The sequence below is a fragment of the Urocitellus parryii genome, chromosome 7 (genome assembly GCF_045843805.1).
Source record: "Urocitellus parryii isolate mUroPar1 chromosome 7, mUroPar1.hap1, whole genome shotgun sequence".
NCBI classification, from domain to species: domain Eukaryota; kingdom Metazoa; phylum Chordata; class Mammalia; order Rodentia; family Sciuridae; genus Urocitellus; species Urocitellus parryii.
Genome location: NC_135537.1, coordinates 42019294 through 42091382, shown reverse-complemented (window position 1 = coordinate 42091382; position 72089 = coordinate 42019294).

The window sequence follows — 72089 nt, the reverse complement described above, 5'->3', positions numbered from 1 at the left end:
AATGTTGAATCAAGCCTCATTGGCATTGTATTTAAATAGGTTTTTGAGAGTACCTACACTACATACACACACACACACACACACACACACACACACACACACACAAGTACATATGCAGGGTTTGCTCATTCTTACTTTTCTCAAACCCCACACCTCAAAATGAACCTAGCATTGACTTTAGCAACAGTCAGATTTTCTTCAGGAATTTATGGAACAAAAGAATTCCATGGTACTAAGACCCAGATGAGACAAAGTTATTGACATTTTTTTTAAGTGATATTTTCAGAAAAGTTAGTGGATACTTGGGCAATAGCAAAGATGGAAGGAAAATACTTTGCATGCTGTAAGGTGTATATATGTGTTTAGAGTATATAATAAGGAAAATTCGTATTGGTAGATCGACTAATCTTCCTACAAATCTGTCTGCAAGTTTAACTTCCCTAAGTGTTTCTGGCTTTTTATTAGCTTCTTTTATTCTGCCTGAACTTTTGGTCATCTAGATATTGATGAAAATTTTATTTTCTCAGGAGGAACACTCAGATAAAGATTTCTCAGAGCTAGTATGGTACAGTGATAAAGACAATGAGCTCTGTGAGGTGACTTCCTCCAAATAATTTAACCTGATTTAGTTTCCTCATCTATAAGTGGGGCTAATTAATAGGCATTAACTCATTGGTTTGGGACATTCAAAAAGTTAATGCATAAAAATATTAAATGGGAATATGCTGTCAAGTAAATTACTGACTGATAAATTTCAACCCTGTCAACAATAAAAGTGTCTTACATGTGCAAAAAAAAAAAATAGAGTACGTAACATATGGTAAGCAGTCAGTAAATGTTATCAAATAGTTTATTGATATTTTAAATTATTAATAATAATTTATATGACTGCAAATTTATGGCATGTCTATTCTTAGTGATAGGTTTGTAATACCAACACACATAGGTAATAAAGAAAGCACCAAAAAACAAACTGATGTCAGTACATGGTTCTTGATGTTCTCTTTTAGTTTAATTCAGTAAAGTGAGTAATTATTGTTTTATTCTATGTTGATATAGCTTCACTTGGTAAATTCCTAGAGTCTCAAGTTCTATTTTTATTTCATCCACTTTGTATAACATCAAATATTGACTAATATTTTTAAAAAACTTTGGGCTGGGTGCAAATGTTAATGCACTTACTTTAAGTTTTAATTTTATCTGTAAAACTAAGGCATCTTAAATATAATCCACCATTTTATGGGATGAAGGGTGCTCATACAAATGATGAAGATGTCATATCATAAAGTGGAAGTAATGTTAGAAGTAAATATTAGTATTTTAGTAAATTTCCTGTAAAGAGGACCCCAGGCAGTAGCCTTGTCATGGATAGTGGCATTCTCTACCACTTGACCCTGCCATCTTGACCACAACAATTTAATTGGGGTGATGACCTAACTTCAGGGCTTATGATATGGCATCACATGAGAGTCTCACCTCCCAATGATGCTGACATCTAAACTAATCAGATTTTCCACCTGGGACCTGTACAGAGGTAGCTCAAGGTGGTGAAAACATGCAAAAGGAAGCCAGGCAGAGATAGGAGGCTGACTGAGTAGGGATGGGCCTTGGGCAGCTGAGGAAGCAATGAGATAACTTGATAGTTGTATGAGCTTTCAAAGACTACATTTCATTTGTCACCATGTCTGACTGTTCATTGGTTCTTATTCTTGCTTAAAACATTTTTTCCAGCTTTCCTTCAAGTTTAAGATTCTTGTTTGCCTTATTTTTATAGGATCGCTTATGTGAGGTGAAGTGAATGAATTTTTGTTCCTTGCAAAGGAAAGAACCTATAGAAACACCAAAATAACACAAATGCTATTTCATTTTTTTGGACTTAAAATATGCCTTACATTGATCTAGTTTATTAGTGTACCTATGGTCAGTAATGAAAAAAAAATTACATATATAGTATCTTAGTACTGAGAAATCTTTACCTTATACAGTGAAGTATTTTTTGTTTGCCTTCTGTGCCTAATCTGTGGAGAAATTCAAGTGTATTTTCATAAATAGTCTACATTTTAAACACCTATTTGGCTACAACCCATTAGTCATTTTATTCTAATTTCATATGTTGATGTTACAATTATTATGATAGCATTATTTTAAAATTGTATTTTTATTTGCATTGTTTACAGAATTTTAAGGATATGTTCCTAAAAACAGCCTTGTGCTTAAATGAATGAATCAAAAAAGTGATTAGTCTTCCCAGCTATTCAAAAATATATATATATATTCAACAAATTGTATAAGGAAGTTTAAGTAAGCCTTTATTCATTTTCTGTAATTTTTTCTCTAAATATTATTCTATTTGAATAGCTCATGTTTTGTTTTGCTACATGTGGTATATGTAAACATTTTATTTTTAAACAAAAAAATTTAATTAGGAAAACAAAACAAAACAAAAAAGACTAGGCTGTTCTCCCAAGTGCTCCCATAGCATTCTGTGAATTTCTATTTATTCATTTAAATTATTTGCCTGCATGTCAGTATCCTTCACTAACTTGAAAATTCTAGTGGAATAAAACTGTTTTCTGTATGGTGTATCCCAATATCAGGAACATGTTAGGTATTCAATAAATATTTGTTAGATAACACCAGTAAAAGATCAATGAAACATATAAAACTACATTTTAAATGACTTTATATAATACATGTACATATATGCTTAAGCAGCAACTAAGTGCTTCCATTGAGTATGTACTTATTTTCAAGTTGCTGTTAGACCTATGAAGGCATTATCCCCCAAAGATATCCTCCTGCTTTACCCTAGGAAGGGGAACAAACATGATCAAAATCTGTCCTCAGAAGTAACAAATTAATAAGGTATTAAAAACATCATTTGAACCTAACTTGGTTTGTACATCCTGTTGCTATTAAGTAATTTAATTATTGATGATAATTCTGATATTAGAGACCTTTGGTACTGAAGGACTGAAAGCATAGCAAACCCTGTCTTTGTGCCCTTTCTTTCTTGTGCATTTAATATGGAGCACTACACTCACTCCACTTCATGCTGATGGAGGTGGAAGGGGGAGACGGAGGTGGAAGGCTGCCACTGAATTTGAATTATGTAGGGAACATAGCCGTGTTGTACTGTCTTGTCAATATCTCCTTCCAGCTGGTGCTGACATAATTAGGCACATCAAGCACAGAAGAAGACATTTTAAATTCAAAGCACTGTTCCAAGTCCTGTGAGTAGCTATGAAAGGTGCCTGAAGTAATCAATAACACATGGTAAGGTGTGCAGTTCTAGTAGGTTATCCACCCACTTTAGGTCTATTATAAGACATGAAGTAGAAAAGCCAAGATTTCTAACTTTTTAAAGAGTGGCCTTGTTTAAAATGTTTGAGTTATTAGAGTGCATTTTCTTAAAAATATATATATATGTATATATCTATATGTATATATACCTAACACCGAATCTTCTACCACCAACATAAATGTACACATCCTAAGACCAAAACTTTCACCTTTTTTCACCTATACATACTCCCAACATTTAACACAGCATGTATTAATTAGCAATATTTCAGTAAATGAGTGTTTCACAGAATGAATATATAAAGGAAGAGCCCTGGTTTTACTTTTCTTTATCAGCAAAGTAGAACTGTATCATACATTAGGTAATTGCCATGTCAATTAGAAATAAATTCAATATAACATCTGTAGCATAAGTTGATGTACTATTATGAGAGTAATTGTAATTACAATACATAGTTGAAATTATAATGGGGCATATCTTACATTTTGGCTTTTCAAATATCATTTGGGCTTCTGTCCCTCACTGTCTTGCCTGACTCTTGTCTGCTTCTTTCTCCCAATCCTTTTTCATTCTTTTCCAACTCTATATTTCTTATACATTTCTTTGGCAGAGCAGGTTCCTTATCACTTTTAAATTTGTCTTCAAAGCTCATGACTTGAGTGTCTCAAATGCCACTCTCTAAAAGACTTATCAAAGTATTTCCCTAAACAAAGACAATTGTCTCTCAAGCAAAACTTTGGTGCCAGCTGAGATTAATTTTTCACCCGCTTCAGATATGTAATTTCTACTGTCATTCATAGAAAGTTCTGTCACAGTTGAAAAAAGACACCATATGGAACAAGGTCCGTAAATACCTTCCTACAGCATGTGGGGGTATAAATTTAGTTTGTGATCCAAAAGATTGCAATAATCTAAATGGTCGTTTTCAAACTTCAAGGTAGAATTCTAGAAGTCTCTGGGGGAAGTGAGGTTGAAGGATTGAATCTCTGGGTGCTTAAACACTAACACTTTTATTTGTTTAATAGATAGTGTTTGTTTATGGGGGGATTCATACTTAAAAAACAAGATTTGAAAATCACTATCCTAAATAAGCTGGAGAAATAATCAGAAAAGTGTTGCACAATAAAAATTCTATGACATAAAGCACTAGCAGAATATAAGGTAAAAAAATAGTGTTTAGTGTTAATAAACCTTTATCTATTTTTCAAGATGATATATCTAGGGCCATCAAATGGGCACATGTACATGGTTTTGTAATATATCTGTGCATTTCATTTATCTGCAACTTGAAACCAAACCACAGAGTCAAAGCTTGTGATGTAAGATAAAATAGTATTTCTCTTTTGTCTAATAGTTAATGTCAGTGCTTGCCCATAACAGTTGCCAAGTGCTTCCGGTTGGGGGGGAAATCCTCTCGCTAATAAAAACAGGATAAACAAGGTATAAGACAAATAGTAGATATTTATTTATTCTACGTGTTTGGAGAGATAATAACGATTATTATTGTAGCCTTTTGATAGCAGTTAGTGCCCTTGCCAACATTATTAAAAGCCCATTTTTCTACCATATAAAAGAGCTTTCAAGGATTTAAAAAACAAACAAATTTTCCATGTTTGTATCCTCTAAGAAGAGGCTGAGGTAGGGTTTTACTAAGGGGAGACATGGAGAGGATAAAAAGGAGGAAGCCAGTGCAGGCAAAGAGAGCCTTCAGACCCCATGGATGTCTAAATGTCTGAAAGTCAAGAGAAAGGAAGGAGGCTTGGGCAAAAAGAAGCTCATACTGCAGCACAATACTAAGAAAGTTTTGCTGAAGCCAATGGAGTTCCCAAGCCAAATTGTCCTTCAAATGAGACTTGTTTCTTGTAATAACCTGCACAGTACCCCCAGCTGGGGGCAACTTGAAAGAAGTATGGCCCTGAACAAGGACTGATTATGGATTGACAAAGATGGTAGCTGTGTATGTCATCCAATGATGCACCCCAGCTAAAGACTTGAGCAGTGTATTTCCATGTCTCTACATTTTTCAAATAGAGAGACTATTTAAAGAACCTGTTAACAATTCTAGACTGACAATGAATTCACCTATGCCTTTTAATCAATCCAATAAACAATGTTTGTTTTCACAGAAAAATCTCTTCCTACTAAAGAATCTGTTATTCGAGAATCTTCAACTTAAGGACATCTGGCTATATTTTCTTGGTCTGTAAAATTTGTTAGTTTGTAGATGTATTTATTCATTTGACAAAGATAAAGTAATGAATTAAGTGCCTAATGAATACCAGGCAAAGTAGATATAATTTTTTCTAATCTTTGAAATATTTTTAGGTATAGAACTAGCAAATAATTCAGCAAGTTATTTTAAGAACCCACAGTCTAGAATGCACAGAGTGTACTTCATAAATATGTGGTGAGTGAATAGATGAACTGGCACGGTTCTGTGTAATTGGACTCATAGTTACCTTGAGAAGGTATATTTACCACATTATTTTCAGAGGGCTCATGTTCCTCTTAAAGATCTCTATCCTGCAGTCTTTATTCAAAATAATATATTTTAAATAGTTGATTGAAAATATTATGACTAATGAATGATTCAGTAATATTTTATTTTCAAAAAAATTCTGCTTTGGAAAGATATGTTTGGTTCCATTTTATAAATTTTTAAATTTAATTTTTATGGCTATATTTTTTGTAATTTAATCTTTGAGGCTAATATAAAACCCAGAAAACAAACCACACAATTAATGAAGATATTTCCTTGAAACCAGAAATGAATTTTTTTAAAGCATAGATCATTTCAGTCTGACTTGAAAACATCTGAAAAGAGAAACCTTTTCCAGCTGACTACATGGTTTTTTAAACTCTGTTTCCAATAGGATCATATTATATTAAGTTTAACAAGAAAAATTAATAAAATAAAACCTTAACTTTAGAAACAGATGGTACTATGTCCATTTTTCCAGCCATGATATGTAATATGAGGACATTTTATAGCAGTAATCCAAGCAGGAAACTATAGTGATATTGGGGTAAAAACAATATATCTTGTTTCTTTGAGTTCTATAGACATAAAAGAGATTGAGAGAATGTCTGTTATCAAAATGAAAAGGGAAAATTCAGAAGTACTAAAATCAACCTCTATATTTACACACAGTTTTCTCAAATCTTATAAATCACCCTGCAGTGCCTTTCTTCCCATATCCTTCCTGAAAGACAACTGAGCAATTAACTATAAGGTTTTAAAAGCTGAAGTTTCTGCAGGATTTGTGCAAACCATCAGATTCTACCCAGGTTTGGGAGACAGACATTTATTATGTATTCATCATCTGGCTTGTTTGAGGTCTTGCTATATACCTCTAAACTTCTAAATAATAGAAAATCATTACTGTTAATGATTACAGGAGGTCTCAATTTAATTGAATAATTTGGGAGGTAACTCTAAAGGGGTTTTAAGTGTTATTTTGTAAGCTTTTGGAGTTTCCAGTTATCCTGTCAATTTTTAAGAAATAACAAAACATATTTTTGTAGTTAAAGTGAGAATATTTCCCAGTAGAAACTGCCTATTTTTATTATTGTAAGAATTTGGTCCACTGAACTTAGCTCAGCCTCCAAGGTCTCAGTGAGAATGCTATGATTAATGAGGTAGCCATTAATGTCAGTAGATTGAACAACCAAAATCTGATTATATTAAAGTGCTTCCCAAACATTAGGGTCACATTAACAGTTTATTGAAACAAGCTGATAAAATTTAAAATGGTCATCTAATTCCCTTGGGTTCCTAATTGTTGCATGATAAATCACTCTGTAGAGAAATCTATTACAATGTTCCAAATGAGAAAATGTAATTTACTGTACCATTACTAGGGTGTTTGAAGCACTTCAGTTCTTTAACAGGGAGAATTTTGCTAGAATTAGAAAAAAAAAAGTTCCATTTTTTTTAAAGGGTCTTGCCCTGAATAAAACCTCTTAATGATACATCTTCCAACTATGAATTGGGTAAGAAAAATGATGCATTTTATGAGCCTGCATTATGTAAAAACAAATTACATTAAAGTTCCTTATGAGTCGATTACTGAAAGTTCAGCGTGAATGAGCCTTTATTGATGCTCATCCACTCTTTAGAAAAAAATCGCTGTGGAAATCAACTGTACCATGTGAACTACTTCACTGTGGAATTCTGGTCAAGTTCCCTCCAGAGACTAATGTCTCAGCTTTGAAAGATAATTTTCTTGGTCCATGTGAAATCTTTGACCGTTCAGGCTGCTGATCATTCAATCCTTGAGTGTAGCATTTCCAGGAATGGCCCAACAGTTTCATATACTGTTACATAGTTAAGAATAGGTTGTCACTTGTTCCTGGAAAAACCAACTGGCCAAGAAAGGGGAGGAGGAGGTGAGTGTTTCTGGGAATGGCCTGAAAAGGTGGTGCCCCCAACTATTTTGATGTAACTAATGACATAGTTAAAGGAAAGGCATAAAAGCATGTGCAAATAATGGGAAATTGTTAATCTATGTAGTGCCTGTGGAGAGGAAATATTCTGGGTTTGCAGCTCTAATTTACTAGAATTATTAGTCAAATTCAAGGAAACAAAATGTTTTCAAGAGGCTTTCCTTGACTCTCTCTCCTTCCCAAATCAGAGTAGGTTTTGGGCCTTTCTCCCCACATTTCTAAATGGACTGCATAAACAGTTAACTGAACAATCATCAAGTTATATTGTAAAATTTGTATAAATGTTTACATGATCTACCAACTCTCCAAGGATAGTGCTTACATTTTGAAAAACCTCTTTTATCCCAGATCCTGTCATAATGTCATATGTACAGTAAGTTTTCAAAGAAATGCCTGATGAATGAATGATTAACTAAAATTTGCATATACCTCTACATGGTAAATAAACTAACACTTCATGGCTCTTTTAGATATTTAATTTGTGATCAGGATGTCTTTAAAATTTCCGTCTATCCCTTGTCTTTAATAATGATGTTCATATTTCCATAAATAATCACTTTGGTGTCCTTTCTCTTTCATTTACCCACATGTCCCACTAGAAAAGACTTAGTTGGATGAGTATTGCTTGGTTTCATTTAGCACATTCATTATACTTTGGAAACTCTAAAAGACAGATTGGTTCAAAAGTGAACTGTTTTAAAATAGCTAGGGCATATTAGGGTCAAAGAGACATTGTCAGAGCTTGCAAGAAGAGTTGCAATTGTAGCCTAGGCTGGCCTAATGACAAGCTTCTAAGAAAGCAGAATTGTGGGGAAGACTGATTGAGCCACTTAGAAAATGATGACAACCAATCCTCAAAATTACTACTCATATTTTAAATGTCCCCAGGAAAACTCAAATATATCTATTCCGCCTATTTGAAGACTCTCAAGAGAGTGTCCACATTCTTCCTGGTACTCCCATTCTAGATCTCAGTATCTTAATATGAGAAAGGGGTAGTAGTAAAAAGATAGCATAAATAGTAAACCCTAACTTTGAAGGAGAGTAATCTTTCAATTCTCATTAAGGAGAGTTCACTTTGGCATCACACACAGGGTAGCTTCTCTTGATATCTTGATATCGAGTAACTTTTTTTTTATAAATCTGAATTATATCACTACTGATGAGATTTCACATCATATTGTATTGAAATGGGCATTAACTGAGTATGAGGAAGGCAAACGCAAAGCAAGTGTCCTGGGTAACCCACAAATTGATGTTTTTTTCTTTTCTGTTCTTTTTCTTTTGTTTATTTATTTTGCTTCAGTAGACTTCAACTTTAATGGGTACATTTCAAACTCTTTTTGTTGATGAATATCACTTTCCTTCTCTTTATTAACCTGAAAGAACCTCAAAATTCAGTAGGAGACGTTTATATTTATTACAGAAGTTATAGGAGAATTGGTTAACATCCTTTCTCAAAAGGACAAGTGAATCAGAACTCAAATGCCCTTGGATCTGTGGTTCTGATCTCCTTTGTAACCCTAAATTCTGACTAGTGTTGTGCCTCTGATTCCAGCAAGAATTCATGGCTGTGCCCCTTCAACTTCATGAAATCCTTTTTGAAATCTTAACTAATTTGATGGGTAGCTAAATAACTAAATACAAATATTTCTAATTCAATTTATATTTTCCTTGATATTTAGCATTTTCCCCATTTTAGTCAAAATTTGAGTTTCCTCCTCTATGTTTTTTTTTTTTTTTCAGGGGAGGGAGGGTACCAGGGATTGAACTCAAGAGCACTCAATCACTAAACTACATCCCCAGCCCTATTTTACATTATATTTAGAGACAGGGTCTCACTGAGTTGCTTAGCACCTCACTTTTGCTGAGGCTGGCTTTGAACTTTCGATCCTCCTGTCTCAGCCTCCCAAGCCACTGGGATTATAGGTGTATACCATGGCACCTGGCAAGTTTCCTCGTCTATGAGTTTTATATTTATATACTTTGTCCATTTCTTCTACTGCTTATTTGTATTTTTTACTAATTTGAGAAAGTTCTTTGTATATTATGGATTTTAATATTTATTTTTAATTTATATATTTATTTAAAATTTATAAATCAATAATAAATCTACCTTTATTTTTTTCAAAATATGAGATTTTTTAAACTTGTTTTCTGGTGCCTTCTGATATATGAAATTTGTTGACCAAATGCAGTAAAATTAATTAAGTATTTCTTTTATGGTGTGTGTTTTTAAAGTCACTTAAGAATCCTTTACACTCTAAGGATACAAGGAATTTTCTCTTAAATTTCCTGACCATCCTATCTGCAATTGCAACCTAGTCTTTGCCTCTGCAGGCACTCTACTCCTATATTCTCACTGACTTTTTTATTTGAAGCACTTACACTTCTCTAATCTATATAATTTGTTTATGTGTTAGTATCTGCTCATTGCATTAAATGTGCGATTTAGAGGAATAAGAATACTAGTACGTTATTTTCATTGATGCACCTATACTACTTATAAGAGTGTTTGGTACAAGTGGATTTTCAATAAGTATTTGCAACTTTTAAATAAGTATTTCTTCTAAAAGTTTTAAAGATATGAAATTTACATTTAGATCTTTTAATTTCTTGCAATTAGATTTTTGCATATTTTTGCATTTGTACTACATTCACAAGAAGGTAAAGCTCCATGAAATCAGATACTTTCCTTTATCATCTGTTCTATTCTCAATGCTTTGAGAGGTGCCTATTACTTTAGACTTTACACATAAATAAAAACAAAAATGATCCATAATTTCATGCAACATAAAAGAATTTCACAAATGTAATATTGAATAAAAAGAGCCAAATACTAAAGAATGCATATAATATTATTCCAATTACATAAAGCATAAAAAGAGTAGTGACTAGGAATAAGAGGGAGATATCTAAGTTTCTGGCAATGCATGTTTCTTTGGTTGCTAATGAAATTCAATGAAAAATTTTGAAGACCCAATAAATATTTGTTGTGTGGTCTCTTTGCTTTGTCCATTTATGTCTACACCAAATACCAGATTGCAATAATTACTAAATTTTGAAATAAGTCTTCATATTAAAGATGATGAGTTTTCTATTTTCTTATTTATCTGATTTATATTAGCTAAAGTAATGAAGCATTTATTTTTCCCTCTTATAGACAAACTGTATTTTAGTTAATTAAATAGTAGATGAAGAAATGTTGTTTTGTGGGAGCATTCTATCTAATGATGAAGAAGAATTATTGCAGCTTTGGAATATCAATGTTTTGCAATCTCTTCCATAGATTAATGGATCTAGACATTTATCACCAATAGCTACTAGCCTTTCAAAGAGAAACACAATGAGGCATTATGTGCTTCCAATTGGAAGAATACCACCTGGAAAGTGTAGTCCTGCCAAAGGAGTGGTGGGGGCAGGGATTAAATTCAGGGGCATTGACCACTAAGCCACATCCCCAGCCCTATTTTTGTATTTTATTTGGAGACAGGGTCTCACTGAGATAGTTGCTTAGCGCCTGACTAAATTGCTGAGTCTGGCTTTGAACTTCAGATCCTCCTGCCTCCCCCTCACCTTCCATGCCCCAGCTCCCATGCCCCTGAGCCACCACACCTGTGCTACTTCTATCTTACTGTCTTCATATAAACTGCAATTTACCAGAAATTCCGAGAGCAAAGCGTGATGTTAAACTACATTGTAGGATGAAGTTATCAATTCAGACTATAAAAAGCTCTATTGGAAACCCTACTTGGTTTGTTTAATAAATAAGTTACAAGAAAGAAAAGCAATTGATGAAAGAGAAATGTATTGACTTGCCACCATTTGTGACATTTGGGCCTTATTTGACTCCTAAAAGTATAGAATAATTATTATCTTAATGAAACAATGCTAAATTTTAATATTATGTGGATATATGACAATATTAAGGTATAAAAATGTGAAATAGAGTTGAATGAAATGAAAAAAAACTAATCTCAGCCATGTAAATTTTAGAATAGACTTAAAGAGTTATATATGCTTATACACTTGTTAGGATTTTATTGGAAATCTATTGAATTAAAATATTAATTTGGAAAAGATTTGTATCTTTATAATATTTACTCTTACTATGTTTTAGAGCAAACCTCCCTCTATTTAGTCTCCTTTACTCAAATATTTGTGAATATTTTTCTAATGCGTCTTTTAAGATTGACTTTAGAATAATTTCCTACTTCCTGAAAAGCATTACTGGAGGACTGAAGTTTCATTCTAGCTGTATATTGATTTTGGAACTCAGGAGAAACTGAGGAGTTGTAACTTTAAGTCTTTTGAAGCTTCTCCACCCAAAGAAATGAAAAATGTTCGGGAAAATGAAATGCTAATTACCTTGATTTGATCATTACATTGTACACATGTGTTGAATTTTCACACTGTACCCCATAAATATGTACAATTTTAAATGTCAATTAAAAACAAACTACACTAAAAAAAAATTCAAAGAATGCACACCCGTGTTTATAGCAGCACATTGCACAATAGCCAAATTTTGGAACCAGCCTAGGTATCCATCAACTGATGAATGGATAAAAGCAATGTAGTATATATACACAATTGAGTTTTATTCAGCTATAAAGAAGGAAAAAATGTCATTTTCAGGGAAATAGATGGAACTTGAGAGCATTATTTTAAGAGAAATAAGAAATGCTGAAAGTCAAAAGTTCCATGTTTTCTCTTGGTCTGGGATTGTGGCTCAGTGGTAGAGCACTTGCCTAGCACGTGCTTAGGCGCTGGGTTCAGTCCTCAGCACCACATAAGAATAAATAAATAAAATAAAGGCATTCTGTCCAACTACAAAACAAAACAAACAAAAAAACAAAAGTACCATGTTTTCTCTGTTATGTGGAAGCTAGTGAGAAAAAAGAGAAAACAAGTATCTCCTGAAAATACTTGGCCCTTTAGAGCAGAGTAAAGGGGCCAAGGGGAAGGAAGAGAGGAAGAAAAGAGGAAGTACAGAGGATCCATGTTCTTATATTGTTGCATGTACCAATATGTGCAATAAATCCCAATATTATGTATAATTACAATGCACACATAAAATATGTAAATAAGTAAAACTGGAAAAAATAAGTTGGAAACTGATGACTATAACTTGAATTCAGAGCCAGTTATGTTTTGCTTAGCTTGTGCTATTAGGGACATTTTTAAATTCAGCTTTTATCATTTTAAAATTGATAAATTATATAAAAATGAAAAAGTCATATATTTCAAATAAAAAGTCATATATTTCAAAACCATGAAACATATATCTAGTCTTTCAATTCTTTTGATAGTAGAAATCCTGCATATTTTTTATTTACATCATTCCTAAGCAATGCATATTTACTATTGTTTCTATGGAGCATGTCAATATAGCACAGTAGTTCAGAACATGGGCTCTGAAGCTGAACCTCCTGACTGTATGTTTTACTGGTTGTGTGCTTTGGAAAAAAATGGGGCTTAACTTCTTTATTTTTCAGTGTCCTCACCTATAGAATAAGTGAATAATCATTATTATTCCTGCCTTATTAAAGTTTGTGTTTTCATTATCATGAGGGCTAAGATAATCTTCTTGCTATAGTGGATACATAGAGGTCAAGAATATTAGTCATTAACCATTAGGTTATTTATTATGTTGAGTTCTGTGCCTCATTCAAATATAGTGAATTTATTAAAAGATAATAGTCAAATTGTACAAAATGACTAACTATTGATGGTATGTTTGTATGAATAGATAAACCATATAGCTGGCTGTGTTTTGAATGTTTGAAAGAATTCACTGAACTTTTTCCATTTTTAATGACTGCTTTTAGGTCTCCTACTTCTTCTGTACATATTAATATTCCATATGCCAACACCACAAATTCAAAGTAAAAAAGGAGGTAAACTCTGTTGGCAATCAGATTGTCAGATAAAAATTCAGGACAAACATTTAAATTTTTCAGATAAACAATGAATTTTTTGCTATAAGTATGTCCCAAATATTGCATAAGCTATTTTGAAAAATCAAATTTAACTGTCATATATTTTTATTTGTTCAATCTGTCTGAGAGATTACTGCAGTTGACAGCAGTAGAGGAATGAAGAGGAATGAAAAACTTTTGAGAAATAGTAATTCTGATGTTGACATTTTGGACCTTTAGTCACTAATACCTAAATGCATTCCACCCTTACACAGATTCTTCTCTAAAGAGTTACAATTCTCTGTTTGTTTTAATTTAAATGCTAAAATGTTATGTCCCCAAGGAAAAACTTATTTCATCATTATCTTTCAGATTACAGTAGAGGCTTGCATCAGGAGTAATCATAAAAATCAAAGCACTGGTCAGTAGTCAGAAGAAACGGTGCCAACAGCAGCATCAAAAACCACAAGAGCCTCTTGTAGGTTGCTTTTCATACATCTATGTACAGTTCTCACATTTTAAATTTTACATAATGTGTTTGTCTTATTAAAAATGGAAACAAAGAGAAAGCACTTCTGTCCATTAATCTCCTGCAGGTGCTTTATCCTTTTGTTTTCCCCCAAGCTAGTTTTGTGTATCTGTGTGTGTATGTGTGTGTGTGTGTGTGTGTGTGTGTGTGTTTCAGTCCTTTTGTCTTTATCTGTTCCTTGAAACAAAATCAACAATAAAAAGAAAAAGCCATTAAACCAATGAAAGGATGGCTATGGTTGCTGATTTAAGTAGCACTTCATCTGAATTCAAGCTACTCTCTTAAATTAAAGGGATTGTTGGTTTATTGGAGTCTTATATATCTCTTCACCAATTGATGGCAAATTATAAGTTTGAATTTCAGTCAACCATATAAAGCTATACCTTGACCTTGTATGTTCAAAGAACCATTACTTGGACTAAAATAATTTCCCATTCTCTCCATTTATCCAAGTCAAACCGGAGGCAACAAATCAATGGGTGAAAATCACATCTATCCAAAGAAAAAGTAGTCCTCCAGTTATAAAAGCTTTTCTTGGGCATTCTGAAAATGGGTTCTATTGCTGTCAGATCCAACAGATTAGAATTCCACCTCATCTACTCACTTGTTCTGTGGCCACAACAAATAATTTTCTTGATAAACTTGAACTTTTGTTTCCTTCTTTATAATGAGAAAATTATAATTAGCTTATAAATGTCCTTTAAGTTAATATAGACAATGTCAGCCATTGGAATTTTTTGTAAAATTACTGGTGGGAATAAAAAAAGGATACAATCATTTTGGAAGTTTATTTAAAGGTAAATATACATATATCATATCACCAGGCAAATCACTTCCTAAGCATTTATCCATGTAAACACAAGCATATGTCTACTACACATCCTTGTTCATAATAGCTTTTTTGGTGATAAATACGCCATAGAAACAAATCAACTTTTCATTAGTAGGTGAACTGATGAACAACTTGTGGTATACTCATTCAGTATAATACTATTCATTAATAAAATGGAATCAACTAATGATACATGCAACCACATGATGAATTTGCAGAGAAGTATGCTAGTGGAAAAAGTCAGACTCCTACTGTATGATGGCAGTTATATAAAATTCTAGGAAATTCAAACTAATGTATAGTTAAAGAAAGTACTTCAGAGCTTGCGTAGGGATGGGAAGTGGCAGAAGAAAATGATTAAAAAGGGGAAATGGGTAAGTTTTCAAAAATGATGGAAGTATGTGTTATCTTGATTACACTGATGGTCTCAAAGGAACACATATATCAAGATCATCAAAATACACCATGATATATGTACAACTAAATGTTACCCCAATAAATTTGAAAGAAGTAAAATATAAGCAAATTAAATTCATTGTTAGTAAACTCAGATCTATTATCCAATATTTTTCCATGAAGAATCAGGATAGTGGTTATTGTATACATTGTGTCTAAGAATTTATTTGATTCTATGCTATTTCTCTCCAACATAAATTGACTAGTACCAATTTTTGCTTGAAATATATGAAACAAGGTATTTGAAATGTCTGATTCATTATAATTATAATTCTTTAATGAATGAAAATTCATATTATGTATACTAATGTGCATGGATTCTATTTTAATATGCCAATATTACCATAATATTTGATACCTATATTTCTTTATATTTTCCTTTTGCTATCATGAAGAAACTGCATTATACTTCCTTAAAACTTAAGATGTTTAGTTCCTAGCCTGATGATCAGATATTCAGAAATCTCTTTCATAAATCATTGTTGCTTCCATCTCAACTTCACCTCTTCTAGTTTACCCAAGAGTTTTAACCTCTTTTTACCCATAATTCCATCTGCCAAATGATTCCTAACCTCTCCTTCTTCACCTCTAACAACACCGTGAAAACCACGACTTCTTCTCATTGCCCCATAAATCCTGAGGGGAATGGCTTGGTATTCCCATTTTCCTTTCTTGGCAGTGCAAATTACTTAGGAGCAGAGATGTGTGGTATTCTATTGGTCATGAATAACATGATTTTGTTCTCTTATTGAAATTTCCTTAAAAAGTGCTGAATGTATGTTATTAAAAGGTAAAAAAAAAAAACAAATTATAACAGGTGTGGTGGTGCATGCCTGTAATCCTAGTGCCTTGAGAAGCTGAGGCAGGAGAATCACAGGTTCAAAGCCAGCCTCAACAACAGCGAGACACTAAGCAACTCAGTGAGACCCTGTCTCTAAATAAAATACAAATTAGGGGTGGGGATGTAAATTAGTATTTGAGTGCCCCTGAGTTCAATCCCTGGTACCACTTTCTCTAATTAAAAAGATTTTTTTAAAAAATTAGGGAGAAAAAAAACAGGAGAAATAAAGGTAATGGAGAGACATTATATATAAATGGAATGCAACCAAATTCTATCAACTCTGTCAAGGTGTTCAATAAGCCCACAATGGGTTGCTTTAGGAAATTAGTATTTTTCAGCAAGACTATTATCCTGTATACTTTCCCTGTATTCCAATGTTCATCCAATTTATACAAAGTGGTTAGACCAGTTCTCTAGCAATATGTCATATCCCAAGCCTCTTCAGCTTAAAATCTCTCAAAGACCTCCCATTGCTTTTCACTCATGCTAACTACAAGGGTAGTACACATGTCCTCATGTTTTCATTCCCATTTATCTCCCCAGCCTTGTTCTTCACTGATTCTCTTCCCCCACTTTCATCTTGTTCTGAGAACCTCACTTTCTTCAAAATAGGCCAGGCTCTCACCCTTCTACTTTATAGTCTTCGTGCATAGGGCTCCTCCTCACTCATCCAACTGCATTTCATTCTTCATTTACTTTAATAGTCAGCTGTTCCATAAGGGATTTGTAAAAATAAAAGTCTAAATTATTCACTCCTTTTATATGCTCATGTGAAAATTATAACTTGTACATCTTCTGATATTGACCAATTTGTTTGGTGTTTCTACTTTACCAGACTTATTATGTCAGGGACTGGTAATTATTTTTAGTTAGTTTGAATCTTTCTTGCATGTTCCCTTTTTTATATATTTTTACTCTCCATTATATTCACAGCCATTACATTCATTATATTCTCCATTGTATTCATTCTATGCATTAAACAGTACAGTGGTAACCTGCACATAGTAAGTTTTCAAAAGATATTTTTAAATAAGTGAAAGAATTAATGGATAGATGGAAAATGATCCTGTGAAAGAAATTCTTATCCCCTCATTACCCATGAGAAAATTGAGGAGCAGAGAGTTTAAATTGCCAAATGGAGCAAATATGTGCTCCATAATTCATAGAAGATAAGCAAAGAAGACAACAAAGGAAAAAAAAGAGAAAGAAATCTCCTGTGTAGGGAATAAGTCCATGTCATAAATATTAAGATTCAGTACATGTTTAGTTGCACACATAATGTATTTAGTTACATTTTGCACTTTAAGTTAGAGTCCCTGGTGAGATCCAATACTGCTCCCTCAAAACTAACAATCCCAGATCTTTGGCTCAATAATCCCTTGATGCCAAGTTTCTGTGCCCTGGGTCATATCTGCAAAGTCTACCTGTGATTTCAGCTGCTCCTATTGTGAATGGTTCTGTGCAGTGGCAGTGTCATCTCACATTTCTGTTCTCAGTGCAGGTGCAGTATGGAACCAAAAGGGAGTTACATTCGGGCTGTGGACATATCCGACATATCCCCTGCAAAGCAGGTTTTACCTCCTTTGTAAAAAATAGGTGTCCTCATACCACTACAGTTCTCTAACCTACTCATGCTAATCAAGTCCTATGCATTAAAGAGGTGGTATGATTGTTTAGTTATATTGTTTGGGATCATATTTGAGATGAAAATTTTCATGTAGAAGGTTTATTGGTGTATGCCCTTGAGGTCAACACCCATAATACAGTGAGAATAAGTCAGATTGAAGGGGAGATAATATTTTAATTGTGATGATGTTACCAAAAGACCTCAGTCAGCTCCACAGGTGGAGCTCCAGAGGGGAGAAGGTCTATCAGAGTTTTCCCCTTCTGCTGCCAGGGGATAAGGCCTGTACTCCCCTTCTCCATAGACTAGTCATTGGGTGTGGGCTGTCTACTGCTGAATACAGTCTTCATTAAGGAACTCAGCTCTGATCACCAGCTACTAATACTCCTAACATCAGTAGGAATGAGTGTCTGAGTCTTGAGATGGCAAAATACTGAGTCCATTACAACTCTTATTACATAAGAGTTTTATATGTGTGTGTGTGTATGTGTGCGTGTGCTACAGAGTCCACTCTCTTTTTTATATAGGTTTATACACACACACACACACACACACACACACACATACTAAAGCCAACTATAACTCTTATTATTTAAGAGTTATAGAATATATATAATATATACATAAGAGTTGTATTGGGCTCTGTAGTACCCCTTTCACAATATTTTGCAGTCCTAGGTTTCAGCAAGACCAGTTTTCTTATAGGGTACCCCACATTTGGTATGACAAGAGTGATAAGTCCTCTTTCATGAAGTTGTTTGTGTTGTTGTTTCTGTTCTTTAGGAAACAATTTTTATATATTATATTGCCCTTACTGAAATATGTGATTTTAAATTGTTTCCTTTAATAATTTTGTCAAAAACAACTCATGAAAAACATTAGAATTTTCTAAACAATAACATTAAGGAGACTATTAGACAAAGATTTTTCCCTGTTTTAACTTAATGTTGATGTGAACTGTCAAGTAGTGCCCAACTCCGGGACTGAGAAAACAAGTTTCAAAATGAATCACTGTATACTTCAATGTCAGAGAGGCACCCATAGCCAGCAGCTGCCTTAATCTAAGTAAATCACTAGAATTAGGTGTTTTCTGTCACTCTGAAAAATAGTAATTTAAGTCAATACAATGCAGCAATGGCATTAAACTCCTCCTTCCAAAAGATCCCCACATAATTGCCCCCAAGAAGCATTTGATCCATTATATTTTCAAAGAATTCAGTTCTGGTTTACTAATTTTCAAAGAATTTCCACTTAAAATTTCAAGGCATGCCACTCTTTTGAGGCATGCTTCTCCAAAGAAGCTCTTCTTCACCACCTTCTAAAAGCCATTCTTTTGGAACATTTTTCAAACTCTGATTCAAGGTATCAATAAGTGTCTATTAGTAATTTGGTGTAAAAGAGAAAAGCATATTTGAGACTTTGTTTTCCTAAATATTTATTTCAAATACTACATTTTCACAGTGGTTTTAATCCTAATGTCATCCTTAAAATAAATCATTATGTGTACTTCATGTGATCTTTTCACAATGCAATAAAACAGATTGTTTTTAATGGCTGTTCCAGCAATGAAAAATATCTGTGTTAGGTGGAAACAACAAATTGATGCTTTTTCAATTCCTTTTAATGGCATGAGGATCTTTGCAACCTGCTGTGAAAAATATTCTCTTAATGATAGGCCTGTGGCACAACTTAAGGAGTCATCAAGAAATAAATGCGCCGCTGTCTGGTTGGCAGCTTGGTGTCCCTTAATTGAAGTGTTATAAGATTCTGTGCAGAGGAAGCCTCCAGGGTTTCGTAGCTAAATGGCACGGACACCTCTGATGAGACATGCAGATGAAGATGTGTCAATACAATCTTCACCAATTTGCTGTAATAGCAGGGACTGATTAATTTTATAACCACGGGTGCTTCTATTAGCTAACCTAAGGAATGATTTAGACTTTATTAAGCGACTTATTTCTATCTTTTTTCAAGAGACTACTGCAACATAGTTTATCTCTGAGTGCTACAATGTGGTACATTTTCTAATAAGGATTCTAAATTTATTATTAAAGAAAGGATCATGAGCTCACCCTGGCTTAGAGGAGGCTTAATGGTAGCAACTTTTTGTGACTCCTAGTGTCTCAAATGCACTTCAGCAAACTCGGAGTTTCTCAAAAATAAAGTAACTTCATTTTTGAAGCAACTGAGTTGGCAGCTCTTATATACATTTTTAATGTGCAAAATATTGAAGTAACTGAATTAAAAATACGTGGCTGTATATTTTTATCTTTTCTTGATATAAAATTGCTTTAATATTTTATCATAATTGCCCTTGGACATCTAACATCATTTGGTTACACATAATCAACTAATGCTTTATATTTTAGGGCTTTGTTCAATAAAAAATTAATTATCATGCATGAGTGGGCAATGTATTTGGAGATTGAACTACATGATTTTATGCATAAAACAGGCTCCAGTTTATATATTGAAACCAAAATTGCTGTAACATTCACATTGTAATAAAAATCAGACACAAAGACTCATTTAAAACTTCTGAAATGTGAGCTCAGGGATACACCTTTGTGTTTCTTTAAAGCTATAAAAAGAAATGAAACTGCATTTACTATAAGTTGAGTTTCTGGTAAATTTATTTTTAAAAAAGAAGACTGAGAATCCATTAGAAGCAATTTTATTACACCAGCAATGAGACCATTATTAGTACTTAATACTAATATAGAGTATGGTATTGTAAAATGCCTGTTACAGAAGATATAATATTCAATAAATAATGATCCACATTCTTATCTGAGGACTAAGGATGTTTGTAAACACCCTTTGGAGAGAACACACACATTGCTGTCCCACTCTGTTCTTTTCTTCTAGGCATGTGTCAGGATGTGGAGACTAATGATGGTGATATTAAAGACATCTGGATTCTCAGATTTTTATCATTGCTGCATGCAACAGTCAGAAATATTCACTTGCAGAAAAAAATATACAAAACATTCTGACTAAAAGAATTATGATTATGATATGTCCCATTCACCTCTTCAAAATTATTATGAAGTCCAATTTGATTACAGAGCTTTTGAGTATCTATGTTATAATGGAAGACAAATATAGGACCTTTAAATTCTAACACTGTAGGAGAGATTAAAAAATAATGAAATGAACAATTAAGGGAATAAATCAATACCTATTGTTATGGTTTGAATGTGAGATGGCTGCCAGAATCTCATGTGTGAGATGATATATGAATTTTTGGAAGTGAATTAATTAGATTATGAGATGTAAAACTGAATCAGTGGATTAATCCACAGAGATGTATTAACTGGGGAGTAGCTGTACAAGAAGTTGGTCAGGCTGGGGTGGTGGCTCAGTGGCAGAGTGCTTGCCTAGTACATGTGAGGCACTGGGTTCAATTCTCAGCACCACATAAAAATAAACAAAATAAAGATATTGTGTGTCCATGTGTGACTAAAAAAAAAATTAAAAAAAAAAGAAGTTGGTCACCAAGGGTATGCCTTTGGGTTTATATTTTGTCTCTGGTGAGCAGAGCCCTCTCTTCTTCCAATTTCCATGTCCTATGCTTCTTTCCTCCACCATGTTTTTCTGCCATGATGTTTTATCTTACTTTGGGTCCAGAGCTATGGAGCTGATTGACTATGGACTGAAACCTCTGAAACCATAAGCCAAAATAAATTTTTCCTCTTCTACCTTGTTCCTGCCAGGTCTTTTGGTTATAGCAATGAAAAACTAACTAAAACAATGATCAATGAAATATTTTACATAAGTAATATCCAAGCATTATTCACAAAATGCTCTAGATTCCTGCCCTGGTTTCATTGAAGTGTGCTGTCTTAGGAATTAAGAGGTTAGTTTAAGTTCTAGCCTTGCTATATAATCTTTAGTAAGTTCCTTAATGTTTTGAGGAATATTTCTCTATTGCTAAAAACCAGGAGTTGGAATTAAATTACCTTTGACATTGCATTTTACTCTACCATTTTATTTATGATAAATCAGGACCAAGTTATTATGAGCACATTGATATTACATTTAGTAAAAACTGCACATACTTTCAAAGATACTGGAAATTTCTATCACCTTCATAAGAACACATTTGACAGTATTTGTGACTCATGGTATAAAGATTATCAGAACTAAAGAAATATAATACTAGATATGTGATTAGTTATTTATATTTTAGATGAGGCATGGTGGTAAACAATTTCTATGTAATTTGCAAGAACTAGATAGATAGACATCAGAAGCTATACAAAATTCACAACAGAAAATTACCAGTGGTAACACAGGTGACAAATAAGTAGTGACCACTTGTAAATAGCTGGGCATTTTCAATATTATGTATAACTAATAAATGAATAAATGCATTAAAAGAAATTCTGAAGTAATTTAAAAAGGAAAAGCACACAATATATAATCATGCATATATATAATATACAATCATGCATATATAAAGACATATATAAATGTGTGTGTATGTGTGTGTGTGTATTTGTACTGGAAATTAGACCCAGGGTCACTTTATCACTGAGTTACATCCCCAGTCCTTTTTATTTTTAGACTGGGTCCCACTAAGTTGATAAGACAAGTCTTGTACTTGTGAGCTTCTTGCCTCAGGCTCCCAAGTCACTGGAGTTACAAATGTGGGCCACTATGCATTGCTCAAAATATTTTTTATTGTATACACCATTGAAAAATAAGTGTTGATACACATTCACTATATGTGGATATATGTTTATAAATTATACACATTTACCTCTGAACTAATATACTGTGATTACTGTAAGATATATTGAAATAAATTTCTAAGGATGAAGCAAAAATAAATCAGAATGATAGCACTGACAATTACTTTCTGTGTCTTAATGAATTATCTTGCACATTCCTCTGGAAAACAATCACTCCATTTTAGATGTCCCTAAAATATTCTTCCAGAAAAAAAAATGAAAGTTTATAAAAATGAAAACTAATAGAAAACACTGAAGGAACAGAAGAACATCTGGAAATAAAGAGAAAAGATAATCACAGAGGGAATAATGAAAACATGAGAAACTACTGGGTATGAATTAACTGGTAAGCTATAATCAATGTGGAAAAGGCTAACATAGGAAATAATGTGAGCATCACAAGACAAGATGTTGAGTATAACACTTAAACATATGGAGCATGCTCTCATCATAGAAAGGTTTTTCTTGACCCCCACACAGGCTGAGACAGCTTCCCTGTTGGGAAATCTGATTTTAGAGTGTACTAGTGAAGCCAACAAATTACAGAGAATGTGTACTCCAGCCAGCAATGATCTTCCCATCCATGAGAGCCAAGAGTACATTTCCACCAGTAATCATTTATGAATGACCATGGATTGTCCTCTCAGGAGTTTGCTTGTTACACCATGTGCCTGAGACCAAGGTTGTTAATTATGCTTATGAAGAAATATATGAGTAAATATACAAATTATGTTAAAATTTTAATAACTTCTAGATATACTAAAGCACATTTGTTTGGGTACATATAACTAAAGACCATCTAAGTTTTTGTGGGATGGATTCCCTGTTACCTCACTGATAAAAAGAAATATCTCTGTAACCTTGGGTGATTTATTCACAATGTGATCCCTGAGTTCAAATTAATGAGTTTGAATTCATGAATATTGTACTGAATAAGCAGAGGATGATTTGAATGAGGTATTCTTCATGATTTTTTTAGTAATTTTAGAAATATTCATTCTTGTATCACAAAGATAACTACCTCTTCCTATTGCTTAGTCAAGCCCCACTGAAAATATTATGACATGATATGTGGCCTTATTCTTAAATAATTTTTAAGAGAAAATATCAACAGAGAATTTAAAAGGACTGTGGGTATACAAATGATACCATACTTTAGAATTCAATTTTTACTATGTATTATATGTTCTATATCTATTTTCTATAGGAAAAAATAGTCAAGTTTTTATTTTGTCATTTCACTCATTTTCTATTTCTTTGGAGTATACAAGCATGGTCTTACAACAGAAGTTTTCAAAGTCTAGGTATTAATATTTTTTATATTTTTATTTTTTTATCTTGAAGACCAAGTTCCATTTTATTCTGATGACAATATTTAAATATTTCTAATATTTTTTTATTTTTAAAGATTATTGTGGATGGCAATAATATTTTCCTGTATGTATATATCTATTGTTAATTGCTATTAAATTCTTAAAATTTTTACTTACTAATTTATTTTTAAAAATAATAAGTGCATGATAACTGTATTTTTCTAAATAAGCAGACAAAAGCAGATTAGTGAAGAATGACAATGTTTCATTATTTTCAATTTCATTAATGTGTGGGTCAGTAGAAAACAATTGAATCCTGAATCTGTTTCTCCATTCAACATATTCTGCTATGTCATTTAATTGACACATGTGAGGAAAATCTTGCATCACACAGTTATTGGAAAATAGGGAAGAATTTTAATAGTCTTTTCAAATATACCTCTTTGCTACTATACTGAAACTCAACCAATGGTAATTTCTTATAGGTTAAGTGTAATGTGGTATATAAAACCACATCAATGGAATTCTTCATACCCTCTTATGTAACAATTCTTCTGCCCCTTTTATGTTTTGGATATTTTTTATTCCTTAGATGATTTTATAGACTCTTGCATTGATTTTTGTTAAAAAAGCAAATATTATCTTTTTATTGCTATAAACATAGTTTTAACCTTGAAAACCTCTCAAGGGTACCTAGATCACACTTTGAGAACTAAAGAACTATAGTTGACTTTTTTATTAGTGCATACTAATTAAACAGAATAGTGAGTTTCATGTAGTACATGGGTATATGTATATAACAAATAATATGATCAATTTCATTCCCCCAATAACTCTCCTTACCTTACCTTCCTCCTCCACCCTTCTCCTCTTTTACATTCTATTGGTCTCCCTTCTACTTCTGTGATGTTCTCCCCACCCATTAGCTTTTACATATAAAAGAGAACATAAGATAATTCTCTGACTCACTACATTTAATAATTTGCCTGCAAATGACATAATTTCATTCTTCTTTATGGGTGAATAAAACTCTATATATATATATATATATATATATATATATATATATATATATATATATATAACATATTTTCTTTATCTGTTAATCCACTGACAGATACTTCAGCTGTTTCAATTAATTCCTGGTTATTATGAATTATGTTGATAAACATGGCTATGCCTTTATCTACCTTTAATTCTTTTGTATTATAAGGTAGTTCTATTCTTAGTTCTTTAAGGAACCTCCCTAATGACTTCCATAGTAGTTATAATAATTTACATTCCCACCAACACTGTATAAGAGGTTTTTTTTTTACCCCAAATCCTCACCAGAATTTCTTTGTATTTTTGATAATGGCCCTTCTGACTGCAGTGAAATCGAATCTCAGGGTAGTTTAGGTTTGCATTTCCCTGATGGCTAAAGATGTTGAAAGTTTTCTCATCTAATTATTGACCATTTGTACCAAAAATGATCTACAGATTTAATAAAATTCCCATCAAAATACCAATGATATTCTTCATAGAAATTAAACAAAATCTTAAAATTTATGTGGAAGAACAAAACACTCAGAGTAGCCAAAGTGATCCTGAGCAAACACATGCAATCTGGAGGCATCTCAACACCCAACTTCAAATTATATTACAGAGACATTATAATAGAAACAGCATGTTATTAGCATAAAAATAGGTACATAGATCAATGGAGAATATAAATCACAGAAAAAAAACTTGCATAGCTATAATCATCTGATTCTTCACAAAGGTACCAAAAATATACAGTAGAGAAAAGACAGACTGTTTGACAAATGGTGCTGGGATGGATGTTCATATGTAGAAGAATGAAACTAGATCCATCTCTCTCACCCTATACAAAATTTATGTCAAAATGGATCAAAGGCCTAGGTATAAGACCAGAAATTCTACAACTTTTAAAAGAAAAGAATAAACAGGTAAAACACTTCAACATATAAGTACAGGCAACAACTTCCTGAATAGGACTTTAATAACCCAGGAAATAATAGCAAGAATTGGCAAATGTGAATGCACAAAATTATAAAGCTTCTGCACAGCAAAAGATAGAATTAACAGAGTGAAGAGAAAGTCTAAAGAATGAGAGATAAATCTTTGCCAGCTATTCTTCTAATGGAGGATTAATATCCAAAATATATAAGAATTCAAAATCTCAACAACAATAATAAAATTACCAAGTGGGCAAATCAACTGAACAGACAGTTCTCAAAAGACAAAGTATAGTTTCATTTTGAAGTCTTCTTGAAACTGCATTAAGTGTAAATTCTCAGTATACTTTGGGTGAAAGAAAAAGCAGGCCATTTCTCTAAGAAGCAGGATCTTCAGGATGACCCAGAGAGGCCATAGATCTGTTCTGAGGTCTCAAGAAAAAGAGATACATCCCAAAGAATGTTTGTCGGTCTTTTATAAATTCTTTGAAACTTTTCATATGAAAAGTTCTTTGTAAATATATTTTAAAGGGGTTTCTTGATTTTCTTAAAGAACCAGGAGATTAAGTTTCAGTTTATTTGAATGAATCTATAGGAAGTTTAAAAGTGCATGAAGGATCTAGTGGAGGAATTACACCAGCAGGCCAGTGGAATAAGAGGTTTCAGCCCTCATCTTTCCCCTCTACCCCTGCCAAAAAAACTCCAATTTTGAAAATCACCTGTGGATGGACAAGAGTACTTTTGTTGGAACTTGGGAGTCTAGCCAAGAGGTCCCAACACAATATTGAAGAAATAGAACAGATGCATTGAAGAGGGTAAGAAGAACAGTTTTACTTTATCCATGTCATCTCTCCCACCAAGGCACCACATCTCAATGTTGATAGACAGCCCCTGGGCCTGGGATTTCTTCTATGATGTAACATGGTGTAGTGAATACCAGGCTTCCCCAACTACCCAATAGGCCCACCTCTTTCTTGCCCCATCCATAACACTGAGGGTGTCCACATGGTTGAGTAGGCTGTGGGCAGCTAGTAATAGAGAAAAGGAATGAGAGTTCACACTGAGATTCACAACGGAGGTGCCATGTCAACAAAAGACCACCATTTCTACTTCCCACCACATAGATTTCTCCAAGAAGTCTGCTATACACACTGTATATATAATGCATAACCTGTGGGACCCTCTCACTAGCCCACATGAGCCCCCAGCATTTCATACATTCCTCATCACTCCATAGCTGATACCTTGTGAGCATCTCCATAGAGAGTAGCCATGAATTTCCACAGATCATGCAAAAGCACAGCCATAAAGCCAACTGGACTCCACTGGAGTTAGAGAAGGTGTATAATTTTGCATACATCAGGACATTTCTCTAGAGAAAGTAAACATGAGTCTTTAGCACCCAGCCTGAATTTGTGGGATCAAGACAAAATATACTATCCTAGGATCACTCCACCCCATACACACACACAAAAGGGAATGGAAAGGACTGGAGTAGGTACACCAATAGAAAAAGTCCCTACCTGGGCTCACTGATGGGCTTTCTCTTGCAAGCTTCAATAAGCCAGGAACAAGACAAAGGCTTCTATTCTCACTGAATCTTTTCAGCATCATCCTGGAAATCCTAGAGAGTGCAACCAAGCAAAGAAAAAGACAGACATTAAAATTAGAAAATAATAAAATATTCTCTGCTTTTGCAGATGATATGATATTATATTTAGGAAATCCTAAAGACTCCATCAAAAAAATTTTTGAATAAACAAATTCAGAAAAGTTGAAGCATACAAAATCAACATGCAAAATCAGTTGCAATTCTATATACTAACAACAAAATATCATAAAAAAAGAAAGAAAAATAAAAAGTTAAGAAACATATTTTCAACATTTCAAAAAGAATAAAGTATTTAAGAATAAATTTAATTAAGGAAGTAAAAGATCTATACACTGAAAACTGTAAAACACTGATAAATGAAATTGAAGAAGACAAAAATAAATGGAAAGATGTTTCCTCTCCACAAACTAGAAGAATTAATATTATTAAAATGTTCATATTACCCAAAACTATCTATCAATTCAATGCGATACCTGTCAATATCCCAGTGGCATTTTTATAGATATGGAACAAAGAATCTTAAACTTCACATGGAATCACAAATCACTCTAAATAGCCAAAGAAATCTTGAGCAAGAAGAACAAATCTGGAGGCATTAAACTTTCTGATTTCAACATATATTACATTGCTAGAATGATCAAAGCATAATATTGGATAGAAAGACCCAAGAAAGAGAATAGAGTACAGAAATATGCCTGCACATTTCCAATCAAATGAAATTCAACATAAGTGCCAATAACAAAAAATGGAAGAAATTCTCTTCAGTAAATGGTGTTCAGTAAACTGGGTATCCACAGCAGAAAAATAAAATTGGGCATATCACTCAAACCAAAAATCAACTCAGAGACTTAAATGTAAGTTTTCAAACTATAGAACTGCTAGAAGAAAACACTGGGAAAAATCTTATTGACATTGGTTTGGGAAATGATTTTTTGAACATGACACCAATAGCCCAGGCCACAAAAGCAAAAATATACAAATAGGACTACTTTAAACTAAAAAAAATAAATAAATAAATTTAAAAAATGCTAATACATAGCAAAGGAAACAATAAAACCTACTGTATGTAAGAAAATATTTGTAAATTATATATCTGATCAGGGATTAAAAAAAGAAACTCAAATAACTAAATAGCAAAATATAATCTGATTAGAAAATAAGCAAAGTCCTGAATTGAAGAAGACATACAAATGGGCAGCATACATAAGAAAGTGTCTTCAACATCACTCATTGAAAACTGCAAATCAAACCAATGACTCATAGCCTCACAACTGTTAGAATGGCTATTCTAAAGGTGGCAAAGGAAGTGTTAGCAAGAATGTGAAGATAAAGGTTTCTTATATAGTGTTGGTGAGAATGAAAATTATTTCAACCATTATGAAAATATTGTGGAAAGTCTTCAAAGAATTAAAAAAATTACCACACGATCTATCAATCCCACTTCTTCCCTGTATATATCCAAAGGAAATGAAGTCAATATCTCAGAGATATACCAACACTTCCACACTTAATACAGCATTACTCAGAATAGCCAAGATATACAAGCAACCTAGGTTGTATCTATGTGATACATTCCAAGAAATAGTAATCATCCTTTCAAAAGAAGGAAACTCTGTCATTTCTGACAACATGGATTATCCTGGATGACACTATGCTAAGTGAAGTAAACCAGAAAAACAAAAGCAAATAATGCACAAATTCACTTTTATGTGAAATCTAAAAAAGTCAAACTCACAGTAACAGAGTAGAATAGCAGTTAGCAGATGTCAAATGGGAAGAGAATAGAAATGGACAGAGATTAGTTAAAGAGTACAAACTTTCAATTACAAGATGAATAAATTCTAGAGACAACATATAGCTTAATGACTATAGTTAACAGTAATGTATTGTATTCTTGAAAGTTTCTAAGAGAGTAGATCTTAAATGTCCTCACCACACACGAACATACACAATAATGCTAATTATGTGAGGCAATTATTAGCTTGATCATGGTAATCATTAAATATATATATATATATATATATATATATATATATATATATATATATATATACATATATATGCCATATTTTATACCCTAAACATGTATATTTTTATTTGTCAATTATACTTTAATAAAGTTGAAAAGGAAAATGAAAGAAGTTATGAATGAATGAATGAATGAAAGAAAAAACTGTTCTTTCTCATGTGCTTTGCATAACTGGAATATTATTCCTTGTTTAATTCTAACTTGCATAATTAAATAATTATAAAGCATAAATAGAAAATAAAGACAACCTCATATTAAAATTTTAGAAAAATACAATAAAATGCCTATATTAATATAAATGAAACTTCTTATATGATTTTTGAGATTGACAACTGACCAAAAGCTATTACATACATTACATTGTGTAATAAAAATAACAGCTTTGGCTACAACTGAAAGTCTTTGCAGCTGCAGGAGTACTTCTTGGAAATAAAGTTTGTGTTTACACAGGTGCAGCCATATTTAGCAAAAAAAAAAAAAAAATATGCACTATGCAAACAGCTGCCTGTCTGTTTTCTTTGGCAGAGCTCTTTCCAACTGAAACAATTTGTATCAAGCACATCGCTCTATGATACCTATGTAAACAATACAGAAAAATTCCTGTAAAAGGAAGAGGTTTCTCATAATGTGTCTTTTATAAAAACTCTTAAGCAAGAACCACTTGATTGGAACCTGCTACGAAAACTATGCTGTCAGGGAAATATTTACTATCTACTATTGTGTATTATGTGTTACCACCTAATATTATGCAATCTGCTAGAGAAGCAATAAGTTTTTAGGGTAGGAACTATCAGAAGCTTTATCTAACTCTAGTAATTTGAAGAGAATAATGGCTGAAAGAGAGACTCATAAAATTGAATGCTGTTCCTTAAGAATTTAGCATTCTAGCCTAATTTAAAGTATAGAGTATTTTCTAGAATAAGCTGGTACGAAATGTGTTATTTTATTATTTTATTAGTAAAATAATTAATAATGTTGTATTTGAAAAGTGTTATATATTTTCAAATTTATATTTATGTGTGCGTGAGTATAAATTTAATTTATACTACTCCAGTACTTTTGATTGATTTTCTAACAAAAATCAATAGAATTTATACATTATGCAGCTTACTTCATTGAACTGGAAATTTTTTTACAGATAGTGTGGAGAAAAGAGTTGATTTTTTTAAATTTTAAATTAAAATTTTTTTAAAAAAGTTAAAATGATTTTTCAGAATTTAAATTAAATTTATTTTTTACTGTGCATAAACGCATGAAAATTGAACATATTAATGGGGTAGCTTATGATATTTTGGTACACATATACATTGTGTAACGTTTAAATCAGCTTAAACATATCTATCCCCTGAACATTTGTCATTTCTTTATTATAAAAACTTTCAAAATTCTTTCTTCTAGTTTTTGAAAATGTATCATACATTATCAGAATCTATAGTCACCCAAGTGTACAACTGCAATACAATCTTTTAATTTAACATAATTTTTTACTCCTATTTTTGTAACCATTGATTAGCTTTCCCCTCTTCTTCCCTCCCCAGACTCTGGTAATCACCATTCTGCTCTCAACTTCTATAAGATCATCTTTTTAAGGTTCTACTGGTGAGATCCTATGATACTTTCTTTCAGTACCTGGTTTATTTCACTTAATATATTAATCTATAGTTCCATCATGGTGTAGGATTTTATTCTATAATAGTGTCCCTCTGTGTGTGTGTGTGTGTGTGTGTGTGTGTGTGTGTAACTCTCTTTATCCATTTGTCAGTTGATGGGCATTTAGTTTGTTTCCATTTCTTTCCTATTCTGAATAGTGCTGCAATGAACATGGGAATGCAGATGTCTCTTTGCCATACCGACTTCATTTCCTCTGGATGTACACCCAGTAGTGGGAGTCATGGATCATATCCCATTTCAATGTTTATGTGGAGTTTTACCCATTCATTCCATAGCTCTTACAATGTTCTAGGCACTCACTTTTCTAGGTACTGACAATAAACAAAATAGACAAAATTTTGCCCTTGAAGAACCAATATGCCGTTTAAGAATGTTAGAAATTGCTACTATGAAATATGAGAAAATTAGAAAAATTGAACCAGAAATGTGAATGATCTGGGGCTGGGATTGTGGCTCAGCAGTAGAGTGCTCCCCTAGCATGGACGGTTGCGACCCAGGTTCGATTCTCAGCACCACATAAAAATAAAGGCATTGTGTTGTGTCTATATATATATATATATATATATATATATATATATATATATATATAAATTCTCTTTCTCTCTGTCTCTTAAAAAAAAAAGAAAGAAATGTGAATGATCTAAAGAAGGCATGAGGGAGATGGAATAGCAGTGCAAAAGGAAATTCTGACCCATAGTCCTTAGTTTCTTATGGTATATCAGTGTATTCCTAATCACTAATTTTTTCTGATTAATTTGAAAGGGATCCAGGAATTAAAATCTCAATTTCCCCTAAAATTGGGCAATCGTAAGAATAATCTCAATTGTTAAGAATATTTCTAAAGGAATATCATCCACATTAGTATCATTAGCCTTCTCTAAGACTTCTCATCAGAGGTCAGGTTGAAAAGAAATAATTTCTATGATTGAGGGATACTGTTTAGCACAGGTACCATAGCATAGCCTCAAAAGTCTCAAACATGAGAAACAGTGATTTTGAAGGTCCTGCAAGACCAGTACAGATTTTAGCAACCCAAAAATATTTTGTAATATAGAATATATTTCTATCAATATTTTATTGTTTAATAGTATAAAATAAGTATAATTGAATACATTATAAGTATTAAGGTACTTAAGTAAAAAGTATTGACCAAACTTTAAACAGGCTCTCCAACCTTTTCTTAGGCCCATCTATGCACTTCATAAAATTCAAGGACCTTCCCATTCTCCATATCTGGTCACCCTTAATATGTTACTGGATTCCTCTCCTTCTGCCATACCTTAGGTGATGTCTAATCACTCCAACCTATCTTCAGGAATGATTCTGTTTGGTTTAAATGTAGTCACCTCTCATTACTAAGATGTTTCTTCTTAGCAATTTTCTCTCCACTGACTTTCACTTGCCACTTGGCTATCGCCGCAACTCTCACTTGCCCATCTTTAATTTAGAATTGAGTCTACTTCTAAACTGACATTATTTTTCCTCTGTTGCAGTAGTTCTGAATAAAATCCCTTTTCACCACTTCACTACTGTCGGGCTCTTGTTTTTCCATAGAAAATACGTTGGACCAAATCTTGTATTTATTCATTTGTATTATAGCTTAAGCTCCACACAAATCACATCAATACTTGATTTCAAAATTATATGTATTCTTAGGAATATTCACAGTGCTTCTGTGTTTAATTACCAGAGCAGTCCTAGTAAATCCTAAAATAAAACAAAATTCTCATTCATGTGATGAAGGAAAACAACTAAGTAAGCAAACAGTTCTGCTTTATACCACCATATCTCAATCTAAAGAGGAACCAACTAAAAAACCAACTTCTAGCTGATATGCCTAAGTGAAGTATCAGGAAATCCAGACCACTCACTGATCTGTCAAAATATCCAAGACCACTAGCGGTGACCTGAGGTTAATATAGGAATTCAGGTAGCATGTTTAAAATATGTAAATAATAAATCATTAACAACCATTAACACCACAAACACATACTAACAAAGGCCTGATTTTTCTAGGTCTCTAGAATCTGAAGGCAAAGAAGCTGCTTGAATATCTTTCCAGAGAACTTCAAGTTTAAATGAGAAAAACAGAGCTAAAATGCTGCAAAGAGATTTCCCTCAGCACCCCTTCTGCAGAATGATTCTTAGATGATGTATGGTTACACTCTCAGGAATAATCCACGAAATTAGCTCCGGGGGATATGCTATGATCTTTGTTCTGTTAATTATTTTTCAAAGTGTGATTCTTGGCTGAGTCTTACTATTTCTTAGAAATTTTGCCATTTTCCCCATAAAGAGTATATCTCTGATTTGTGATGAATAAGGATGATGTTTCAACACATAGAAAAATACTGGTCAAAAAAATTCTCCTTTTAATTTTCTTTTGTTCTTTCTCTCCTCTTTCATTCATTTTCCTTCTCATTTAAAAAAAATTTTTCCTCCTGACAATAAAATGCTCTTGTAGAAAACATTAAAAAATATAAAAAGGCATAAAAAATATAACTAAAATCCCTAAGAATCCTATAACCCAGCTATAAATACACTTAAATTTTGGCATGCTTTCTTGCTATATTTTCCTGGTGAGTTTTTGCATCATCTGTATCATTTCAGTAAATTTGGTGGGCCAAAGAGAATTCTTAGGGTCCTTAGCAGATGCCTTTTAAAAATTTTGACAGAGATATTGACCTGTATTTCTGTATAAAATGGCCCATCCCATTGCAGTCTTTCCAGCAGAATCTACTCTTTAAGTTTTTGTTCTGTATATGAAGTTATCATAAAATTTATGTTTTAATCATGAGGAAGTTTTGTAATATGGCTAGCTTAGTAATTATTTATATATTATACTAAAAGTTCTTCTCACTGACTTATGTATTTTTTTATATTTTAATACTCTTTTTAAATTAGTGGTGGCAAATATTTCCATTTTTTTCCATTTCTGTTTGAATTTTATTTATTTGTTTAGTGGAGATTAGATGTTAATTCTCATAAACTCCAATGTGTTGATCTTTTCATTTGTGAAGTTTTAAATTTACTTTTATACTTATAATACGCACTGAAATATCAAAAGAATATTAACCTACATTTTACAGGTATCTTTTACATTTTTTTTTTTGTTTTTCTGTTTATAAAACTTAAGTGCTTAATTCATCTGGAATTAATTTTGATTTCATGAAATGAAGCTTTCCTCTCCTTATTGGCTTTACCTTGATTTATTTTTCTCTCATCTGCTGTCACTGGCTACTATTATATTATTTATTTTCTCTTACAACTAAAATATTTGATGCTAGATGTAGAATTTTCATCCTTTTTATCAAAGACTAAATCCTCATTGACTAGTACAGTATTCAATCACATATTTATTTTTGAATGAATATTTGTGAGTTTTGGGGGTATTTTGTTTTTACAGTTTTATTAAGGTGTAATTGAAAAAAATATATATATATAATATATATATATATATATATATATATTATATATATATATGGCCTACATATATGATGTACAATATAGTGTTTAGATATACATTGTGAAATGCCTAACACAGTCAAGTTAATTAACATACCCATCACCTCACATAGTTTCCATTATTTTATTTCATTGTATTTTTCCTGTGATGAGATTTCTCTTAGTGAATTCCAAGTATATAATGCTTTATTGACCATTAGAGTCACTATGCTATACATTAGGCTCTGAAACTTATTTATCTTACCACTGAAAGTTTGGACCCTTTGAGGAATATCTCCCCATTTCTACCACTCCTTCTACCTGGCCCCTGGTAACTATTTTTCTACTTTCTGTTTCTCTGAGTTAGACATTTTTAGGTTTGACATGTAAATATAATTTGCCATCAGAAACAAAATTTAATCATATATTTGACCAATATTGTGAAGGTGATTTTTCATTAGCATGACTCAAATAATCAGAATTGATAATAATCCCATTTTGCATATGAAGTAACCAAGTGAGAAAATGAGGACCAGTAGGCTCATCTGAACTCAGAGTTAACATTGAAACAGGCGCTATGTTTATCTGGCAACTTCCATCATTTATAGTACAGACCAAAGAAAGTCTTGTGGAAAAAAAAAAAACAGAACTGTTTACCTTTGCTTTTCACCTTAAATTCCTAATGAGAGTGAATTATATTTTATATGCCAGGTATTACTTCCCTAGTCTTCTAAAACAGCACTTTAAAAAATATTTTTGGTGCCTCATAAAAGAAATTTCAAATTTGTGTAAAAATAACTTAATTATGCCAATTAAAACTTAATTATATGATTAAAGCTTAATTATACCAATTTTATTACTACCATACATAAACTCAATAAATTTGTGGGCTCTTTTTCCTCCTCAGGAAGATGAAATCTTTCATATATTTTATTTAAAGTATCAAAGCAATTTCTCTGAAAATATTATCTTTTTAAAGTTATGTGTAAAGCATCACTAAGCCTTGAAAAGATGAGGTAAGATGAATATTTCTTGATCAGATTGCTAAAGGCTTCTGCCCATATGACAAAACCAATTCATTTTTGCAGGTAATATTAGGCATCTCTTATTAAAATGAACAGAAACCATTCTCACAATACAGAGGAGAATCAAGTATAAACTCTAGGTTTCTAAATCTTTCAAAATTACTCTTCTGAAACCTAAACTCTCCTAGGAATCTTGATTCATTTTCATCAGATGTTAAGTAAAGGTGTAATCCTGTAGGAAGAATGCATAGTGATGAACTAATTGTACTGGAATGGCTTTAAAAGTAAGTAAAAGACAAGTAAAAACTCTCTATGTTTTCTTAATAATCGTTTACAAGTTCTATTTTATATAATGTGATAAAAAATTATTTTCCTGGACACCAAAATATATGCTCTTGTTAAAAAAAAAAAACTAATGTTGTTTTATTCTACAGTAAATTCTAGCAGGATTTTTGAGTAATGCATTTATTTATATTTGCCTCCCAAGTCATTGCAAATTACTTGAAGATATTTGCTCCCTGGAAAAATGTCATATATTTTATTTTACAACTGTCAAACCACTTTCTTTCCTTATTTTAAAGTGCACATATTTCCTGAGAAGAAAATGAAAAACACCATTTCCCCTGAAAGAAACCTTTTCACTTTATTCTTCTTTTGGGTGAGTCATAATGCAGAGAGTGTTAGTTTGTTTGTTGAGGCACATACAGAAAACCCTGGGTACAGGGTAAAAGATCTGGGTTCTACTTAAATTTCTGCTATTGCTACCACTTCTTCTAACATGTATATCTGGGTTTTTTGTTGTTGTTGTTGTTGCTGCTGTTATTTTAAACAAAATTGATGGTTTATACTTGACATTTACACCATGATGTTTGGGGAGACATGGAAATAGTATTATGATTATTACAGTGAAGCATATTAAAATATGTATCATCTCACATAGTTACTTGGTACAAAGTAGCAAGAGCAGCTTATTTAACAAAAATTCCAATGCCAGAATGTTATTAATTATCTACATCCCAGTGAATGTGATAAAGGCTTTATTTACATTTCTTTATATGATCCTATCGAAAACCCATTGTACAGATATGGAACCTGAAGATTCAAAAGGCCCAGTAACTCTTCCATGGTTATTGCCTTAGGTTGAGGTTTGAAATCTCGGTTCATATGTTGAAACCTAATCCCCAGTGTGATGATTTTAGGGTCTTTTGGAGATGATTCATGTATGAGGGTGAAGTCTCAGGTAAATCAGGAGAGATGAGCACACTTAAAAAGGAGGCTTCATATAGCTAGCTGTCTCACTCTTTCCACCATGTAAGGACACAACAGAAGCTGCCATCTATGAATCAGAAAGTGGCCTCACCACACACCACGGCTTCCAGCTTTTGATCTTGGACTTCCCAGCCTTCAGAACTATAAGAAAGAGATTTTTTAAAATAAGCCACCTAGTTTATAGCATTTTATTATAGCAGCGCAGATGGGCTAAAATCATTGGCAATCAATGATGCTGGGATTTGAAATCAGACTTTCTGCTACAGACTCTTAATATGATGTTTAGCTATGGTACCTTGTCTGGACCTCAGTATTCTCACTGATAAATGAGAAGGTCAGTTTCAATTAAGGTCTGGGTTTTGCTTAGTCTCCACATTCTTTTTTTCAAACAAACAGAAGATGAAAGCTAAATACTCTAGTAGAAGCAGAAGTGGAGTCCCAAAGTATTTAATTGTGGATCCACCCTTCCTCTGGAGACTCATGATGCAACTCTCTTGAAACTGTGGGACTCCATGGAACACTATTTGAAAATACCAGATACTTCACGTCACTATTAAATCATTTTCCAGCTCTACAAGGTACTGGTTAAGTGAAGAAACATATGCATTTTTATTAGAGCTGGCAATAGGTTAACTTACATAAGAAGCAGTCCTCTTAGTTGCTTTGCCTCTCTCTGATCTCCTCTTTGGAACAGAAATAGAGTTTTTGTACATTTACACACATATAGAGACACAAAGCCATCACTTCAAGTCATAGTTTATGGAAACAGAAAAAACATTAAAAAAACAACCTTGATTCTTTGAATATAAATATCAATTTTTGATCATTGATAAATAGTTTGTATCTCTCATTTCTGTTATTGTTTCTCTTAGGTTCAAGTTTGACAATAGCATCACTTTTCCAAAATAAAAGAAATTAATCATATGTGGGTGAATGAAATCCCTTAATTTGTTTTTAATTTATCCTATGCCAGTCATTGTCTTCAGCAACATCACATGTATCACAATCCTGAATTTTAGTTCTATGCTCCTTAGCTTCTTGAGTTAGAAAAGAGATAAAGAGCAAGCTGCTACTAAAAGCAGCTGTGGAAACACGTGGTCTAAGGGAACAGGAGAAATTCAATTCAGCAAACATGTACTGAGCATCTATTATGTGCAAGTTACTTGCTAAGGATTTGCTAGGAGATTGGAGATACAAAGACAGAAACTGTGCTCTCAGGGGGCATCTCAACCTTGTGAGAAATTTACACATGAAATAATAGCCAATTTAAATGTAAATAAATAATCAAAGTGCATCACAAAAAAAAAAAAAAATTAGGCACTAGGCTGAGAAAGTGATCAGTTCAGAATGGCCAAAACCTGAATACATCTGAGCTGGACCTGAAGGACAAGTGAAAATATGAGAAGAGTACCTACGATTGGTTGCTATTAGGCATTTTGGCCTGAGTGAATTTGGCCCATCTTCATTTTCATTGCAGGTGGAGTTAATTTTAAATCTTGCTTCTGATGTGCCTCTCAACAGCTTCAAGATGTCATTCAGTCTTCAAGGTGTAGTGAAGTTACTGGAGCAGCAACAAGGCCACAGTGACTTGGAGTCTCTGTTTCCTCCCTTTTCCTCATGTACCAATGCAATCATTCTTTTATATACAGACTCCTTCAGATGGTCCATATCTGCCCCCTCTTCCTCTGGCTATACTACTTCCAACTTTATGTGCATATCCCTTTCCATTTGCATGATTAGAATAGCTTTCAAGGTGTTCTTTTCACTTGTCAATCTCACTACTTATACCCTAAACTATTCTTCACCCTAGGGGTTTACAAATAATCTAATTACATTGTTCCCTAGAATAAAACTTCTTCATGGCTTTCAATTACTCTCAGTAAACAAACAAACAAACAAAGAATTCTGGGTTGCATATCTTATCTGGGTCTGGGTTTTTCACCCTGTCCAAAGTGACTCTCAAAAATTTTCCCTTAAAATTCCCTACTTACCGCCTACAGTATACAATTGCACTGTCCTGTATGTGGGTTTCTTGGTGATTCATGCTCTTTCTTGACCCTGACTCTTTGAATGAGCCTTTGCCTAGAACCTTTCCACTTTCCTCTCCCCTTTCACTGGCTAACACATGTCTCATAGGCCCCTCTTTTGATGTTACTTTGTCTCTAGAGGCCTGCTCTGCCCTCCACATCTACCTTGAATTCCTCTCTTATGGGCACACACAGTCCTTTGTAATTAGTCTTTGAAGTCCTATCTCTCTGCTTAATATTTGCTTTAAATTTACATATTACAATCTTTAAAATTAGGTTTGCGTTTAGTGAAAGAAGAAAAGAAGGGAGTCAGGGAGGGGGGAAAAGAAAAAGAATATGGAAGGGAAGAAAGAAGGGAGTTAGTGCCGTAGAAGTTAGACCTATCCTGAGGACCCTAAGGTATGCAAATACAATAAAAGACAGTTTCAGTTTCATCCACTGAATTATATCTCACTGGAAATTAGTTAATAAATCAGCCTTCTCTGTGTTCAATAGTGGAGAATGACTGGAAGTATATATTTATATTATTAAAATTTTGCTTTTAATTTATTCTCTAGATGTTATAACAGAGAGAGAAAACTGTATAATTATTTCTGTGTCCTGAATATTACATAAGTTAAAAACAAATCTTCATTTTTGGTACGTGTATTAGAATTGATAAAGAAAATGGGATGTTTTCACTACAAGGAAAGAAGAAACTTGAAACTTAGAATAAGACCTCTCTTCAATAAGACTCAAAGTCCTCATTGGGCTATGTGATATTTTGTCCGAAGTGATTATATTTTGAGAAATATTTTTTCATTGATCTTTATTCATTTTGAAAGACTGAATTTAGCAGAGTTTATAATCAGTCATCAAGCAGATATTATTTTTTAAAGTAACCCTTCTTTTCAACATTTGAAACAGCATCTTGTTTCTTTTTACCAGGGAATTTGTCTCAATTCTATGGCTCTTTCATTAGTATCTTTTAGCATTTAGGATTATAGTTTTACATTAACAAGACTTTTGTGCTAGCTCTAGGCAGATTTTATTATGCAATTTTTCTTTACTCGGAGGCTTCGGTTTGACTAGAATCTCAGCAACCTCTCACTGTTTCAATCGGCAATGCCTTTCATCAAGAATAAGGACATTAAAGGGAAAAAAAAAGACAAAAAAATGAAACATGTGTTTTAAGAGATTTGAATAAGATATTTTAGTAAGTCAATTTCATGTCACCATCTTGAAAATTTACAACAGTCAGCAATGTAAACATGTACTTGACAAACGCCAGCAGCTTGCAGACTGCAAAGTTCATCTACTCATTCAGCGAGGCAGATGTTTCATTTAATACTCTTCATACTATAGATTAGGATTATTTTTTTCTTTCTCTCTCTCTCTCTCTCTCTCTCTGTTTTTGAAAGAGAAGGGGGAAAATTCCCTGACATGCTACTAATATCATCTCACACTGTGGGCCAGATGGTGAAAACTGCAAAGGCTGCAGCTCAGTTTATGTACTATATTGTGTGGGGGGGGGAATTTTGTTTCAGAATGAGTTTCAGCTTAATCATTTGTTTCTGTAATCTAAACACGAGTCAATGAGTAAAGTAGTACCAGTCGAACTTCAAAAAGTTCTTGAGAGTAAGTGCTTTAAAATGTAATGCATCTGGAGGACATGCCTTGCAGCATCCTGACCTACCACATCTAGAAGAAACAGGACAAGGCTCTTGGGTAGCTTCCTTAGTAAAGGACTCTCTCCAGAGAAACTTGGAAGAAAACCTACATATTGTAATTCTGTCTTTTTTGGGGACAGAGATCTTTTTGGAATGCTTATCCAATCTCCTTTTTACATACTTTTTATTATGCGATTTAGGATTATGACCAGCTTTAGAGCTGTATCCATTTACCTTCATCTTTGTGTTCATAATTTGAGAGAAAAAAAAAAACTGTTAAGATCCTAGTCATCAAACATTGATAGTATTTGAAGAGAACTCAGAAATCATCTGTTTCATGAGGCAACAGAAGCTAAGGGGGGGATAAAAATCTTGATAATACAGGCCATTCTGAAAGATTGGGAAATAAATGAATTGGAAACCAAACCATATCCCCTGTCTATGGTCTGTTATGCCTTTGAAATTCCATAGATTTCTAAAATATTTTTAAATGAATCCATGACCTCAATGAGCTTGAGAATAAACAAGAGTCTCCCTGCACTATTGCTGAGTACTACTTACTCACATCCTTTAACTTTCCATAGATGTTTTTCATTGTTTGTGGAATAGAAAGCAACAGGAAACTTGGAAAGAGATCACCATGATTTTCCATCTAATGAAGGTTTGACGTAATTATTGTGGGGGCGGGGAAGCATGTCAGTGTTCTGTTCTTTAAATGCAAAGGGACAAATCTCTATGCTGGGAACAATCTCATCTAGTGGGCCATGGCTCTGGCTGTCTTTACCCATGTGTGTCTCAGAGGAGCACCAGGACCACCTTCCTGATAGGGCAGGGTGATGATACACCTTGATAACCATGTACCCCAAGACACCAATGCCTTTTTTGTATTGCTTAGTGTTAGCATTCTCATTTTTGATTATCTAGACATCCTTCTCATACACTGTCAGCCTTCCCCAATTTCCTGCCTCTCAATCCCAATTACAGAAAATGTTATCATCTGCTCCTCATCATTCTTGCTCCCCCTTTCATCTAAAGAGAGTCTCAGATTTTCTGGCCTTATTCTCATGCATTTTGTGATGCTAAATCAGGAGAATGGGGAGGGAGATACAAAAATAGAAAAGAGAAAAAGGGTAAGGATTTCTGGATCCAATCTCCAGATTTTGCTCTAGTGAAAAGATCATTGGAAAGTAGAGAGAAAATTTTGAAGTATTCGGGAAGACTAAGATGCAGGATATATAATGAGCTAAAGTAGAGAAAAAAGAAAGGACCTTGGCAAGGTGTATGAGAAAAATTGGCAGGGTTCCAAGTGAGAGGTTAAGAAGCTGCTGTGATGTATAGAAGTGAGGAAGAATGGAATATAGTTTTAAAAATGTTGCTATGAGTTTGAAATATACACATGATGATTGAAAGCTGATGTAAGTAAAGATCGGAATAGTTTGTTTGTTGTTGTTTTTTAAGTTTCTTCTAGTACCTAGACTTGAAATACAACTCAGTATAAATAGTGGGCCACAAGGAATCCCAAGACTTAAAGAGTTGCATTTATTCTTTTCTTTTCATCTTTAGCTCTATCATCAGCATTTCACATTAGACAGAGATTTAAGTTGTTAGAAACCATAAATTTTACAAATTCAAAATTTATCGACAGCATCAGTGGTAACTTTTGAGTGAAACATATGCCTTCTCAAATAAGTATTTACCCTTAAATTCATCTCCCCTCAATGATAAGCATACATGCAGTAATTATGTGAATGTTGTCAGGGGTTAGTGGTTTTCAAATCAAATAAAGGAATTTTGAAAGCATATCTATTCATGAATATCCCACATATTCAGCATATGCAAGGTCAAGAATATGGGATCATTAAGGCAGCAGTTTTCAAAGGTGGTCCTAGTTTGGAAAAACCCATTTCTAGTGTATAAGAATCCAGTTCTAGTGTATAAGAAAGATGGGAAAAAATAAATAAATAAGATCAAAGAAAAGGGCACAGAGCAAACTTTATTGAGAACTTAGAAGTATGTGTTGTGTGGCAGTAAGGCAGATGAATCCCTAAGAAGGAGGAAGGCGATTATATGCTAACCTAGACTAAGGTGGGCTACAGCCAACCAGAATGTACCTGGTCTTTCTCAAAAGCTATTACCAGGTTCAAATGTCAGTTAAGAAACAGTGTGAGCATCTGTAGCTAGCACAGTACTCTTGACTATCTTAAGGACTTCATTTGTCCTATAGAATTTGGAATACAAGCCAGGTCACCTGGCAGGCAAAATGGCAGTTACCATCAGGATGGCTATACTCTTGTCAAGTGGGATCCCTACACTGACCTATGATAAGATGTTTAATAGCCTACTGCAAAATGTAAAATATAAGAACAATGTATCAATCTTATCAAAAAGATACATTCATTTAGGCTAAAGGATCATATTTCTACACTTTTATACAAAAATATAACTTCTTCTATGAAATGAGAGTAGATATTAGAGCAAAATATATTTTAGCCACCCTCTTTTAAGTGTTCCATATTCTTAATGCATTTTCTGATATATGAACCCCAGATGCCTAGAACCACTGACTCAGGAGTCTGAGGCTGTAGTGCACTGAATGTCCTCTAAAGAAACAAAGGAACCTCACTTTCTATTAATATCTTCTGGTCATTAGCAAAGCTCTAATTTCGCATATTAAATTAATAAAGATACACAAAGACAGAGAAGTAGTATTAATAGATAATGGTGCATTTCCTCACCAAGGAAATGTTGGGCATAGGAATGGTTAAAGGTTTTAATATAACTTGTTAACTAGAGCATAAGTCATTGAACACATCTTATATATATTTTTTATTTTTAGTGTCTAGAATATAGCCCTATGCTTGGAGAGGTGAAGTTATTCAATGAGCATTTGTTTATTGAAAGATGAACTATTGAAAATACTTTAACTTAAAGAATGTTCTAGATGGAAGTATGGGAAAAGATGCAAATTATATATTTCAGTTAGGTCTTTTTGTTAACAACAATATTTAAGACACAGAGGTGGCAATTTAACAAATATCCATGTGCTTATTGTAAAGAATTACAAATATTAATATTTTGTTTTATTTCCATGATAGCATTTTTCTTTAAGGGATGAACATTAAAATCTTATACAAATTCCTTTATCCTCACCCATCACATCATTTTTCTGAAATTAGGATGTATCATTCCAAGTCTGCATTATTCCTGGCTATTTTAAAAACATATGTGTCCATGAATAATACATATGATAATTTTGCATGCTTTAAAAAATTAACCAAGTAGTATTTCAATTGTTATCCTTATTCAGCTTGGTTTTCTTTAAATGTTATTTTAGAAACTATTAATGTTGAAGAGTGAAAGTCTAGTTAATTTATTTTAAGCTTGATAGAGTATTCAAGTCAAAATATACATATATTATGCACTGAGAGATTACCCCAAAATATTTTCCAAATTTTAATTCCAATAAACTCCAATGATACATGATTATTTCCCAACAAATTCGTCACTTATTTCTGTCAGACCTAATAATCCTTGCAAATCTAGAGATTACAAATATGTGCTGTTGCTGTTTTAAATTGTTTCAAAGGTGGATAGATTTTTTAAATTTTGTTTTGCTTTGTTTTGTTTTTAGTTGTTGATAGAACTTTATTTTATTTATTTATATGTGGTGCTGAGAATTGAACCCAGTGCTTCAAACATGTTAGGCAAGTGCTTTACCACTGAGCTGAAACCCCAGCCCCAAATGTGGCTAGACTTTGACATATTATCCTTGCTCATTTTTTCTAGCAGATAACAGAAAAATATCCCTATATTGTGGATCAAAACAGTCATTCCATCTTTCAACTCTTTACTTGATTTTAATAACTTTCAAATTTACACCAAATAGTTAACTTGAAGGTTACTTTATATTGCCTGGATAGTGTTCTTTGTTGAAACAAAAACAAATAGGAGAAGTTTATTGTGTGGAAACTATAAAGCATAGATAACAAAAATTGACTTCTTGCTGTGTGATTTTAAGAAAAATCTCTAACCTCTCTTTATATCATTTTATTTGTAGATTTTAAATGTGCCAGATTAATTAAAGGGATAATGAGTTATTTTTATTTAAAAATAAACACAGCAATCTTAATGTTGATTACTAAGTCTGCGTATTTATAGAAGGAAAAAAGTTCATAAATATAAAATTGTTCTATTATTGACATACACTCCAGTTTTCTACCAATGTAAAAATCTAGTAATTATCACTAGAACCACTCTCTGAAATTAAGAAGTACTGTCGATAAATAAGAAATAGGAATGCCATTTATTTCTTAACATTCTAAAGGCAAATATATCTACCTATTATCCTTTTCAATAATCTGACACAATGACAATGGAATAGAAGGTTGTCACAGCATAATAATACCTGGCTGAGAAATTAAAACTGAGGGGAAGCCGAAGCATTTATCAAAAATAAGTGTCAAAGTGAAGGAGAAATGGTTATTTTTTTCAAAGTGAGAGACATTGATCCTGTGATAATGTTCTATTGAAATGACTTTATTTCTGTTACACCAATTGACTGATTTGGGCATAATTATTTTTAAAATAGAATTTGATGTGCTATGGCCCAATTCTTTTCTTCAGGACATAGTTACCATTTGGTGCTTCCATTTAGCACTTTGACATCCATCTTAGAAGCCTTGGATGAGATGAGAACACTGTACCTCTGTATATCTGTTTACTTTTTCAACATCTGAATTTTAATCTCCCAACATCTGAATTTTAATCTCCTTTTATGTAAGATACTGATTTATACTGAGAAGAGCTAGAAAAGTGATGTTTGCCATTAAGGACAACAGATTGTATCTCCTTCACTCTTAGATGCCTAACCCAATTTCCATTGAATGGGGTGTTTGAAAGGATGGTGACTCCCAAGACTCCATTTATGGTTGTCTCTCTGAGGTGTAGAAAAAGCACAATACTGTTCAACTTCGATTTCACACCTATTGTACAATTGAAAATGTAACATTTAAACATGAAAATTTGGGACAATTTTACCTAGGCCACCTCAAGCCTCTGTAATTTGTCTTTTCTACAGATTAATAGTTAGCAGCTTCCACATTTGAAATTTCGATTATAAATGTCTACAAGCATTTTTCATATAAAGGGATGCCATATTAATAGAGTTTAAAATTACAAAAATAATGTGAAAATTTATAAAGCATGGTAATTTAGAAAATCACATTGAAAGCAGGACAGGTGTTTGAATTATCTTTGTATTCCCACAGAGATCATTTAGAGGCTTGAATGTGTTATATTTTCAATAAATAGTCATTAAATAGTATTAAAAGAATGATGCTCACAAAAATATAAAAATTCTATCAGTTATATGATATCTGAGCAAACTACCAAAGATTCTCAACACCCCAGATTTTTCTAATATGAACATAAGACTAGAAAAAAAGAAAGAAAGAAATATTTTTCAGTTTTGGAATATAGCCTGGAAGTATATCTTAGTAAGACAGAAATATATGTCCATAGGTCTGGTCTGTATTTAGATAATCCTTGAAAACATTCTCATGGAAGCTTCAATTTAAAGTGGCCTTTGTAGATAAGAAAAATTCCAACCCTCAGAAGAACTTCATTTTCATGTTATCAAAGGCAATATTCTGAACATATAAGATAATACGTCATTATATTTGGTTCATTCTCTCTACATTTTCATTTTTAAAAGAATGTTGGTGACCTTATCAATAAAGTAAAAACTGGATTTCATTTTTTACTGATAGAACAGAATGTATAACAGAGTCTCAAAAATTTTAACCATTTCATATTTTACACACGCACACAAACACACACACACAAATAATGCACAAAAGCATTTCTAGAATCCCCCTTTGTTGCTTTCACATAAGTGACATTTTAGCATATACCATGCAGAAGATAGACAGTCACTTGGTCCTACAAAAATATAATAAAAGTACATAAAGTATAATTTACAGTAAGACATTTGTTGCAAAATAGCCTACCAGACCTTCTATAATATGTACCCAGTGGGTGCTCAATAAATATTAATTGATGATAACGATCATTTGAAAAAGCCATTGAACTTGCTTCAAAGAAATGAAACTATAATGAATATCTGGTATGTGAATTGTGTTTCACCTGAGGGAGAAACTGGTAAACAGAGGCAATGTGTATTGCTTACAGGTGATCATCAGTTCTCTGTGGCTCATAAGATGGTTTTCTTCCTTTGTACCAACAGTGTTTTATATCTTGAGTCTCACACACCGCCCACCTCCTGCGTAAAATTTACACAAGCATTGAAAGATTGTGGAATACCCAAGGAAATCATTTTTCAGTCGATTGAGTTCTTAATGGAAAAAGCTCTCTGAATGCTATCTTACAAATTAGAAGATCCCCTGCTTTCTAAATAGTTCAATTGAAACCAGCTTTGTATTTATCCTTCAGGTCATTCAGGCTGAAATGTTGTTAAGTCTTAAGTCCAAAAGTCAGACTTTTAAAGGTAAAATGTCAAGTCCTTTTAGGCTTCAACTGACCTTTTAAACCAGATTAGGGATTTGAAGCATTACACATGGATTTCCACATTTTATATCCCCATATTTAACAAATGATCAAATGTAACTCCCAAGAATACTATTTTTACAAGCTTGACATTTTGGGTCTGAAAGGTGGCTGTCTGACTCTTTTTACATAAATTTATTGGTGGGGGAATTTAGTGAATTCTTTGGTCTTTCCCATCTCCATTTAGCTGAAAAAACTTGTGTGTTTTACTGTAAGGTGGACAATAAGCAGTGTTTTAAAGACACAAAGGGCCAAATATTTGTAGCTCTTTACTCAAGAGCCAGTGAGGTGAAAGTAGACACAATAGATACCATGTAATGATGATTATGGTGATAATTCCAATACATACCCCAGATTATAAATTTCATGGGTCCTAACTTATCTGTGTTCTCCATAGGGTTTCTTTCATAAGTGGTTCCTCGTATTAGGTTTCCTTGTCCAATTATTCTGGAATTGTTTGCTATTCTTGCTCTTCTTTCTTTTTTTAAAATTTTTTTTGTAGTTGTAGATGGACAGAATGCCTTTATTTTATTTGTTTATATTTTATGTGGTGCTAATATTCAAACCCAGGGCCTTGCGCATGCTAGGCAAGTGCTCTACCACTAAGCCCCAGCCCCAGCCCCATTATTCTTGCTCTTCTATATTGCTTCTCAAACTTGCCTGAACATTAGTTATCCAGAAAGATTTTTTCAAAACAAAACAAACAATGCTCAAGTTGAACTCCAGATCAACTAACTCAGAATTTCTGGGAGTAGATCTTAGCATCAGTGGCTTTTAAATCTCTCCAGATAATTCACCTGTGTAGCAAGTTTTTGCAGCACCCCAAAGAACTATAAGAACTAAAAAATACTTATACAATTTATCAAAAATAATTTAATTATGATAAGGAATAGAGAAGTGAGAGGTTTCATTTGGCCACATTGTACTTGGATTTTAATACTTGACTGGGAGAAGTCTCAATATCTCTTTATTTAACAAGTGGTTATTGAGATCTTTCTATGTGCAGTACAGCAAAGGGAGTGCATTAATCCATACCTTGAAACAAAAAAATTTCAGTAGGAGAACATGAGCACATATATCTACAGCATAAGGGCATTTTACACATTCATACTCAGATGTTTGCATAGGCTAAAGTTAGTGAGATTCTTAATTTCAGGTAAGTAAAATTAAAAAGAAAGAAGCTAACACTGCCCCACCACTGTGCAGCTCTGCTAACTCCTACATCTTTTTATGAAGTCAAGTTCAGGAGAACTCCACAATGCAAATGTACTCTGAATCCCTATACAATCTCCTCCCTATAAAATAATGGTTCTTATAATGACAAATATTTCTATACAAAGTTGTTTATAGCCAGAGCAGTATTTAAGCACAGGGAAAAAGTGCCCCCAAAGTATTGTAATGTCAAAAGAAATCAGTTATTGGGAACACAAATTGTCTGATTTTCCTTTAAAGCCACTCTGAGAGGTTTTGGTTTTGTATTGGCTTCCTGTCTAGTTTTAGTCTCTAGGTTCTAAAGTCCTCTGGATTTTTGCTGGGGATTTCAGGATAGCTGAAGAGTCTCCAATGTATACCTCAAAAATAATTTTGGGATAGGTCGTTCATGATCCATTAAATAGGAAAAAATTAAGATGTTAGAATTTTAAAGAGAGTTTATTGTCTGTATATTGAATAATGAATAAGGATTTCAAAATAACATAGTGAAAACCTCCTTTAAGTCTCAATGTATGGTATAAGCAAAGTAAAAGTAAAAAGGATGGGAAATTCAAAGAATGCAGAATTGCCATTTGTGGGGGTATGGCTTAGCACAGTGATATTAACACACTAAAAGCTATAGAAAGGAGTTTTGTTTTATCTTGTTGGACAATGCTGAGCACATTTGAAGTATTCTCAATATATATTATGGTATTTTGGGAGAGAATCAAAGAGGAAATCTAATTCAACTCCATGGATAAAAGTAAGGTCAAAAAAATAATAAACAAAAGAAAGAAATGTTGAAGACCCTAGCTGGTGACAGAACCAGAAGAAAAAAAAATAATTGAATATTCCACTAAAATATTTTAATCTCAGAAAGCCAAGATGACACCAATCTCTATCAGGCAAAAGAAGCATGTTAAAAGTAAAGGCATATCTATAAGGAAAACTTTTAAAATCATCATGTAAGATGAGTAGGAACCAAATGTCTGAGGAAGTTTGTAGAAATTTCCTCATAGGTGATGATATAAAATTACCCCTCCAGGATGACTTTCATGTAATTCTGTCTGAAAAAAGACAAGAGCTTGATTTGGGGGTGGGGATCTCTTCCAAAATGGGATTAGAGGAATAGTTGTTTCAATATTTTCACGAGTTCCTATCTTTTTCAATTTCTTTGACCGGTATGAAAAGATTTTACAGATGAAAGACATTAAGAGTACTGGCAAGAATAGCACAATATTCTTTTAAAATAACTCATTCAAAAGATGAAAATTTCAGTCATATGAAATAACATTGAGAGTGTCAATGTAGAACAATCAAGTTACGTTTCCTGCAATACATGGTATACACTAATGTCATGGAGGTGAATTAACTCTTCCCAGCTCTGTACTTGCATTGAATGCAGCTGTCATCAAGTCATAATCACCACCTTTAGAGACTAATGGTCAGAAAATAGAAAGAATAGCCACAAAACACAATCTATGCCATTTTGGTGAATAGTATATCCTTTCTCAGTAAAACAGAAAACACAGTCTGGCTTTTTACTTTAAATCAAACTAAGATGTGGTATAGTAAATATATACAGTGCTAAAGAATAGGCACATAAATATACATAAGTTCCAGGTTCCTAAGGTGCTCAAAATTCATAGGTGCTACTGAATCAAATGTGATATTAGAAAATAGTAATAGCCTAGAACTTGGAGTTGGAAAGGAGTGGTTTTAAATCCTAGCACTTCTGGGTACTCCATATATGGCCTTGAGTGAAAGACTTAACATCTATAAAGCCTACTTTCCTCATTTGTATTATAGTTAGTGTGTTATTGAGCCCTTTACCACTCATCAGAAACTCTTCTAAGGAGCTCCTGTGCATCAGTCATTTAATATTCACCATAAGTCCTTCATCACTCTGATTCTGTGGATGAGGAATCTGAAATATATGAAGTTTAAGTAACTTATCCCAGGTATGAAAGCTAATGGTTTACTCAGATTTTTTTGCAGCTGTAACCAAAAGATTTGACAAGAACAATTTTAGAGGAGGAAAAGTTTATTGGGGGGGCTCATGGTTTCAGAGATCTCAGTTCATGGGTGGCCATCTCCATTGCTCTGGGCCAAAGGGAAGGCAGAACATCATGGCAGAAGAGTATGGTGGTGAAGGAAAACAGCTAGAACATGGAAATGGAGAGAAGGAGAGACAGACAGAGAGCTCCTCTCATACAGACAAAATAAAACCCCAAAGGCAGGACCTCAGAGACCTACCTCCTTCAGCCACACCCTACCTGCTTGCAGTTAGCACGTACTCAGTCCCTATCACTAGATGATGCACTGATCAGGTTGATGCTCTCATAACCCAATCATTTCCCCTCTGAACTTTCTAACATTGTGTTTCATGTGAGCTTTTGGGGGAACATCTCATATCTAAACCATAACAGCTAGGAAGCAGTAGAACTGGCTTTTGAACAGAAGCAACTTACATTTTAGCAAAAGAACCCACCAACTTGGTGAGGATAAAAGCAGGTGAGATGAGAACACTAAATGCTTAGCAGAGTTTGGAACAAAGTAAGCACTGTAAATTTGACCTCTACTTGCCAGTATTATTACTGTGATTGCTGTTGTCTATATTACTATGATTGTTACATGTCTACTTACATATAGAAGAAAATTTTGAGGGCTAGATTACATAAAAAAATAATACAGTTGAGTTGGCAACCACTGAATAAATTTTTCTTATTAAGTAGAATGACGATTTCTAATAATTTTAACAAACATAAACTAATTAGTGTTTCAAAGGCTTATTCTCTTTTTAAGAAATGTTCTTCTCCTTCAATCCCATAACATCTCTGTTTGGAGGCATTTCCCTCCTGTTTGTACTTCCCGTCAAAAACTTTTTAAAAGTGACTCGGAGTGAATTGTAAAGTGATTAAGATACATAATAAAAAAAAACAAATATTTGCTCTGAAACCACAGAAATGAAAAGATTTCTCTAATATTTACTAGCTCTCAGAAGCACTACCTGTAAACAAAATATCTACACTCTGTAAAAAACATCCAGTCAATTCAGAAAAAGGAAGAAGGATAATTCCTTCTCCAAATCTAACATTGGTCATTTTGTGTCATTTAGGCTGAAAAAAAAATTGCTTTAAATTCTTAATTTGGTGAGAAACAGAAAGATGAAATAGGAAAAAAAATTGTGTCTATTTCCATTTTAAACATGTGCTCGGTCAAATTGCTCAGTCTTCTGAAAAGCAATTTTTCAATCTATAAAATATAGTCATTATCTTCTTCAAATACAGTATGATTTTAGCAAAGTAATATTAGATAAATACCATGAGACCCATGGATGAGAGATATTTCAGAGCTCTGATAATTTTTTTTATTATTATGTCCATCCTGGAAGACCTAAGAGGGTTTATTTCTTCCTGTTAATAATTCCCATTCTTTCCAAATAATTGTTGGTTCAAACAAGCTGGCACCATAGGGAAATGTTCCAGCCAGCTGGGAACACTGCTTGACTCTTGCATCTTTTCTTTCTTTAGTCTTTAAGTTTCATTCTACACATTTCCTGCTGTTTTGGTCTGTGGTTTAGCAGTAAGAATTAGGACTTTCATTTTCTCTTTCTCTTTTTTAATTAACACCCTATTTCACTTGTTATTGTGAGGTTTTTTTTCTGAACAGAGATATTGCAATATAATCACATATTTATGAAATTTTCAAGAACAGGGATGACAATGTTGGCATTAATTCCAGGATCCTATCTATTTAAATGGGTGGGACCTTGAGTGAAGGGCTATATGTCCAGGTATGTAGGAGTGGGTGGTTCACACTGGTGAAGGGCTAGCAGGTCAGTCAAAACTAATATTCTTTTCTGAGATATTTGTAAGTTTCAAGCAATCTTATACATTAGGCTAATCTGAATTTTAGATTTCAAAAAAATTGGTTGTATCCATTTTTTTCTGATAACATTTCAAGGCAGATAAAATTCAGTTATTGTTATTGAGTTTGGTATTCAGCAGTTTTTATGCTCAAAAAATCTGATTTGCTTAGTCTCTCTTTCTCACTCTTTGTACCAGCCCATATCTACCCTTCACCTCTACCTCCACACATTTTTTTTTTCAGTAAAGATCAAGGAACATAAATCTCCCTCCCTTACAGCAATGGAGAAAACAAAATAAACCTTTCCTTCCAACCCAGTGCACCATTATTAAAAATGATTTGCAGGTCTACAGTTGAAGTCTGGTACCACCAAAACACTTTACAACTTGCAAGTCCCAGTGTAATAGTATATACATTAAAGAAAAGATTTTCTTATGAAGAAATTGCTGTAAAAAAGAACAAAGTGGTTTTAATAGACCAAGAAAAGAACTTCAGTAACATAGAAAATTTGAATCTGTACCAGAAAGTTTATTGAGTATTTTCACAAATGAATTATGCATTCAGAGAATCATAGATACTGGAAATGTCATCACAGACATTTAAGATTATGATCTGATGAGCCAAGTCTTTGCCCTACCCAATTTTCTATCACAGTGTTGTCTCCTTGGACGTCTGCAAAAACTGAATACATATGCTTGACCAAAGAACACAAGATACCTCCTGTAATGGGCCATATGCAACATCATCATGGCTCTCTGCCATGATTCTATTTTTAAACCCCTGAACATTTGTTTTCTGATCTCATGTGAAACCTGAATATTTCCCTGTGCTTTTTTATTCATGTGGATATATTTCCTTACTCAAATTCTGCTGTACTACTTTCATGCACAGACTGGGAGAATGTGAATCAAAAAACGGCAGTAATCCTTCAGATAGCAAGAGACTTTGGCTACAGGGACTCCAACCAGGAAATTTTTAAAACAGAAGAGTCTTCTGCCAAGGATACTGTGACTTCCCTTGGTTGGAAGAATACCTCTTCATCTTTAACAACATTAATAATTTTCCAATCCAAGGTGGAATTAGTAACTTAAACCAACACTATCTCCTATAACCATCATTGAAGTACTAGTTATCTGTTCTTAGTAACAATTTAATGGAAATATTTGAGAAAGTTTCTAGTTATATCTGATTTTGATCTTAGAGGATCAAATAAATCATATTTGTAATTATAATTTATGGTTTATAAAATGAATCAGTGAAATGTTTAGACACATATATGATATATAGACAAATATATAACACTAAAGAAATTTTTTAAAGGGTAGAATAAGAAAAAATTATAAAAATTTGCAAAAAAAATATAGCATATTATTAAAGAACATCCCAAGTCCCAAATAAAATGAGACGTATATTACTAAGAGATTAATAGTTATCCGATATCCATTAAATCAACACATGCTTTTAAGTCAAGTCTTGAGTTCATGAAAATATAGCACTTAAATAATTCTTGAAATTGTAGGTTATAATTATTATCTGTTTCAAGAATCTGAAATCTTCATTTTAGAATCTCATTTACCTATGTATGAGTCCTGAAACATGGAAAGGGGTCATTTCCTCATCACTGCACATTTAATTACAGGCAATATGAGGTTGTCCAAAGTATTTATATATAGCTATAAGTGTTTTCAACTTTAAAAACAAATTATGAGAAGTCATTTGTAGAATGGGCTCCAGTAGTTGTTGGTGTGTAATAGAAGTTCTATAAATAATACACCAGAAAAGTACAAGTATTATTCAAAAAGAGATATAGATTCACACTACAAAGATTTCTGTAATTGACTCTAGAAATTTGCCTCAGCTCTATCATTCAAGATAGACTTTAATAAGTTCTGGTGCTCTATCAGACAGTAGGGTGACTATAGATAATGATAACATATGTGTTTCCAAAAAAGAAGAGGAAAGAGTTTTGAATATTTCACCACAAATAAATGGTGTTCATGAAGATAGATATCCTTACCATTTTTTGAAAATTACATGATGTGTACATGTATCCAAACACTACATGGTACCTCATAAATATATGCAATTTTATGTCAGTTTAAAAAATAAATTTAAAAAAGATAAGTTTTGATTATTTTGCACAAGTGGATGAACAATGCTGTCATATGAATTCAGTGACAAATGTCATGCTAAACTTTCCACAATCTAGAGACAGCTTAATATATTTCAATCACCCACATAAAAGCAAGACAATGTGAAGAACAGAAATTATAGAAATAAGGAATGCTTTGCAAATTAACATGCACAGAACAGCTTGTAGAGATGGTGTTAGTAACATTCAAGGAAGGATGATACTTCTGGGATGATTAGTTGTGATGAAATAGCTCAACAGCACAGAATTGCAGTGACTATAGGAATAGGGAGTTGAGAGAAGTGAAATGTAAATTCTGTGAGGCAGAAACTCTGTCTTGTCTATCACTGTGTCTCCAGGGCCTAGGATAGTGGAGCTCAATAACTACCTGTTCAATTAATCTAAAAATTTTCACCCAATCTAGGCAACCTTGCTTGTTTCACAATTATGGAGCTTTTTCACAGTGGTATAAGATGTCATATTAGAGGAAGTTGAATAAAGGATATGTAGGAATACTGTGTATTATTTTTTGCGACTCATCTGTAGATCTTGAAATTCTTCAAAAAAATGTTTTACTGTGAAGAATTTAGAGATGGGCAAAGATAGCAAGAGGAGGGCTCCCTGTCCCAGTCCCTCCTCTGAGGCCTTTATGATTATGGTGATATATATTCAAGGAAATTTCAGAAGTGGCCCAAAGGAACAAAGAAGTAAAGGCAACAAGCAATGGCCATTCAAATATATTTATTCTCTGAGGATCTTCAGAATATGAGAGCAGAGTTCTAATTTTTGCAATTAGAACTGTGGGTTAAGCTACTTTCATGTACTTGGTTATTAGTGTAAAGATGACTACAAGTGGCTGAGAAAACAGAAATACTCAGATTACTTTATATTTTGGGTTCTCCTTAGTGTACAGAATATGTGGCTTGTAGCTTTGCTCAGGGTGGGGAGAGCAGCTTTATTTGAGACCAAAAGAAGAAAAGGGAAAAGAAAGTAAAGAAGGGAAGGAGAAATAGAAGGAAGGAGGATGGGACAAAGGAAAGAACGAAAGAGAGAAAGAAAGAAAGTAAAAAGAAGTTTAGTGGAATCCCCCCTAATAAATGCTATTTATAGTCTTTCAATCAGGACCTATGACAGAAGGAAGGCTGTCAGTCTAAATCATATTAGGATTCAGGTCATTAATATAAAGACTTGAAATCAAAATTTGCCCTCAAGAATAAGTTTCTAAAAACAATAGGGTTTTTTTACATTTAAAAAATGTGTATCACTTTACAAATGTGATTTGTAGGGCTGAGGAGGGAACATTCTTTACTCTTCAGGATGGACTGATTTAAGAGGCTGAAATATCACTGGAAAAGATGCTGGTTTTTCAGACTATGTACAGAGAGCACTGGACTCTGAGCTCTTTACTTTTAAATAACATTTCACAAACGTGGAAGTGGTCCAAGATTAGGATTTATTTGCTATAAAGGGTCATTTTCCAAGTGGTAAATGCCTTTAAAAAAATTAAAAAAAAAAACAAAGGGGAAATATAAACAACCAAACAAGAAAATCATGATGTCACTTTTTGGCACATAATATCCTGTATTTGTCATCAAATCAATTGATCCTTCCTTCCTTGATGAATGAAATCCCTTTAGGCCCTGATTACACTGACATTTAGAAAGTTGGTTCCAAAGTCAATTTACTTCTGCAGATATGAATTTAGTCTCCATACTTTATCAGTTCTCCAATTTGTCTAATGTTTCTCATTATTGCCTGAATTTTACTTTTACTCTATCCTCAGTCTGCTTAACATCCATAACAAATGTGTTGTTGAGTATGTATATGTTATAAAGTTCCTTTAAGCTGTATCCTGAGTGTACTCAGAGTTTAGAGTATCTTTGTTGGTTATTATTTCCTTTAAAGCATCATTATCTGTTCAAAAACTTTAGGCTTCCTTGGTAATAAAGAACCTGAATTACTGAGGGGAAATATATCAGGATACTGGACAAGCAAGCTTATATAAACAAAATAAGAAGGGCTTGGCAGTCACAAAGGAAACCAAGACAAACAGTACAAGGAAAATACAAATGCCCACTCTGTGTAGGGCAGCATATATCAAGTAAATATGAGGAAAAAAGAAGAACTGAGCTACTCCACCACAGAGTTATCCTTTCATGTTGCATTTCCATCTCGGCTTCTACCTACTGTGCCTGTCTTATTGACATCCAAATTGCAGTGTAGACAGATGACTTTTATACTATGTAAGGAATGTAAATCTTTGTTGGCATGAGGGAGAAAGGCCAAATGAGAAAGGAATACTTCCTAGAGACAATGATTTATCCTGATGAGTTATATCTCACTGTGTAACAAATTACTCCCCAAACTTAATATCTTAAGCAAGAAACATTTATATTCTCTAGTGTATGTGAATCATGAATCAGGACATAACCTCTGGTTCTGAGCCCCTCACAGAGTGTAATCCAAGTGTCAGTCAGGGCTGCAGTCTTTCAAAGACTGAAGAAGGAATGATTCTTGTCCAAGCACCAATGTGGCTGTTGGCAGAACTCACTTCCTTACTGTGTTTTGACCTGAGGTCTTTAGTTAAAATCTCACTGTTAACCTTGCTACAGGCAAAGGGTAGGTATGGGCTGATACAGGAGTGTGAATTCTGGGTAGTCAGCTCAGCACAAATAGATGGTTTTCTCAAACATGAAGGGCAATGTAACTGAAAGGAAAAATGCAGGTCAAAGAATAAATGAGAGGCAAAGTGTTGGAATGGCGCTATTTTACAGAGAAAGATTGAGAGAGGTTTGGAAGTGTGGTGTGAGGTAGGCTAGGGCAGGTAGTTTTAAGTGAATTGCATAGCATTTTGATAACTTCTATTCCAAAGACAATGCTATCAATATCTGGTATACACCCATATTTGATATTATTATTAATAGTTATTATTTTGTTTATATTATTGTTTACTTTATAGAAGACTGTGTGTTGATGTTCAGAAACATATTACCTGAAATTTTTGTTCACTCATTCCTTATTTTCTGGCTTAATTTCTTTCTTCCTGAATTTGATTCTTTAAAAAATCTTTTCTTAAGATCTATAAAGAACAAAAATCAACTTAGTGGACCTAGATGTATCTTATGGTTTAGACATGAGGTGCTTTTTAGATACTTATGTGTTGGACAATGAAAGAAAGTTTGGAGGTGAAATGATTGGGTAAGAGAGCACTAACCTAATCAATATGTTAACCTCCTAGTAAGGATTATCTGACTAGTTACTGTAGGCAGGTGGGGTATAGTTGAAAGAGGTGAGACATTGCAGGGTGTGCCTTTGGGGAATATATTTTATTCTTGGTGAAGAGAACTCTCTGTCTGCTGCCTAGTGCTATGTCCTAACTACTTTACTCAGCCATGTCCTAATTTCTACTTCATCCCAAGGAATGAGGCCTCAAAAACTGCGAGCCCCAAAATAAACTTTTCCTCCTCTGATTGTTCCTGTCATGTCTTTTTGTCAAAGAGGTAAAAAAGCTAAGTAAAGCAATATAAGAGCTGAGACGATTAATCTTTTAGAAGAAAACCTAGGGAAATCACTGTAAGACTTTGGTGTAGGCAGACTTTTTGGATAGAACCCCAAAAGCCCAGGCAAAAATAGACAAATAGAATTATACCAAACTAAGAAGCTTCCGCACAGTGAATGAAACAATCAAGAGTGAAGAGACAAGCAGCAGAATAGAGAAAAAAATGCAAAACATTTATCTGAAAAAATAGTAACATACAGAATATTTTTTAAAAAATAGATAGCCCAACTCCCTAAGAGCAAATAGTGCAATTTTAAAAAGGGCAAATGATCTAATAATAGCCTAACAAATATATGATAAAATACTGAATATTACTAGTTATCAGGGAAATACAAATCAAAATCACAATGAGATATCATCTCACCTTAGTTAGAATGGTTATTATCACAAAGATAAAAAAATAATAAATGTTGGTGAGGATGTAAAGAAAGGGGAATTTCCATACTTCATTAGAGGAAATATATATTAGTACAACTAGTATGGAAACCATAATGGAGATTCTTGAAAAAACTAGAAGTTGAAGTATGATCTGGTTATGACACAACTGGGTAAATATCTAAAGAAAATAAAATCAATATATCAAAGAGATAACTATACTTTCATATTTATTGTACCAGTATTTACCATAGGCAAGATATTAAATCAACTAGGTGTTCATAGACAGATGAATGGCTAAAGAAAGTGTGATACACACACACACACACACACACACACACATACACACACACACATACACACACACACACATTTTTCAGTAACAAAAGGAATAAAATACTGTATTTTTTGTCAAAAGCAGATGGAAATGGAGGACACAATGTTAAATGGAATAATCCAGGTACAGAAAGACAAATACTGCAAGTTCTCACTCATTTGTGAAACTAACATAATGATTTCATAAAATCTTAGAATAGATGGAAATAGCAGGACTTTGAAGGTGAGGGAGGAGGATAGATGGAGAGAGGCTACCAGTATATACTTAGAAAAGAGAATTTAGTTCTGATGTCGTAAAGCATAATAGGGCAAGTATAATCTAAAATAATTTATGATATATTTCAAGACAACTAGAAGATTCCCAAGGTTCCCTGCACAGAAATTAATGTTCAAGTAGATGTAAGTGCAAATTACCCTGATTTGATCATTTCAATTTGTACATATATAACAAATTATTATGCTATACCCCATAAATATATTCAAATATGTGTCAATAAAAAATCTATTAACAGTAGATTTTACATGTATAAAAGTGTCTTTTCTCTCATTATTGACTGATGATATGCTAAGTATATAATTCAAAGCATATACATGACAATAATTTTTTCTACATATTTGGATGATGGTTCCATTGTCTCCTGACATAGTACTATAATAAGAAATTTGCTGTACAAATAATTATAATTCCCTTAGCATATCAAATTTTTAAGTTCTTCTTATTCTCTTTTTGAGATTCTACAATTTCTCTACAATGTTAGGACTCACTTAATATTCATAATACTCAGAATTTTGTTGTATTTGAATCTTAGTATTCATATTTTATTCATTATAAAAATTTCTTAATCATTACCTCTTCCAATATTTTCTCTAAATTTCTCTACTCTTTTCTTTGAGAATTCTTAGTTGAATGTCTTTCTCTTAACCCTTTTTCATACTTCCTATTTTTATATTTCTTTGTGTGGCCCTCTCACACTCAGGGTATTTAATTTACTAAATATTTAATTTGTTTTTAATTTTGAATTGTGAACTCTATGCCTTAGAATAGACTGTCACTCCATAGAATGACATTTATTCTGCAAACTACCCTAGAATTATCATTGTCTGGAACCAGTTTTTATGTTGATATGTCATTTTAGAGGATATTTAATCTTATAGCTAGTTCAAATATAAAATCCAGAACCTAAAAATTCTCAGAGCAGACTTATATTTTTCACCAATAGCCCAGCATCTTCTTTAACCCCTGTGCTTATGAACAGATTCTTTTCAATTCTTTCTTTCTCAGTCCTTTAAGTGCCTAAGCTTTGTGTCTGAGTTTCATGTTCAATACCATGCCTTTCATGAGTCTGAGTCCTGATGCCCTAATTATTCCTGTCTTAGTTTAGGTGGTTACAGTAGAACACCCTAGACTGAGTGGCTTAAGCAAAACACATTCATTTCTCACAGTTCTGGAGGCTGGGAAGAACAAGATGCCAACAGATGTGGTGTCTGGTGAGTTTCTGTTTCCTGGTTTGCAGATGGTGTTCTTCTCATTACATTCGCACATGGAGGAAAAAGCAGGGAGAAATGAGTTCTTATGTCCCTTCTGATAAAGGCACTAATCTCATTCACAAAGGCTTTACCCTTACGGCCTGATTATCTCCCAGGGACTTCACCTCCTAATAGCATTGCACTTCAAGTTAGGACTTCAGTGTACAAATTTGGTAAGGGGGAATAAATATTCAATCCATAACAATTCCTCTGAGGATTAAAGTCTGAGCCTCTGGTTACTATAATTCATATGAACCTCCCCCTTTATTGCCCAACCATTAGCATCCCGCTTCTACTGCCCAGCAGCCATAGCTCAGTTTTTTCTTCCAAAAATCACTCTGCATATTAGTCTCTAGGGATTTCTTTTGCTTTCAGCTTAAAGAGATATTTATTATGTTTATCTACCATTTCTACCTTCACCTACTTGTTGCATAGGTGTGTTTTTAGATTAAAATAGACCAAAACTCAACTTTAGTCATTTCATCTTCTTGAAATCTAAACATTTATTCTATTTCTCTGTTTTTAACTAATGCTATAACTTCTGAAATGTTTCCATATATTTGTACACAAAAGCCCCAAATGGAAGAAGATGATTTTGTCGTACCATACTCAACATACAATATTCTCTGGGGAAGAGTTCAAGGCCATTTGTAATCTGCTAACTTTCCATGGCTATTTCGTTTGGTCTAAAACTTTTGGCTAAAGTGGGGATTAATGATCCAATTAATTGTAGGCCAGGTTATCCAGACCCCATGAAGGAATTACTTTTGAAAAACTTTGCTAGAAATGAGCATTGAGAATAATACACATTCAGAATATATATACTAGAATTTTCACTATAGTTTAGTGGCTAATTAACTGATGCTCTTTAATTATTCATTTTTGTATTATTTTATCTCACTAAGCAATCTTTTATCAGATATTATCTCTTATCTAAACACTCTTAAATTTATCGTCAATATCCAATAAGCACATTTTGATGTCCTGATATAAATGGCAAAGCAAGTAGGTATGAGCTATACCAGGCAGTATAATGAGTTCAAGAGAACTTAAAATTAGTTATTTACGTAAGGGCAATAGAAACTGAGTCTGGGATACTTAGGCAAAAGGCAATAAGATTACAAAAGTGAAAGGAGGAAGAATATAAAAAATACCAAATTGAGTAGGAAAATAGAGTCTTATGTTAAATTCAATAAGAATAAAATCCTTATTAATCATCTAAGTGATATAACAGGAATTAGTCATTCTAAAATTTACTATAGACAAAAAAAGAGAAGTTAAACACCTCCAAGTTTGCCTCAAATCCTAAGGCAAAGTATTTTAAAGAGAAAAATAACTTGATAAAATTAAAGTAAGTTTTGACCAAAATTTTTATCTGTAAAAAAATAAACTTGATAAATGAAGTAAAGATCTATTGATTTAACTTTCTAGATAACTAGAAAAATGCCTTTGTAAAACCATTTGCAAAAAGTCCAATAATGATTTAGAGTGCATTGATGATAATAAAGAGTTTATAACTTTTAATCATAAATCCTAGCTTCAAAAGTTCAAAATATCCCCTGTTTTTGCAAGAAAACCACCAAGGTTTCGAATTTGAGAGCACAGGCTCATCAATTTTAGTAACGAGCATCATTAACAACATTCAGTTTAGTTACACTTTCTAATTTTGCATTTATTTTTCCAGATGGTTGTAGAATATTTATATCACAAAAAGTTCTTCTCTTAATAATAATATGAGCTTGTTGTTGTTTTGTTATAATCTTTGAAAAAGAGAGGGATATAAATGGATGGAATTTTAAAATGAATGCAAATTTTAAGACCATCTTGCGGGGGGGGGGGGAGATTTAATACCTTGAGTTTCTGAAGAAGGACATTCTCAATGAGTCCCCATGTATAAATATGATTTGATGTCACCTAAGTAATAAAATTCAATTTGCTTTTGTGCTTTAGTACAGCATTGGAAGATTGGAAAACTTCCCAGACTCGCTAGGCTGGATATGAATTCTCACCTCCCCCAAACTTCTGTGTTTAACAAGTGCCTTTCCCAATTATAGCTGTGGTTCTGACAGTAACTAACCATTGCCCTGAGTGACAGGCAGAGAAAGCCAAGAGCCTTGAAGCTAAAAGGGAGAAGTGAATGTGATCTCCAATCATACACTCAGCCAAAGAGGATTCCTCATAGATTTATTCTACTGTTTTCTGTATCAGAGCCCAATCAATGTGAGCAATTTTTCAGATGCATTATCAAGACAGTAGATACATTATAGTAGACACAATAACTATAAGATGATAGCAAATTTAGTGACCCACTTCATGTTATTATGTTGAAATTGCAACAAAAACCTTATAGTAATAAATAAACTTCCTTATTAATAGAGAGACAAATTGCTTCATAATAGGAGAAAATTTAGTGATAATGAAAAAAAGGCTACTTCCATTTTATTGACAATTTTCTTCAGTAATGATAATTCAAGGCAGTTAATCTTTCTGAATATTTTTCCCTTAAGAAACAAGTAAGGGTTTTGAAGCTGAGGGTTAACTAAATTTCACAAAATATTGTTATTTACACATGAAATATTTGAAAAGTCAAATTACCATGCAACTCCAAACTAAAAACGTCCTCAAAAACAATTGAAAGTATATGCAGCTCGACTTGATCCTGAGACTCTGCCTTTAAATATTAAAATGCTGTGATTTTTTCCATTTCTCTGTCTCCCTCTTTTTCTCCCCTTACACACACACACACACACACACACACACGCACAAATCATCATTAATGAACAACATCTAATTATCTGATCTGTGAACTAATTGGGCCATTAATAGATTTTGGAAATATAATTGCATTTGTCTGCTTTCTGATGTATGAATCTGACCTTTGTAATCATTTCTATATCAAATTCTTTTGTATTCATTATTAGATTTTTAATCACTCAAATATTTAAAGAAACTACAGAAAACCAATCTAAATGAACCACTTTTCCATTTCCAATCCTTTGTAAGTTTATTTCTGAGATAATTATATCCTCTTTGAAGCTTCTTTTTATCATGGTTCTCCATTCACTGACCCATGGTGTTAAAATCCAACAGTAGGGGACTCTTCTAAACTAGGTTTTTTCCAAATGTACTCCATTGACCATTACTGCCACAAGATGGAATTCTATATTCTGAATTCAAATATGATTCAGAAAAGATGATTTTAGAAAAGGTGAATAGGTTCTTTTACTCCATCACTCTTTGGAATTTTTATTATTATAAATGTTCATTGCAGGTGTACAAGGGTTATTTGTGTATTGTTTCTTAAGGATGTTGGCCATAGAAATACTTTTTTTCCACTGAGTATTTTAAGGGATTATATATTTTTTTCTTCGAGATACCCATTAGTTGGCAGGAGTTTTTAAAGTGACACTTTATTTAACTAGTAGGAATAGTAATCAACCACTAGAGTAAGTATCACAAATAACAGTGGCATAATAATATGTGAGAATATGGTGGGCTTTTAATCTCTCTTTCGATTAGTATGGGCAATCCACAAAAAAAAGATATTCAAACAGCAAATAAACATTTTTAAAAAGCATAGAAAGGAAATGTCCAGCAAAAACAGAACTGAAATAAATTGTGGCCTATTCAGATGGTGAAATGCTCTAGAGCAATAAAAATAAATAACTGCATCTTCATAAAACAATGTGGACTAATGTCAAAAATTAATATTAAGTGGAAAAAGACATATATAGAATATTATGTATTGATAATTCCATTTATACAACATTCAAAAATCAGGAAAACCTTTTTTTTATTTTGAGGGTTGCTTCGTTAGGTGTTCAAATAATAAACAAAGCAATGAATGATTACAATGAGAAACAAGATCACAGTTTTCTGTGGGGAAGAGAAATAAAAGGGAAGAAGATTGGAAGGGCCACCTCAGGTGTGGGGAAGATGGACAGCTGGAATGTTCTGTTTCTTTGACCAGCTATAGCTACTGGGTGTTCGCACTGATGTAAATCTGAGAACTACACATTTTCATTGTAATTTTTTCCAAGTGAGCAGAAAGGAGCAATTTTCAGTTGTTGTAGGGTCAAAACAAAGGTCCACACAATTTTTTTTAAACTACTTTTGGAAAATCTGTAGTCTCTACTGATGTCCATCTTATGGCACCAAATGAGAAATGCAGCACCTTTACACATTAGACAGTTCAATTTCAGTTGCTTCATAAAAGATTTTCAGGGTAATACTTAGGAAGCTGCAATCCTTCCAAATAGAAGAGGCTGCTCTCCATCAGCATCTCCTTTGTCTCTCTGCAGTTACTGCTCTCTGAGGACTAATGACTAAGCAGCCTCTACAGAAAGGAAAGCAAGAAGTCAACTTGGTTTCCAAAATCCAGCCTCAAGGGAAAAGTGGTCACATGTTGGAGGGTTATCATCTGCTATGGTACTCTTACTCTACAAAAAAAGAAAAAGATGAGGTAAAGGTATGAGAAGTTATCAATAGTCAAATAAAATAGTAAAATTTAAAAGCAAGACTAAAATAAGACTAGGGTTTGTTGATTTTAAACAATATCTAAAAGCATATTATCTCTGACCCAGAAAGCCACTCCCAACAACCTCAGGGGACTGTAGACTCTTTTCTATTACTAAAAATTACAATTCTTAGTTTGTCATTCTTCTTAAATATTTAGGTCACGTCTACTTGCCATCTTTCATGTAAGAAATCAGAACCCCTGAGTAATTTTCGCAGAATCAAATGGCATGTCATGTATTGGGTGGAAGCCAGGATTAATGACCTTTAATTTGAAGTCAAGTAACCTTAAGTCCCCATGAGGATATGGGGAATGGCAAGTCTGGAGGAAGACAATCAGTTTCCTAAATGCATTTCATAGATCCAGGCTGATGTGCTATTATTGTTCATGATGACAGTGATAAAATATTTTGAGGTAAAAATATTTTATATTATGTGCTTACAAACTTGATGATTCTTTTAGCTTTAATTACCAAATTGTGTCTATAAGAATTGTGTCAAATGAGTTTTATATCCCCATTTTACAGGAAAAAGTTTATCTTACCTGGACATTAATATGGAAAAATTCTAAGATGCTAGGTGTTGTAGTTTGAAGATGATGTGTCCCCAATTTTCATGTGTTGAACAGTTGGCCCTCATTGCAGCAGTGTTCAGGGGTGGAACTCTTGGGAAATGGTCAGATCATAAAGGCTCTGACCTCATCAATGGATTGATCTATTGGTAGTTGAATAGACTATTGGGTGGTGGAGGAAACTGTAGGCAGGTGGAGTTTGGTTGAAAAAAATAGGTCACTGGGAATGTGCCCTTGGGAACTATATCTTGTCCCTGGCTTTTTCCTCCCTGTCTTTGTCTGCTTCTCAGCTGCCATCAGCTGAGCAGCTTTCTTCTGCCATGTCCTCTGCCATGGTGTTATGCCTCACCTCAGGCCCAGAGCAATCGAGTTGGTGAACCATGGATGGACACCTCTGAGACTGTGAGCCGAAATAAACTTTTCTTCCTCTAAGTTGTTTGCTTAGGTACTTTGGTCACATTGATAAAAAGTTAACTATCAAACAAGGAAATTCATTCTTGGGTTAGCTTTCATGCAGATCAGTTACCTACAGTAGGGATAGTATTTTTTTTTTTTTTGGCACTGTTTGGGGAACAAATCCAATATGTTGCTTCTCAAACTGTGGTCCTTGAACCACCTGCATTAGAATTATCTGGAGGAACCAGAGATATTTAGACCCTGAAGTTCCACCCAAAAGCTACTAAAGAAGACTCTCTAAGGGTAATAATAAAGAACATGCATTTTTAGAAAGTTTCTTGGGTGCTTCTTATTTAAGCTGAAACTGAGTACTACTAATTTGCACACAAGTGGCAGTGAAATTGTTAAATAGTAAAACCCAAAACAGCCTCTGTAAAGCAGTGAAGTTTATTATTGCTTCACAGAAAGCATTGTAACTTCTACTCTCTGAAACAGAGGAAGAGAGTAGTGATGGTTGTTTTTAATATTATACTCAATATAAAAGACTTACTTCCATTCCAAACTTATTCCTATTGCTGTACTAGTGTTTAGGGGAAAATTAAATACATATAGAGACAGGTAGTTTGTCACCAAGAGACTGGAACTAGATGGTTTCAGAGTGCACTGAAATATAATTATGGAGACATTTTCCACTGGTTCCTGATCTTTGAGCAAGCATTGGCTGCTCTTAACATTAGACATATATGAAAACAACCAATCTGTTATCAGTTGGTACAGGGAATATGCAAACATAATGTTGAAGTAGTTCCCTGTAACACACCTGGGTAAAATTTCCACCTGTTCCTCATGATGAAGTAGAGCAATTAATATCAGAGCCACACTGTGGTTTGTTTTCTTTGTTTCTTTTTTTTTGTATTTGCTGTGTATAGTAGACTGAAATTAAATATTAACTAAATTGTAGGTAATTCCATAGTGGGTTATAATAATTTACAATACTTTTCTTCACTTTTCTTCACTAAAGTCCATATTTTGAGATGACTTTAGATGTTCATGGTAAAGAGAAATGGGCTTGTTATAATCCAACTAACAGCTGTTTTCCAGGTCCTGAGATTTAACCAGACAGATTAGGTCATGAGGATCCTGACAGGATGGTATCCTCACTAGTATTTTTTCTCTGTATACTATTCTCTTCTTGAGATATCTCTTTAGGCTATGATTTAATACGAGGATAGAGTAAGAGGAGTAAAACTCCGTTTAAATTTAGTGAGTTTTGTGGCTTGATTAGTTCCTATATATTTCTTAAAATCCAAATTATATTTATAGTACTCTTGCTTCCCTCCCACCCCAAATGTAATAAAACAGCTGTGCTATAAACCATAAAAATATCATGCTATTCTAGAACTAGATAGTGGTGATGGTTGCACAACATTGTGAATGTACTTAATGCACTAAATGTACACTTCCCGGTGGTTAAATTGGTAAATTTTATGTTATGTTTATTTTTCTATATTAAAGCATATGAATTTAAGAAAACACATCGTGCTACATTCAGACATGTTAAAGGCAAATTGGAACCTACTTCAGATGGCTTCTGATGACTTCCAGCTTGGCTTCTCTGTGATAGAAAATTATTTAGCTATTCATCAATGTTTTCTTGACTTACATGATAATATTGTAAAAATATATGCATCATCAGAAGTAATATATCTGTATGTATTTATTTTTATTCATAAAGAATTATCTATTAAACCCTTACTGTACACATATAGACCATGTAGACTATTATAAAGGCAAAGATAAATTAAATGAGATCCTCTCCCTCATGATAATTTGCCATATATCAATAGAATGGTGAAAAAGAATACAAGCTGCCTCCCAAGTAGGAGGGAAATGTAAGAGGCAGTAAGACATAACTGCTGGGTTTTGGGTGAGTTCACAGAGTCTTATGTGGGAGGGAGATGAACATGAAACAGACTTCTATCATGTGACACATGCTTTAACAGAGCAAGATCAATATCATTTTAGATCATAGGCAGTTGAGGGGAAAGTCATGAAAACTCAAGACTGACCTATACAGGCCCAGGGGAAAATGTCAGCATATTGTTTAGATTCCATCTGCAAATCACATGTCAGTATACTGCTTAGATTCTCACTGACCCCAGTTAACGTAACCATGGTTTTCTTACTTCTTCTATCTAGCAATAAAACCTCAGGGTTTAAGCTAATTCAGGACTTCTACACCAATAGGACTAGTTCTGTGACCCTGAGTGAGTCATTTTACTTTTCTGAACTCCAAAGTGATGGTAATAGTTTAGATGCTGCAGTGATAATGTCTATCTCTGGTGTAATTTTCTTTTTTTTTAGTTTCCATGTGGCCCAATAATTGAGATATAAGAACTTAGAAAAGTGCTTGATAGAGCTAAATGTTCTTTAAGATTAATAAAAAAAAAAAATCAGTACTGCTTCATCTGGAAACTTGAGTGCCAAGGGATAAGTGGTATCTAATAATTAATAAAAAGTGGTTGTGAAGCATTTTGCAAATAAAAAATGCCAGATAATTTATAAATATTTAAATAGTTATTAAATTTAATATGAATATTACATAGATGCCATTTTGATTTCCTATGCCACTTTATTGCCTCGGAGTGCTTCACTGATATTAATTATGTTACTGTTGATATTATTGCTGTTAATTGCATGGTTTCTTGAGGGGTCTATCCCAGGTAAGGAGGAAAAGGGAAATAGGGGTGAATAATTAGTTGTACAATTTAATTACTGGAAGGCAATATTCTTTTCAATTGCAGTATACTTGAGGTTTATGTCAATTAATTGCCTGGGGTGTAGGATTCTGTTTTCTCCTTTTTTAATATCTTATTTATTTATTTTTGTGGTACTGGGGATTGAACATAGGGACACTTTACCACTGAGCTACATCCCCAGCTCTTTTGTTGTTGTTGTTGTTGTTGTTGATTTATTTTGATACAGTGTCTCACTAAGTTGCTTAGGGCCTTTCTAAGTTGCTCAGCCTGGCCTTGAACTGTGATCCTCTTGTTTCAGCCTCCCTGGCCACTGTGCCCAGCTGATTCTGTTTTCTCTTAAATCTTACATCTGGTTTTGACTTTGCTTCTTCTGCCTTAAAGGTTAGATGACAACCTATTCCAAGCCACGCATCATGCTATGTTTCCATTCCTCCATAATTTCTTAGTTCGATGCCTATTTGACTACCTAAAAAAAAAAAAAATACTTGCTAAACCCTGAAAAGGAGAAAAGCTCACACGGTGAACACTCATATGTCAGGGCTTCCCACCAGAACTCAGGTAATCCACATACCCTTGCCAGCAGGCATCGTGGTCCCGGTAGAGAAATGAAAAGACAGATTAAGGTAGACTAACTAGAGCACTAAGTTTAACCCCCCCAAGCAAATGAGGGACCCAGCTTTCTTTGATCCCAAAGTGCCTGTTATTTCTCATTACTTAATATCACCTCCCTAGAAACCTACATCAATTAAAAAAAAGTGGAGTTGTTTGCAATAGGAGTTTAGAGGGAACTATTGCATTTAAAAAAAAATTATTCTTAATTGAGAGTTAAAAAGTACTTTGCAAACTAGACTAAGAAGAAAGGGGAAAAAGACAAAGAGGAAGCAGGAAAAGCAAGCAAATGCTTAAATGAAAGTAAAGCTATAAACATTTCTTTGTAGAAAGGAAGACAGAGGACTCACATCTTACCTCAAGGTAAGTAACTCATGTGGGGCAGAGAGAGGATCAGGAATAGAATTTACCTAATACCCTGTGGGCTTAGTTGTGGAGGTGTGGTAGAGTCTATAAGCAAAACCACAAAGCAAGCACATGAGAAAGTAATTGGCTTTGCTGATAAGAGGCCAGGAAGAGAGCTGACTGCAGGTGGGCCCAGTGATAAGCAGAATGTGTGATGCTGGGAAGACTTGATTGGAATAGTTTAATAAAAGCATGTGATTGTTGCCAATTAGAAGCTAAAAGTAAAATATGATTCTGCTGCTAATTTTGCATCCAAGTCGAATTATACTGTGATTAGTCTAATAGAATAGCATTGGAAATCTGTAGGCACTGCACTGGAGACTCACTATCTAGCAAGCAGCAGAACAGAAGCAGTAAAGCATCACTATCTCTACCTTACCTGGCCCCTGAGATGCTCAAGCAGAAATAAGCTTGTGCAGAGGTGCCTCAAGAAGGGGAATAGGGCCTTCCCAACGTGCTCAGGAAAAAAAGATGCTACTAACTTCAAGACTCAGGTCCAAAAGGCTACTTAGTCTGATGGGAATTGTGTAATTCTGGAAGTTCAATATTCAGAAAGATTTTTAAGAGTCCTCTACAACCTGCCTTGTGTCTTGCCCTGCATGAATCCTGTGCCTAGTTGACAGAGACTCTAATAGCTTGGAAATAAGTCCCCTCCGTGAGTTAAAGGCCTATTGTTTTCATCCAGGAAGGTCCTGCTGGGAATTTCTCTAACTAGAGTCACCTTCCTCTCCAACTCCCAAGAGTTGGATGTGAGATGTGAAGAGAGCATCCAACAACGTAGAGATAAAGCAGCACTGGAGAATAGGTATAAATGGTCCAACCTGACCAAAGAAGCAGGACGTTCTCTTGTATTCTTTGGCATGTTATAGTTTTCTTTTTCCCCTGGCTCCTGCCACCCCTCTGCTCTGCACCATCCACACAGGGACTTGGATTAAAGGCTGATTTACATCTGTTGTGTGTCCTAATTTCCCAAGAGTGTATGAATGAATTTACAACAAAGACACTCTCCTTTTATTTCCATGAAATGTGATGCACAGTGTCATTCTGCAGCTAGTGACATGTGGGCTGGCAATAATAAGGTCTTGCCTTTTGAAATAATCTGTGAACAATCCATGTTTAACTGTTCTTCCTATTCAAATTAATTCATATTTTGAAATTATATTGTGGAGCATCCTAATTCTTAAAGTACCATGCAACCTAAGGTAGCAGCATGGTAGAAGAAACACTGTCTTTTTCTTTCTTTTCTTTTCTTTCTTTCTTTCTTTCTTTCTTTCTTTCTTTCTTTCTTTCTTTCTTTCTTCCCTTCCTCTACTCCTCCTCCTCCTCCCCCCTCCTCCTCTTCCTCCTCCACCTCCTCCTACTTTCCTCCTCTTCCTTTTAAATCAAACTGGTTAGCTGGTACTTAAAACCAGCATAATACCAACCATACCCAATCCATAGCAACAGCCTTGACCTCCTAAGTTTCACATTATCACTAGTGATTTCCCAACCTTGTAATCCAAGCCATGTCAATACCTCCCTAATATCCACTCTATATACTCTAATCCAAGTAAACTGGTTAACTCTGCTGTTCTTTCCCTGAGTTGAAAATACTTGCTTGATTTGGAAACACCACAGTAAAGACTTCTCACCTATTAAATAAAATTATTGATTTTTTTTCCTACTTTCACATCTCAGGAAAACTCTCTTTTTTTCTATTAGAGGGTCTAATCATTGGCTCAGATTTCTTTAGCTCAAGTTCATTTACCAACAACACAGATGTATGACATAGGAGCACCATTCTCAAGCCTTTGAAGTGTTTTGACAAGGAACTAAATCTTTGAGTCATTACAACAGCCTGATGTTGATTTTTCTGTATTGATTTTGTAATATAATTGAGAAGAAAGCAGATTTGGTTAATTAAAGAGGTCAAGTTGCAAGGCAAACACTTTTTGAATGAATGAGGAAGAGAAGACTGCATGAAAATAATGCACACATATAATAAGTGCTCAAATATTACAAATTCAAATGAGTTCTGTTTTATCTAATTCTCTTCTTGCCATGCTACAGAAGTAACAGCCATAACAGCTATTATTTGGAGAAGACATAGAGGTAAATGAGCATTCTCCCAGAAAATGTCCAATATATATGAAGGTCAGGATAATACTCCCCCAAAGATGTTCACATCCTATTCCCTACAAGTTCCGAGTATGTTACCTTACTTAGTAATAGGGATTTTACAAATGTGATTACTTAAGGATTTTGAGTTGAGGAGATTATCCTAGATTATCGGGTGGGTCCAATTAATCACAAGGGTCCTTATAAATGAAAGAGGAAGGCAAGGGAGTAGGACTCAGAAATTTGAAGTGCTGTGCTATTTTGAAGATGGAGGAAGGGCCTAACAGCCAAAGAATGAGGACAGCCTTTAGAAACTAAAACAAAGAAACCAGTTTCTCCTAGAGCCTCCAGAGGACACACAGCCATGCCACCTTCATTGTAGCACCATAAGAACCCTTTTAGATTTTTTCCTCAAGGACTGTAGGATAATATGTGTATATTGTCTTAAGCCATCAAATTTGTAATAATTTATTATAATAGCAATAGGAAACTAATGTT